Source organism: Sciurus vulgaris (genome assembly GCF_902686455.1).
Source record: "Sciurus vulgaris genome assembly, chromosome: 14".
Lineage (NCBI taxonomy): Eukaryota > Metazoa > Chordata > Mammalia > Rodentia > Sciuridae > Sciurus > Sciurus vulgaris.
In genome coordinates this window covers 37899662-37971750 of record NC_136475.1, presented here as the reverse complement: position 1 = coordinate 37971750, position 72089 = coordinate 37899662, and positions in this window count along the sequence as shown.

Below are 72089 nucleotides of genomic sequence, written 5' to 3'. Positions count from 1 at the left end.
GCAAGAAGATTGTTGGAAAGGTTGAGAGACAAAGATAATAAAATGGAAGTTTCATTCCCTTTGTTCTTCATAACATTAATAATTAATTAAAATAGAAGCTCTAATCATTTGTGTGTCCATTCCCACATCAGAAGGCGAGCTCTACAAGGTCAGAAGATACATGTCATCCTCTGGTGTGTCTGGCAGATAACTAACACATATTTGCAGGAAGGAATGGAATATATAGCTATATAGAAGGCTGAATAACATAAATTAGTAAGAGTATATATCAAAGGTATGGATTACATAGGAAAAATATTACTGACGTATAAGGAAATGAAAAAAGCATTAGAAACTCAGTGTGTATTAGAATATTCTCATTCCATGAGTTGAAAAAATAAGACAATTTTTTAAAAATTGAGAATGAAAGTTCCCCCACCCTCCGGGGAATTGATGATGAGGAAAAGTTGAGATCACTGCTTATGTAAAAAGGGTAGTGGCCACCATGGAATAGTCTGCTGGAAGAATGGGCATTGGATAAGAAGTCTGATTGAGCTGTATGGAAATAAATTTGCAGGAGAAGACAGAAGAGTGCTATTCAAGACAGCCCATGTGGGTAAATGGGATAAAAGATTCAGAAACCCAAGCTTTAAGCAACTCTGTGAACCCAAGAATCACAAAAGGAACAATGAGTGGTTCCACTTAGTATTTCGTTTATATCAGAGAATGGAAAAACTACTTATACAGGTTCAGACAACAAATAGTGTAGACTTTGTGCAACTCAAATTTGTTGCATTGTGAAAGCAACCATGAACACTACTCAGAAAGTGAGCTTAGTGGTGTTCTAATGTTTTACTTATATCAAAATTTGAATTTCATATAATTTATGTATAAGGTGATAATATTCTCTAGATGGTTCTTAACCATTTATAAATGTGAACACCATTAACTTTTAGGGGCTAAAAAAATGGTATGTCAAATTCGACCCTTTTCTTTATGAGGCATATGCCCTGGTAGGTATATGCACATATAGGCTCCTATATAATTTATTCACTCTAAAATATACATATATATTACCACATATATGTAAATACCAACTTACTGAAGGTTTGTTTCATTATTTAATAAAAGAATAACCTATTAGTAATCTTAATAATTTAATTATCAGTTTGATGGGAAGGGAGAAATTCTGCCCTAATGATTATAAATGATACTTATCCAGGATTTTTAGAGTATGTGAATGAAAGATAATCTTTCAGAAATGTCAGCAGTGCTTCAGCTGAACAATTTAAAAAAAGGGGAAAATGCAATGGTCAAACTTAAATATACTGGAGAGCTAGTCAGAAAATTTCAGTCTCAGCCTCATGATACTGGTTTTTGTATCCTTGAAAAATAGTATCCATGCCTAAGAAACTTTATTTTTGTGCAGTGAGGTTGGATGAAATAGTTTCCACAAACTCTGTTAGCAAATATAGCTAATACATAAATGTTTATAAATGAATCTATAAATCTCAATGTTCAAATTACTATATACCCCAATTTCTCCCCACCCAAGTGGAGATGTTTCTGATAGTTTTAAATTTTGTGTGTATTAAAAGTCTGAGCTCTTAACTTGTGCACCACATCCTTCCAGGAGGTCCCTGCAAGACAAATTTTGCATATACCATTCGTATGTGTGTGTTGGGCAAGAGGCAGACGCCAAGAGGCAGACACGCCTAGTCTCACCTCCTCAACTCTAGTGTCTAGAAGAAGGACTTGAGCTACTCCTGATGAGAAAATAGTGAGATGACACAAATGTAGGGCATTATCTGGAAAAGGCATTGATGCAAAACTACTTGATTTCAAACAAAAATGACAAACACTATCACTAATTGGACAGCTACAAGATGTTCAACTGAGAAAAAGTCTTTTACACATATGTCCTCTCATTTGTAGTAATCCTCTATATAGACATTATCATTCTCCAATTTAAACTAGTGAGTAGCAGAGCTAGGATTGAACCCCAAGTTTAAACCTATGTAAGTGTGTCTCAAGGCCCTGAGCTTCAGGAAACCAGGTACCGATTCTGAAGGAGAAATCCAAGTGCCTGGAGGAGCAGTGGTAGACAGAGTAAGGTTTATTATATATTAAGATTTTAACTTCAAACTCAGTGCTTTCACAGTGATTGTGGATCTTGGGGTAAGTTACTTATCTTTTCTGTGTAACAGAGATAAAAATACATGGAAAAAAAAAAGAGTGCCCATCATCATTTCCTTTAAAACTGTACATAAGATCCTTAGACATTTCCCAGTTGTTTTGAAGGTTCTCAGTAAATGAAGCTATTATTTACCACAGGTTGGAAGAATTAGAAGAAGCCAGAGTCATGCACTGATCTTTTCATTGAGGAGAAGGGAGTTCTGAAAAATTATACTAAGATTACACTAAGAGAGCTTTGCTTTATCTACCCTGGTTTACTCTATCCTTCGAAATTCAAATACAGCATTTTGAACTCTTATGTTTTGGGGACGTACACATTTGCTAATCTAATTGACCATTGTTTTTTTTTTTTTTTTTTTTTTTGGTAATAATGTCCGTGAGTTAATTATGCAATCAATTTAAATCAAGTAAAAAGACAGCAGGACGCATAGGATGTACTTTTTTCTGTCCCCCCTCCCCGCCCCACTGTATCCCATCAGTCTGGAAAATGAGATCTAGGCCATTTATTTCTGTAACGTAACCACGTCCCTTTTATTTCCTGCACCACCACCTTGTCATCGAACTTCATTTAGCCACATCCATATGGTGCTCTTGAAAGATGCTGTTGCTTCAGTCTTTGTAAAAGCCCATGTAGGCCACAATCAGAAAATAAAATTGTTTCATTATACGGTTACATTAGAAATTGGTCCTTTGAGTGCAGGGGCACTATCCACGGTTTAGGAAATAGGTGACATAGAAGGACAGCAGTACACAAAATTAGTATCACTTAGAAGTGACATGTGAGGTTGCTGATAAAAGGTAAATCTGATTTAGGAGGATGCTGGCAAATGAGCACAGTAATTTAGCAACTGCTAAATATGGGGGAGATTTACAATTTGACAAATATTTGCATAACCCATAATTGTAGAGATAGGGAAATGACAAAATTTAATAATCTTGTTTTTGTGATTAGATCTTTAGAAAAAAAATTATGCAATCATGCCATGTGTTCCTTTTTTTGTCTTTGGTTGGCATTTTTGTTTGTTTATTAGGATTTAGGATAATTTCATCTCTATTATATTTCATCCTTACCATTATTTTCCATGTCACCTTTGATTTCTTTCTTCTTCTGATCCATTCTTTTTATGAAATTTTTTTTTTCTTCCAGGTCACCTGATTATAGCTGAAGATATATCCTAGGGGCTTTATTTGCAATTCCATTGCTAGCTTATCTTATAACCTGGAACAAACTTCAGCACTTTATACAGGAGCTGAAAGGAAACTGTACAATCATCTACTCTAATATTCTCTCATTTTACCGAATGAGAAAAGATGAAATTAAAGCTTAGAGAGGCGAAAAGAATTGCCTGATGTCAAGCAGTTCGTCAGTAGCAAAACTGAACTTAAGCCATACATCCTGATGATGATTTCAGAACTCAGAATAGTGAAATATTCAACTTTAAATGACATGAAAATCATGGGGAAAATGGCAAACTATTTTTTTTCCTTCTCTTTAAAGTGAGATGTCTTAAGAGCAAAATTAGTATCATCATACCTATTTGGGTAACCAACTCATATTCAAATATTTCTGTGTTGACAGTATTATTAGTTGAAAGTTTAAATAAAGTCAAATGCTCATGTAAATCTAGGTATCAATACAAATAATGAAAACAACTGTTTTATAAAAATGCATTTGTATGTTGCTGTACTATGAAATAGTTTACAGAGAAGTATTAAATAAAACAAGTTAAAAACAACCAAAATGCATGAGCAAACTTCAGTTTGTACTAAAAGAAAGGCAACTGTGATCTTCCTCACCATCCAAAGTTGGTAACATAAAAAAGGATGAATACATCAGTGGCAATAGAAATGAACTTTAGTTCTGAGTAATCTCCTAGGCATCAGGGGAATTCTAATTGGTATCGAAATAAAGCCCTGAAGAAATGTGTGAAGTATGTTCTGTTGAAATAACTGCTCTTGATTCTCTAAAAACAAAGAAATAGCCTTTCTCAATCCAGAATTCTTCCCTTTAAGCATGGGATCACTGCTGTCAGGCTAACACAGCTTCTTTCCTTTATCCCATTATAATAACCCACTTCATTACTTCCTTGGGACCATCACCATCACAAATGCAATTTTTATTTGTATCTCAAAGGGATGAATGGAGGCCCTTTAAATTTTATAATGTGTAATGTGAAGGCAAACATCCACAAACAAGAGAGAATCGGTCCTCTCCTTGGACAACTCAATTAAAAAACAAACTATTCTGTCACCGTTTCAGATTTGAATGTAAGAGTCATATTTATAACAAAGTATTAGAATAAAATTCAATGCTAGCAATAAATCAAGATGCCAGCCTACTCATCCAATAATGAGTAAAGGGAAAAATCACAATGTGGAGATATCGAGAAGAATCTGTACTTTGAGAATTGAAAAACTGGTTTGACGTATAAAGGTATAGTTGGAACATACTGTATAGCAACACAACAACATATAGAAAACTGAAAAACTTATAGTTACATCATAAACTATCATGAAAACATGAACAAACTCATGTAAAAACTATCCATGAAAAAATATTCCTGACAATCTAATCAGCATTCATATATAGTTACACATTTTCAACTTGTCTCTCTTTTTGTTTTTTCCTAGAATTCTGTGATTTTTCTGTGATTTATTTTCTTTCTGAAGAAATCCTCTTTCTTCTTTTTTTTAATGTTGGTTGGCTGACAATAAATTCCCCCTTTGTCTAAAAATAGTTTTAGTTTACATGTACTTATTTTTCTGTTGCAATTACTCCTTTTTCTGTGTTTTAAGTCTGTCGTTCCATTATCGGTTAGTTTTTATTATCGTTAATGAGAAGTCAGTTGAAGGTCTGTGTTTGTAGTTGTGTATTCCATAGCAAAAGATGGCTTTGTGTCCCACCTGAATTTCCCTCTGGCACCCAGGCACTCATTCACCCATCTTCTGAGAGTGTTGACAACCAAGGATACTCATTTGAGTCTCTCTTTAGGATTCTCTTTAGAAAAGAAAAGAAAGTCACCTGCTTCAAGGTCACAGCCCCTTCCTATGGTGGGGGTTGTGGAAGACTCCATTCAGAATCTGATTGATGAGGATACATAAAGGCCTTGATAGATCTTTCCATTCAGAACAATTCTAAATTGGCTACTCCTACTCCAGAGATACTCACAGTGTATCTATTATCCCCTGACCATTCCTACTCACTCCTCTTCCCAACAAATGTCTCTCACACCAGCACTCCTCAATACATCTCCTATATCCACTGATCTCAGATTCCAAGAACCCGAACTGAAACAGCGTGTATGTTTTATTTTTTATGCTATTGGAGGATCGTAATGATTCTTGATTTTGTTGCTTAATACCTGATGAATTTTGAAAATGTGGATGCTATTGAAATGGTAATATTTGCCCTTATTGTTTTCTTCTGTCCAACTAGAAATACAAATATACATATGACCAAATTTTCACCATCCCCAAATTCATATGTACACACAGCTGCATGTACATATCTGTGTGTGTATATATAATTTTTTCAGCATGCTTCAATGTGGATAACTTCTATTCAGTTATCTTTCGGTTCACTGATTGTACATAATTGTATCCATATTTAAAGACAGCAATGGGAAAAATCTTTTCCCACAAATATATAGCCAAACTTTTTCCTGAGAAGTTCATCATAAAATTAATCAATACTTTAGATAACCATAGGGCAACAAGTACAAAAACTAGAGAGGACAATTTTTCAAAAATAGTTCTCTTTCAATGAAACTCTCCATTGGTGAATTCAACCAAATGTTAGTTTTGACTTCCTAGAGACTCAATTATAATATTGAATAATAGAAACAAAACACAGAAGACAAACATTATATGCTTTCATTTTAAAATTCAAACACAGGAAAAGAACTGTAATTGTACAAGTAAAAAAAGTTAATTTGTAAAAGGACAAATTTGTCCTTTTGTATGAGGGAGAGGCACAGGGAGGACTTGGGAGTGTGAGAAAATTTCTACTTCTTGATTTGGATGTTGATAATATGGATATCTTATATATAATCATTCATTGGACTGAACAGTTTTCTATTGTTCCATTGGACAGTATGTTAAACATAGATCTTAATAAAATTTTATATATTTTTAAAAATCAGAGAGTATTTTGCTTGTTCTCACTACAAAGAAATAAATGTTTAGCTAGATATGCTTACCCTGATTAGAATGTTACAAATGAATACATGTGTCAAAAAGCCCATGATATCCCATAAATAAGGACAGGCATCCCATGCTAATTAAAAAAGCAATAGATTTAACTTGTTCATCAAAAACCCAAATTAAAATTCATAAAGTAAAAAGATACTAAAATCAATTTGATCTTCACTAGATTGTTGTCAAATACATAGGTTGATATTGAAAATCAATAATCAAATAGGCATAGAACTCTATAGAAAATGAGAAAATTATTTGAATAAATAAGTAAAATTTCAAAGTCAAGCAATATTATCTTTTTGTAAAACTATACAGCAAAGAAAATTCTCAGCATATGCTGGTGGACATAATTATTGGCAGGGACACTTCGGAAATTTTTGCATTACTAACAAATTTAAACACTATTCCAGTCCATTGGCAAATATGAGTTTCAGAGAAATTCTTTGTTGTGTACCTAGGGTATGTGTTTGAGAAAATAGCAGCCTTGGCTGGGTATGGTGGCATATACCTATAATCTCAGTTACTCAGGAGGGTAAGGCAGGAGAATCAAAATTCAAAGCTAATCTAAGCCCCTAAGCAACTTAGAAAGACCTCATCTCAAAAATAAATAAATAAGGGTTGGGAACAGTGCTCAGTGGTTAAGAACCCTTGTGGTTAAAACGCCCTTGTACCAAAAATAAAAAATGAGATAGAGTAGCAGTCTTATTTCTAACAACAGATAGAAGCCTCCTAAATGTCTATTAATGGTTAAATGAATAATTTTTATACCTATTTATTCAGTTAGAAGACATCTATTTATGTAATTAAAGAAAGTACAGGAACTAATAAATGAATTGCAACCACATCATTATGGACAAATATCAGAAATTCCACTGATTAAGAAAAGCATTTGGTCCCTAAAAAATGAATAATTATAGTAATATCAGTTTCAAAACTTGTCAAAACTAAACAAGATACTTAAGAATATAAACAATATAAACAAAAATAAGGATTAATTCACAAAATAATCAGAACAGTTTTTACTGCTACAAGGAATGTTTTGGGATTCAGGAATACACAAACTGCCCCTAAGATACTAGTAATTTTCCATTTCTTAAGTCATAATGTGAGAATATAATGAATTGAGAAAGAACAAAACGATCATCTGTTTTACACTATTTTTAAAATACATGATATATTTCACTTTAGCCATTTTTAAAAGGGAAAGATTAGTACTTAAGTAATAGATACAAAAATTTAAAGAATCCCAAAGATACTTTTACTATTAAGAGATACAGAGAGGCACAGCGAGAGTTGAAAGAAAATATTGGGCAAACAGTTTTTATTGTTCTTGTTATTTTTAATAGGAGGTGTTCCATCATGTGTGAATAATGTTAGAAATGTTCTAGTAAAAAGGATATAGGAGAGAAAGCTGTAATTTCAGCAGTGAAAGAACAGAGTAGGTGAGAGCTGATGGGTTTCAGAGAAGAAAAGTTTAGTAATTTACCAGTGTTTTCCAGCTATTAGTTGGAAAAGTCAGGACATTAGCTCTCCCATACCTCAAGGTCTGTATTAGGTGGATGGATTAACCTCCACCACCTATTTCCTACTCCTCGTTTCTGCTTTTAAAATTTTAGTGGTAGTAATTACCTCCCCAGCCCTTCTGTTGGTTCATAATAACAAGAGATTAAATGAAGTTTCTTCTGAAAGGTTCTAAGCCTCTAGATCTGTGTACATGTCTGTGCCACATGGCTGTGTATCCCTGAATCAAACTAGATGCACTACTCGTGTCCATAATTGTAAATCATTCCTTAATCATAAGTTGGAGAATGAATGATACAGTGGTATTACCCAGACCTTTAGAGTCTAATACTATCACTTCCAATCTGACCATAAGCAATTTATTGTTGATAAGCTTCAGGTAATTGACCCTTAAAAGAAAAGCACCAACTCAAAATGTGTAGACCACACCACCATCCTCATAATGACACAGTCACAAAGATATGGCTTCACTGACCTAAAACAGAATAAGCTGAGATTCTTCAATTTTACTTAGACTAAAGAGAAATAATGTGTGTCATCTTGGTTATATCCTCTCTGGACACCAAACTGTCAAATAAGAACAATCTTCAGAGTATTTAGAAATTTAAAAGAGGGAGTAATAAGCATTTAAATACAATTTTACAGACTCTAGGGAATTACTTAGGAAATATTGACTTGGAATCTAATAATATGACTTTATTAGTATTAAATTCAAGAATAAAATATCTGGACTCTGATAACTTTTCAATTATACACATCTTAGAAACAATTTTAGGCTTATCCTAAACTTTCATAGCTGGCATGAAAATATCTTTCTCTGAAAACCACTGGAATCTCTTCCAAGAGGGTAGAAGGAAGATACCCAAATTTTCAAATGAATTTCAAATGAATTTCAAATGAAAAACAATTTCAAATGAATAAGTGATCCTCTACTATTTCTATGGATGTTTATAGGGATCCACGAACCCAATACTAAGTATCTGTCTTTATTTTCTAAAATGAGGTACCTCTGTTCTTTTATTAATATTTATAATCTAAGTAAACCTCAGGAAACTAACTCTGTTAGGTATACACAAATAAATATTTAAACCTTAGATAATGAATTAATTTTATAAATTTAAGACAAAATCTACAGTATGTGTTTTCTTCATTTATTTTATTTGATCACTTTAAGTATACAAACTATCAGGGTACATTATGACATAATCGTACAAGCATGCTCTAGTTCAGTCCCCATTACACACCCTTTCCTTCCCCTCCTTTCTCTTTCTATCACTTTTCCTCTACTCTACTGGTCTTTTCTTTATAACTTTTTTAAAATTAGTGATGTGTGGTTATACATAAAGGTGGGATCTACTGTGCTATATACATATATGAACATAGAATAGTTAACTTCATACTGCTAAAAAGAATAAAAGCTGACCCTGTACTGAATTAGAAATAAATTTAGATTTGGTATAGAAAGAAAAACAATTTAGTCCATTCACTGTGAACTTAGTTCAGCTACATTCTTTAAAATTATACGAAGTAGAAATCAGCCAGTTCCTCTGCTCCCTGCCCCACATGGCTGCTGGGATCAAATATAATGGACATAGAACTGCAATATAAATCATGAAATACTTCACCATCATATATCAGTGTTTTTATTTGTGTCATAATTATCCATTTCTGTGAGCAAGATTCAGAAGGAAGAAATGAAATAGGGACTTGGTGACAATGCTCATTGGTTTTTCCATCTGAGTGATGTCGGCCATTGTCCTAGAGTTCATTTTCAGGAAGGAGGCAGAGATAGGAGAATTTCACAAAGCAGAAAGAAAGCACTTTACTGGACAAAGTGAGGAATGGACTCCATGTCCTGGGGACAGGTAAGTAGCTGTCTGTCTGGATCTACAGGAATGAGCTTAAGATCAGGGGACTCAGTCATGGACTAGAAGGTCCCTGATGGAGATAGAGGGGAAGAAGTTGGCTTGGAAAGACTGCTTTCACTTTTATATGTGCCTCTGACACAGCATAAACTAAAGGTATTAATTGATCTCAATACTTTTGAGAGGCAAGCTCTTGGGAGGTATGCAGAAAAGTATAGAGTTGTTTGTCTGCAGGTTTCAACATAGTTTTAACATAGTTTCAAAGAATACCACTCTGGGAGGGGTAGAGTTAATCCTTCTGCTATGGTTTCTTTTTCTTTTCTTTTGTATTTATATTTATTTATTTATTTATTTATTTTCTAAATTGTGTTTCATTTTATTAAAAATCATAAATTTACATAGGGCAATGTTGTTTGATTCATTCTGTTATTTTTTCCCTTCCCCCCCACCCCTCCCACCCCTCTTTTCCCTCTATACAGTCCTTCTTTCCTCCATTCTTACCACCCTCCTTATCCCCAACCCTAAACCTAACCCTAACCCTAATCCTAACGCTAAACCCTCTTACCCCCCATTGTACGTCCTCATTCGCTTATCAGCGAAATCATTCGTCCTTTAGTTTTTTGACATTGGCTTATCTCACTTAGCATGATATCCTCCAATTTCATCCATTTGCCTGTAAATGCCATAATTTTATCATTCTTCATGGCAGAATAATATTCCATTGTATATATATGCCACAGTTTCTTTATCCATTCATCAACTGAAGGGCATTTAGGTTGGTCCCACAATCTGGCGATGGTGAATTGAGCAGCTATGAACATTGATGTGGCTGTATCTCTGTAGTATGCTGATTTTAAGTCCTTTGGGTATAGGCCAAGGAGTGGGATAGCTGGGTCAAATGGTGGTTCCATTCCAAGCTTTCTGAGGAATCTCCATACTGCTTTCCAGAGTGGCTGCACTAATTTGCAACCGCACCAGCAATGTATGAGTGTACCTTTTTCCCCACATCCTCTCCAACACCCATTGTTGCTGTGTTCTTGATAATAAATAGCCATTCTAATTGGGGTGAGATGAAATCTTAGGGTAGTTTTGATTTGCATTTCTCTTATTACTAAAGATGTTCAACATTTTTTCATATATCTGTTGATTGCTTGTACATCTTATTCTGTGAAGTGTCTGTTCATTTCCTTAGCCCATTTGTTGATTGGATTATTTGTATTCTTGGTGTCGAGTTTTTTGAGTTCTTTATAGATTCTGGAAATTAGCACTCTATCTGAAGTATGATTGGCAAAGATATTCTCCCACTCTGTAGGCTCTCTCTTCACATTACTGATAGTTTCCTTTGCTGAGAGAAAGCTTTTTAGTTTGAATCTATCCCAGTTGTTGATTCTTGCTTTTATTTCTTGTGCTGTGGGAGTCCTGTTAAGGAAGTCTGATCCTAAGCCAACAAGTTGAAGGTTTGGACCTACTTTTTCTTCTATGAGATGCAGGGTCTCTGGTCTCATTCCGAGGTCCTTGATCCATTTTGAGTTGAGTTTTGTGCCGGGTGAGAGATAGGGGTTTCATTTCATTCTGTTGCATATGGTTTTCCAGTTTTCCCAGCACCATGTGTTGAAGAGGCTATGTTTTCTCCATTGCATATTTTTGGCACCTTTGTCTAGTATGAGAAAATTGTATTTATTTGGGTTTGTGTCCATGTCCTCTATTTTGTACCATTCCATTTATCTACCTGTCTATTTTGGTACCAATACCATGCTTTTTTTGTTACTATTGCTTTGTAATAGAGTTGAAGATCTGGTATTGCGATTCCCCTGCTTTGCTCTTTCTACTGAGGATTGCTTTAGCTATTCTGGGTTTCTTATTCTTCCAGATGAATTTCATAATTGCTTGCTCTATTTCTGTAAGGTACACCATTGGGATTTTAATTGGAATTGCATTGAATCTGTATAGCACTTTTGGTATTATGGCCATTTCAACAATATTAATTCTGCCTATCCACAAACATGGAAGATCTTTCCATCTTCTAAGGTTTTCTTTAATTTCTTTCTTTAGTGTTCTGTAGTTCTCATTGTAGAGGTCTTTCACCTCATTTGTGAGATTGATTCCCAAGTATTTTATTTTTTTCAATGCTATTGTGAATGGGGTAGTTTTCCTAAATTCTCTTTCTGAAGATTCATCATTTATGTATAAAAATGCATTGGATTTATGAGCATTGATCTTGTAACCTGCTACTTTACTGAATTCACTTATGAGTTCTAAGAGTATTCTGGTGGAATTTCCAGGTTCCTCTAAATATATAATCATGTCATCAGCGAATAGGGATAGTTTGAGTTCTTCTTTTCCAATTCGTATCCCTTTAATTTCTTTGGTTTGTCTAATTGCTCTGGCTAGAGTCTCAAGAACGATGTTAAATAGAAGTGGTGAAAGAGGGCATCCCTGCCTTGTTCCAGTTTTTAGGGGGAATGCTTTCAATTTTTCACCATTTAGAATGATATTGACCATTGGCTTAGCATAAATGGCCTTTACAATGTTAAGGAATGTTCCCACTACCCTGATTTTTTTTCTAGTGTTTTGAGCATGAAGGGATGCTGTATTTTATCAATGCTTTCTCTGCATCTATTGAAATAATCATGTGATTCTTAACTTTTAGTCTGTTGATATGGTGAATTACATTTATTGATTTCCGGATGTTGAGCCAACCTTGCATCCCTGGGATAAAACCCACTTGATCATGGTGCACTATATTTTTAATATATTTTTGTATGCGATTTACTAAGATTTTGTTGAGAATTTTTGCGTCGATGTTCATTAAGGATATTGGTCTGAAATTTTCTTTCCTCAATGTGTCTCTGTCTGGTTTAGGTATCAGGGTGATATTGGCTTCATAGAATGAGTTTGGGAGGGTTCCCTCCTCTTCTATTTTATGGAATACTTTGAGAAGTATTGGAATGAGCTCTTCTTTAAAGGTTTTGTAGAACTCCGCTGAGAACCCATCTGGTCCCGGACTTTTCTTTGTTGGTAGGCTTTTGATGACCTCTTCTATTTCATTGCTTGAAATTGATCTTTTTAAGTTGTGTATGTCCTCCTCGTTCAGTTTAGGTAATTCATATGTCTCTAGAAACTTGTTGATGTCTTTGAGGTTTTCTGTTTTGTTGGAGTATAGATTTTTCAAAATAGCTTCTAATTATGTTTTGTATTTCAATCGTGTCTGTTGTGATATTTCCTTGTTCATTCTGAATTTTAGTAATTTGAGTATTCTCCCTGTTTCTCTTTGTTAGTGTGGCTAAGGGTTTGTCAATTTTGTTTATTTTTTCAAAGAACCAACTATTTATTTTGTTAATTTTTCCGATTGTTCCTTTTGTTTCAATTTCGTTGATTTCGGCTCTGATATTAACTATTTTCTGTCTTCTACTACTTTTGGTGTTGGTCTGCTCTTCTTTTTCTAGGGCTTTGAGCTGTAGTGTTAAGTTGTTTATTTGTTGGTTTCTACTTCTTTTGTTGAATGCGCCCCCATGAAATAAATCTTCCTCTACGTACTGCTTTCATTGTGTCCCAGAGGTTTTGATATGATGTGTCTTTGTTCTTGTTTACTTCTAAGAATTTTTTAATTTCCCTCCTGATGTCTTCTGTTATCCATTCATCATATAGTAGTGTATTATTTTATCTCCAAGTATTGGAGAAGTTTCTGTTTTTTATTCTGTCATTTATTTCTAATTTCAATCCATTATGATCTGATAGAATACAAGGTAGTATCTCTATCTTCTTGTATTTGCTAACAGTAGCTTTGTGGCGTAAAACATGGTCTATTTTAGAGAAGGATCCATGTGCTGCTGAGAAGAACGTGTATTCGTTCTTTGTTGGATGGTATATTCTATATAAGTCAGTTAAGTCTAAATTGTTGATTGTGTTATTGAGATCTATGGTTTCTTTCAAGTTTTTTTTTGATGATATATCCAGCGGTGAGAGAGGTGTGTTAAAATCACCTAGTGTTATTGTGTTCTGGTCTATTTGATTTCTGGAATTGACAAGGATTTGTTTAACGTACATGGATGAGCCAATATTCGGGGCATAGGTATTTATGATTGTTATGTCTTGCTGATTTATGCTTCCCTTAAGCAGTATGTAATGTCCTTCTCTATCCCTTCTGACTAATTTTGGCTTGACGTCCACATTATCTGAAATGAGGATGGATTCTCCAGATTTTTTGCTGTGTCCATGTGCATGGTATGCTTTTTCCCATCCTTTCACCTTTAGTCTATGGGTATTTTTTTCTATGAGATAAGTCTCTTGCAGGCAGTATATGTTGAATTTTTCTTTTTATTCCAATCTACCAGTGTATGTCTTTTGATTGATGAGTTCAGGCCATTAACCTTCAGGGTTATTATTGTGATATGATTTGTATTCCCAGTCATTTGACTCATTTTTGTTTTTTGACATGATTTGATTTCTCCTTCATTTGGCTATTCCTTTAGGCTAGTTCCTTCCGTTGCTGATTTGCATCGTTGTTTTTCATCTCTTCCTCATGGAATATTTTGCTGAGAATGTTTTGTAATGCTGGCTTTCTTTTTGTAAATTCCTTTAGCTTTTGTTTATCATGGAAGGATCTTATTTCATGGTCAAATCTGAAAGTAAGTTTTGCTGGGTATAAGATTCTTGGTTGGCATCTGTTTTCTTTCAGGGCTTGGTAAGTGTTGTTCCAGGCCCTTCTAGCTTTTAGGGTCTGGATTGAAAAATCTGCTGATATTCTTATTGTTTTCCCCCTGAATGAAATTTGATTCTTTTCTCTCGTGGCCTTTAAAATTCTGTCTTTATTTTGTATGTTAGGTATTTTCATAATAATGTGCCTTGGTCTGTGTCTGTTGTAATTTTGAATATTTGGAGTCCTATAAGCCTCTTGTACTTGGTTTTCCATTTCATCTTCAGATTTGGGAAATTTTCTGATATTATTTCATTGAATAGATTGTTCATTCCTTTGGTTTGTTTCTCTAAGCCTTCCTCAATCCCAATAATTCTTAAATTTGGCCTTTTCATGATATTCCATAATTCTTGGAGATTCTGTTCATGATTTATTACCATCTTTTCTGTTTGGTCAACTTTGTTTTCAAGATTAAATATTTTTCTTCAATATCTGAGGTTCTGTCTTTCAGGTATTCTATCCTATTGGTTGTGCTTTCTTTTGAGTTTTTAACTTGGTTTATTGTTTCCTTCATTTCAAGGATTTCTGTTTGTTTGTTTTTGTCAGTATCTCTAGCTCTTTATTGAAATGATCTCTTGCTTCCCATTTTTGCTCTTTTAACTGTTCATTGGTGCGATCATTTAATGCCTGCATTTGCTCTTTCATCTCTTCCTTCAATGCCTGCATTTGCTCTTTCATCTCCTCGTTTGCTTCCCTGATTGTTTTAATTATGTACATTCTGAACTCCCTTTCTGACATATCTTCTGCTCTGCTGTCATTGAGATTTATTGGTATAGTATGTAGGTTTGTTTGGGACATTTTCTTCCCTTGTTTTCTCATATTGGTCAGATGTCAGTGAGACTCTGTGATATTGCAGATTTCCTCTATTTGCTTATAGTGTCCCTGTAGATTTCCACCTCCCAGGCTTCAGTAGCCTGAAATCTTGGAGTAACTTGATAATGCAGTACTTCTGAAGAAAGCTGACCCTAGCCAGCTACTGGTTCCAGGGCTTGGAGCTGGCTCTGTGTGGAAAGGCTCTCACTGGGGGGCCTGCTCTGAGAAGCTGGCCGTGTGGGATGAGCCCACTGCTGGAGTGCCCAGGTGTGCCTGGGGGAGACTCTAGCTGCCCTGCCCTACTCTAATAAGCTGCCTGAATCTGGGCCTGCCGTCTGGGTCGAGCTTCACCAGGTGGGGGATACTCACCCCGTGGTTCTATTTTAGTCCGAGTCTCTCAATGCCTCCCCTTCTTGAATTTGGGTTCTGGAGATGCAGTCACCCTCTAGTCCGCCATCTTGGATCGCCTCTATATTTATTTTTGAGAAAGGGTCTCACTTAGTTTCCTAGACTGGCCTTGAACTTGGGATCCTCTTGTCTCTGCCTCCAGGATTGCTGGGATTGTGGGCCTGTCCAATCATGCCTGATCTGTGGTGCTTTCTAAGAGCTAACTGAAAGCCCCAGTTGAAGGGAAAGTACTCTGTGTACCAAAGCACTGGAGAGGAGGACTGAAAAGGAAGAAGGACTGAGAGTGTGGAGAGCTTTTTCCAATACACCAGAAGTAAATCGTGCATCTGAAATACTTTATGATTTTGTTATGAAAATGATGAACTTGTCATAAACTGATTGCGATGCAGCCTATATTGTTCTGTTTTTATTTCCTTACTTTGCACATACATAAATGTCTCATTACAATTGATGGGAACTTACTTAATGTTGACATGAATGTGTTTTTAATAAAACCTTGATATATTTTTGTCAGTTCTTGAAATGATTCCCACCCCACTTAGTCAGTGGGAGGGAAAATAAAATGCCATTATGTTGGGCAGAAATCCTAGGGTCTTTTCTTCTATAAGATATTTTTGCCTTCACATACTTTCCCCTGTCATTTTAGATATTCTAACAACCCAGGGACTGCTACAAAGCTGAAAGAATTGAGATTGTACTAAAAGTTGTGGAAATGGAATTCTGTCAGTCTCCTTAATACTGCTTTCAGGAGGAAAATACTTTTTTGAAAAGATTTAAAAAGGCCTTCTTAATTAACAGTTAGCACAGTGGTGCTTTAATCCTTAAGAGTGGAGAGAAAAGTCCCAGATCTTGAAGAGGAATTAAACCAATGGATTGAAGGCAGAAATGCATTTCCCTACTGATTTCACTACAGTGGCAATAAAGAGAAGGTAGAAATCTACGAAGGTTGAGAAAAGAAGTCTTTAACCATGGTGGGGTCAATACACCAGCAGAGTTCTAGAAGACAGAAATGGACATGAGAGAAGTATTAACTGACTCAGCAGGTTTAAGGAGCTTTATCTGATTTAGCAGACCAGAGTGGTGCCTGTAGATGAGAGTGGAAATGAGAAGCAAGGTTCACAGGACTCAAGTTTCAAAAAGCTGGGGCTGATGGCACAGGCTACCAAGGAAGAAGGGCTTGGGCTTTTAGATTAAAGGAGAGATAAAAAATTTGTCTTGTGATAGCCATGGGAATCTATCTTCATCTGCTTCCCCCTCAATATCCTGGTCACATAACTATGCCTGCTTAGCTTGTGGAAAGGTATTTGTTGAAGATATTTTACTTAAGAGCCTCTATATTTCTAGACATGGTGGCAGGGAAGGAGTGTGTGGAGAACTCAGGTGACAAAGGAAACAGAAATAAACTGGAAGCTGAAAAGTAAATGATGAGATATTCTAGGCACCTTCCATTATCCTGAATTCATTCTGTATTCTCCCTAAACTGAACATTGGAAGGTAGGTTCCAGATTGGAAACCTGAAACGCTAAAATGTAGGGTCTTCCTTCCCAAAATCTAGGTTTCCACCTATCTCCTTATCTTTAAGTCCTCTATTCAGCCCCATCTATTAACTTGAGGTCACAGTCAGTTTTCCAACGCCTTATTCTGTATTATTTTAAAAAGTCCATGATCACTAGATGTTTGAGAAAACTTACATGAATGGGAAGAATATTTAAAAATGCTATTCAATAATACAAACAGTACGGGGAGCAGATACATGTATATGTGTGTATATAAATGTATGTGCATATGTGTGTATATTTATCACATTATATATGTATGTAAATATACCTACATATATATCACATTAAGTATGCAAAAGAAGAATATTACAAAAACACCCAGGATAAAAAGGTCATTTGAAATTTTTTAAATGACCTGAAGTAATTAAGTGCCGGGGTCCAGCCCTAGCAGGAGTCCATGGGTTCCATACTGGTAAACGGGGCGCGGGGAGACAGCGTCGGTGATGGATGGAGAATGAAAGACACAGACTCTAGTTCTGGTGCAATCAATCCCACTTTATTCTGGGGAAGGCTGGGTTTATATACACTTTTCTTCAGGCTTTGATGACAGGCTTATGATTAATAAAATCAAAGAAGTTTCCAAAGCATAGGCAGAAATTGTTTTTACCGAAAGATTATGAGAAAACAGTAACCTTACAGATTATCCTTACTTAATCACAATTATTTTAAGCATATCTATGTCAATGAGCTAATACAATGTTTATTTCCTTAATATCTAAACTCTATATGACCTAAGACTATTTTTATTATTTTTGTGGTAAAGCGATAGACAAATAATGTCATGTGACCATCTCTACTAGGTCCTTCTGGTTAATGTCTAAATTGCTGAGTTAAGTGTTACAGGAGGGCAGCAGTCCCAATGGTTATTATGTACCAATGTTTATTATAGGGGTGACATATTCTTTGTAGGAAAGAAGGAATGTTGTGAAACCTTATTCTTTTATCTTACCACCACACATAAACACAACCATCATCTGGATTAAACCACCCTGTAGGAGACAGGGGGAGATCTATATCTACCTTCTCTAAGGGCTTGCCTTTAGGGGGGTACCAGGGCTTGCCATGGATAAAATAAGCTGGTCCATATCTAGTAGCTACTGTGGGAGGTGCTTTGTGCTTAGAACTTGGGGAAACATTGTTATATATAAATTTCTGTGCCCCAACAGGTTCTAGCTATGCCAGTAAATGCAGTGTTGTGTTTGATTTTTAACATAATAAAAACATTCTCCTGTAGTGAGGTTAACATCACAGGGTTTCAACATGTGTTTTTGTCTCCATGATGTTTTTCTGGAAATTTGTAGAATTATTCCCATCACCTCTAGCAAGATCCTCAGACTGAAGTGAGTAATATATTATTAGGAAAACTCCACAGAGTAACATCCAAGCTAGGGAGGCATAGATCTGGCTACAATCCTTTTAGGATGAGTCTCTGCAATCATCCTTGAGTGGAACTCTGTCAAGCACTGCAAGGAGAGCCAGGTGCCCCGCAATTAAAGAAAAGGAAAAGTTTTTATATAAATTGAAGAAAATCTTCTAGAAAGTACCAATGAACCATATTCACTGAGGTCCAACTATCAGAAATGATGGGAATTTTAGAGAAATGAAAGAGGAAAAAGGGCGGTAAAGAAATTTCAAATAAATATAATAAGTAATAGTATACAATAAGCACCTTTTCCAAGACTATATTATATGAAATTGCCAACCAACATATTAATAAGTGTTTGGTACATCAAATGATAAAAAGTTCACAGCAATTCAAGTTTTATGAAAGGATATAAAAAATACAGTGAAAACTCCTTAATGTATTCATGGGGGTAAGAGAAACTAATCATACATGAAAGAAATGAAAATTAATAGAACTTCATTATTTTGTTTTACTAATAACCCAGGATTTGAGAATAAACTTTAAAAACTGATGGAAGCTTATTTCAATCAAGAAATCAGTGCTCTGGCAACTACAACTCAATCACATAGTTTTAGTACTTTAGAGAATAAATGTTGCCTAAAATACAACAGACAACTGAAACTTCCCAGGACTAAACAGACTAGGAAGACAAATGAACAGAGGAAAAAATCTTGAGAAACAATGTCGATGATGGACTGTTTGTTAGTATGTTTCTTCCTGGGAATAAAGATTAATATTTCTGTGACAGAAAAGTTTATAAAGGTTCTAAAAGAGAAGGAAAGTCTTAGCAGAAGATATTACAGGATTCATCGGTGAAGAATGTTTATGGAATAATCATCATGTAAATAAAAAACATGTAATGAGCTTAATTGTGGGGAACTCAAATTTGTGTTACTGTATGGGAAGAATGTTTCCAACAATAAAAATTAATAAATATGATTTAAATGTAGTAAAACATACTGATTATAAGCAAATAATTTAGAAATACAGAGAAAAAGCTTTGAAAGTTACAGGTTTAGGAACTGACGGTGGTGGCCTTATGAAGATCATGATGGGGTTGAGGCAAAGACAAATTACAGGACTATTGTGTTTCATAATAAATATCTTAGTACTATTTGTTCTTTCAAATATACAAAATGTTGAAAAATTCATATAGTATACTTGGTTGGAAATGGAAGTCCAGTATACTACAATATTGCTAAGGGCCTACCTTAATCCCAAAATTATGAAACTTACCTCTGATTTATTCATACATGAGAATTGACTGTCACGTCCAGTACCATGGGTATGTTAACCGTTTGCTCTTGTAATAACACATAAAGTCAAGCTTAATAGTCAGCATGGGGTAATGGTGCTTCCTGTGTACACCGAACAGAAACAAGCTAAGTATCAGGTATTTCCAAATCCATGCATGCTTATCTACTACTATAATTGAAACTTAGAATATCCCCTAACGGCCATGTGTAAAAATGTCTAGTCTTCAGCAATGGACTATCACAAAGTGGTAGAAATCAAAAGGTGGGACAGGACCTAGTGGCAGATCCTATATCATCGGTGCCATGCCCTTAAAGGGGGCCTCTGTCTGTCTCTTCAATACACTTTCATTCCTGGACATAAGATAAAAGGGTTTCCTCCACCACATGCTCCCATTATGATGTTCTGCCTTGCTGAACATGGATTGAAACCTTGCTTCAAAAACTAGAAAACCATTCAAAATTATTCTTCTGGAACAATAGTTTACCATAATGAATCAAGAGGAAGCTTGCACATATTCATTTCAACACATTTTTAGAGTCAAACACCAAAATGCGGTGCTATAGTGAAATACAAAAACAATTTTAAAAATCTCTGGAAAAGAGATGATTGAAGTGCTAACATTTTAATCAAATGAAAGATTTAGTGCTTATCACCCACCACAAATATCTTGTCATATATCATAAGTGTTCACAAATTGGTCTGTTTTCTACTCAGTCAAGAAAGAAATAATACATTGCTTCCAGGACTTGGTAGCTCAAAGAAAAACAAAACTATGCACACACAAAAAAATGATTTTCTGTATTTATAGAATGGCATACCTTCAATATCTGCTTGTAATTCACTTTCTCTCACTTCTTGTTTTTTCCTTCAACAACACATTATTCTCAAAATCACTCCTCTTTCTCATTCCTCTGGACCTTTGCACATGCCTTCTTGCATCTTAAATTCTGCTCTCTTGCCCTTTCTTCATTCCCCACATTCATCCAGATTACCACTTATTGACCCCGAAGAATAGCATGTCTTTGTCCTGTTAAAATAATAATTTCCCCTAGATTGCCCCTGCACGTACAGACACACTTGTCAGCGAAATGTCCCTTCTCTCTACTCCCCGGGAAATCTGGATTAACTGTAATATGTGCAATTTAAAGTGGTTTACCTTTCTCCCTCACAGGAATATGGATAACTTAGTGGCAGGCATGCCAAGCATTACTTAATTCCATAGCCTTAGTTCTGTACATAAGTCATTCACTCAATAATTGTTAAATGAATGAACAGTTGAAGACCTCAAATTCCATAGCTAAAATGTAATCCATTTAGAGAACTTTTGATTTTTGTTAAAATGCAAATAGCCTTGTAAGAAGTAGAGTAATTTAGCTTTTTACAATCAATTAGAGTGGGAATGATGCCTTATAACTATAGCTTTTCAAATACAGGGTGGGTGTTGGAAGTAGTAAGACAAAAAAGGGCAGTATTTACAAGGAATAAAACCACAGTGAAGAGACTATGCCAAAACTTTTCATAGTTGCCCAGAACTGTAAGTGGAGAAATAGAAGCAAGGGTAGATGCTGCCTAGATATTGATAGTCTTTATCCGTCTTTATCATCTTGGTCACTGTCCTTTTCAAACCAGATATATAGGCATTCAAATGAAGGCTGAAGGTCTATAAATTTGCCCACTCTTTGGCACAGAAAGATTATTTTAATTTTATAGAAACTTGCATGAATTTAATGAAAGTATATCTGCAATTTAATGAAAGGAAACATTTCTGGATATATTTTAAAGGATAAACATACAAATCACCAGATCCAAAATAAACATGGTATTTTCACATTTATGATTTTCATCTTCTCTTTCAAAATAGTCACCTAAATGTTATTTTGGAGTCTGATGGATTGAATCTCACAGTGTTAACAGTGTTTTCACCTGAATTAATCCCCTAATTTTCTTTGACTAAAAAAAGTCCCAGGGAGAGATCTATTTGAATTCATAGTAACCCTCTATTCTATGTAACCTAGATGTATATTCACACATATGCACAGATACAACTTTAAAATTGCTGCAGTTTTTCTGCTTTCTTCAATTAGATGTGATTATTTTAGATAATGTTTCCCTATGGTTTCCATATATTTGTGGAACAAGAGAGGGATTCATGACGTTTTCCTTAGTCTAAATACCTGGGCTTTCTATTCCCAGACAGAAAAACTGTTAAGATTTTGGTAAGAGAAGAAAAAACAAACATATTTTTTGTTGCATGATGATAGTTCATGTGATGTGGTGCCATGTGTATCCCAGAGCCTGGTGTAGCCTGACGCTCGGGTGCATGAAGACAGTTTCTTTGGCAAATAACTATTTGGTTTTTATTGTAATAATTAAGTAGGAAATGGTAAAAATGAGGATGAGATAAGAAGCACAGAGAGCTGGGTTGCATTCAGTAACACATGTACACAAATATGTTTGAGGACAGCATGTACAGATGTATTTATGCCATAAGTCAAACACAGATCCCTTCATTATAGGACAAACTAGTGACTAAATACAAAGATTTGTATTACTAAAGTGTGATTTAGGTGCTTATCACTTTTCATGGGAGGTTTTTTTAAAAAAAGAAAAATTTTTTTAAGGCTTTGCAAAAGCCTCTTACACTTGAACAGAATATCTGAAGTGGTTATACATCCGAATCACCTGAATAGATTTTCAGATTTCTAGATCAGTCCTGGCAAATAGTCACCTTAATAGAAACCAGTGTCTGTAATTTCCAATTCTCAGCTGATTCTGAAGTTTCTAATCTGGTCCTACTCTCTAAACCAGCAGTGAGAACCAGGTTCAGATGACTCTAATGTTCTATAATTAGAAATGCTGAGCCTGGGAGGGGAAGTCTAGACCACTTGTAATAAGGGCATATTAGGTATTCCATGATTGACTAATAAGACAAAAGTAACTTTTTTAAATATTAAAAATTTTGAAATCTCAGGGAATGCTTCTATAACATCTTTCTCAAAATGATGGACCCTAGGATAACAGTCTTCAAAGCAGAGTAACATTCTTCTGATTTATTGAGTAAACAAGTTATTCATTTGGCTATTATTTATATAAGAAATTTCAGCTATACAACCTAACTTAGAATCCTGTTCATCTGCACATTTTCCTCCTCTCTTCTTATCTTGCTCTCTTCATTGATATCAGCAGACTATCACAATAGGAAAATATGTGCACCTTCCGCTGATTCATCTTGTTTGGATCAAACAGCTTTAGAAAATCCCTTCTTAGCTGATGAAGTTATTGCCATTCATGGACATTATCATCCCTGCTTTGGATTGTGCTCCATTATTCTGCAATTACCAGGTTAGCCTTTACATTCAGTCAGAGCAAACTATCAGCAAATGCTTCCATAAAATCTATTAACTCCACTAATTCTTTGCACCTTTTGAATGCAAAGGGATTTGGATCCTAATTTTATTTCCTAGGTGTTCAATGTGTCAGTCCATTAGCAAATTACACTTGATATGTGGTTTTCGTGTAAGTTGAATTTTTTATTGACTTAACTGGTCCTTCCAGATTGTGACACCATTTCTTTCCTTCTGATGCTTTTTGAGTATTTGCACAAAGATGAGATGCTACACATCCTGGCTTATCTTCTAATTAAGCTGATTGTGACACCAGGTATATGAGGCTAATTCTTCTGGCTTTATTTTAAATTGACCACTCTGTATTCTCTACAGAAACATTTTCATCAAACTAATGGTTGCACAGGAAAATGGACACAGGTGGTTCCTGTGGAAATTTTGGATCTCAGGACCTATGGCTTTTGCCAAATTAAAGTTCAGTAAATTTGTCTCTTTATTAATCAGGTTAATAAAAGATGTCATCTGTTATTAGGAGTGGCAATGTTAACTAGCAGATGCTCAAACAAGCAATTGGGTGAACCCAGTTCAAATGCAACTGTAACATTGATTGGCTGATTAACTCAGTGGCCGTCTCATTTGAGAGGTAACAAATTTGCCTAGATCAATGATTCTCAAATGCCAAGAGTGTGCAGCAGATCAGGAATATGTGTAAAATTATGAAATATTAAAATCCTATTAAATAAAAATATGTAAGTAGGAAAAACTAGGTATAAGGCTTAGAAATTTTAAAATTTTCTCAAAAGAGTGTGATATGTTCAGGTCTGAAAGCTACTCACATAAGAAAATATTTACAACCCGTAAATTATGGCATCAGAACACTCAACTGAAGAAAGAAAATATCTGAAGAGCTTCCCTCATTCAGTTTGTTCAGCTTTATTGAGCATCCCCTGTTAAACCTGTAAAGTGTGACCTAAGAAATATAAAGAGTAAGTGCTCAAAATGAATAGACAGTGGGATCCTCGTACCATGGTGTAAGAAAATTTGACAAAACACACAAATACTCTTCTCTTAAATACATGACTCTTTGAACAATCCTCTTTGATTATCTAATGGCATTAAATCTCTATGTTGAGGGGGCTGGAGATGCCATTTAAGGGTCATGGACTTAGTGAAACAAAACATATGGGCTACATAGTATCACTAGGTTCTAGTGCATGAGATTTTTTTTTCCCCCATGGGTGCAGAAGTCCTGAATTTCTAAATTTTCAGAATATGAAAGAAGCAGGCTTACCAAGTCTCTTCTATGATACTGTGTCTGTATTTCCCATATGCCAGGAAGTAGGTTGGTTACTATGTATGAAGTTCCTTCCTGCAGCTATTCAGAACAGGACAGCAAAAAACTAAATTTTAAACTTAAAAAATAAAAATATAGGTATGTGCATATGTAGTAAAAATATAAAAGTCTGATTATAATAATAGAGTGCAAATATACAATTAAAAAAGCAAGTTTAAAAATATGTTTAAGATTTAGATTTAAAGAACGAAGTGGAAGATAGTTAAGTGAGAATTTACTTGCCAATGTGTATCTTGGTTAGAGAAATGGAAGCAGGTGCCAGCAAAGGAATATGTAAACAAAGGTAAAGAAACAAAAGATAAAGATTATAGCTTGTCTTCATAGTCTCCTTAGGGACTGGCACAAAGTAAATACTTATTAAGTGTATGTTGAAATTAAGAGAAAAAGAGAATACTCTGTGTAGCTAGAGCACTAGGTGTGAAGAAGGCAATATAGAAAATATAGAAAGTTTGGCTGGTTTTAAATTTCTGAAGGTCTGATGATTAATGTTTCATGTCAACTTGGAAAGTGTTCATGAATAAGGTTGATATTTAAATCTATAAACTTCTGGTGAAGAAGATTGCCCTTCATAATGTGTGGGGGTTTTATCCAATCAGGCAGAGGCATGAATAGAACCAAGACTGACCTCCCATCCAAGACTGACTGCAGAAGGCGACTGTACTATTGGATTTCTTGTGTTTACCAAGACTGCTGGCTTACACTGAAAGAGTTTTCAAGCTTCTGCAATCACTTGAGCCAATTTATTTAATAATAAATCTTCTCTATATGTGTAGTTTACTGGTTCTGTTTCACTGTTGAATCTTACAGACTAGAAATCCACTCTGCTTTAGGGTTTTTGTCGTTTGTTTGTTGTTTAATCCTGTGTGTTAGGAAGTCATTTTAATATAGAGAATAATGGGGATGGTATAAATGTTTTTAAGTATGACTCTAATAGTCATTTGGATACCAGGGAGAGTGTTATGGTTAAGATGTGAGGTGTCCTCCAAAAGCTCATACTTGAGACAATGCAAGAAATTTCAGAGGTGAACTGATTGGCTTACGACAGCCTTAAACTGATTAGTTTCAGAATCCATTTGAATGAATTATCTGGGTGGCAACTGTAGGCAGGCAGGGTATGGCTGGAGGAGGTGGGTCTCTGGAGATGTGCTTTTGGGGTTTATATATTGTCCCTCCTGTGAGGAGCCCTCTCTGCTTCTTGGTTGCCAAATCCTGAGCTGCTTTCTTCCATTGTAAGGCCCCCAACAAGGAAACCCCAACTCTGTCCCATGGATCGACGGCAACCCCAATCAACGGCAGGAGGCGTCACTTGATGCAAACCGCAAGAGGTATTTATTCCAGCACGCTGGGACCCAACTCCAGGAGTCGAGTCCCTAGCAGAAAATCTTGTAGGTTTATAAAGGCAGAAACCACACATCGGGAGGGGTCGCACATGAAAGGGAAAAGGGGGACAAAGCTGCCGGGAAATTTCAAAGGGGGTCTGGGTTTGCTGATAACATACAACATGTTTCACAATGTTTTACAACAGGGCGTAGATTCTGGTCAATAGTTTCTGGTAATCATTCTGTTTGATCACTATCTGGCTATCTGGCTCAATTTACCCTTTTATTCTCTGTTTGGGGCTGTTTCTTGGAACAGCTTTAAGGGCTTTGTTCCCATTACTGGGAGGGTGACCTTAGGGAGTTGAGATGACTGGGAGGGTGACCTTAGGGAGTTGAGACAATGGGAGGGTGACCTTAGGGAGTTGAGATAACTGGGAGGGTGACCTCAGACAGCTTAAAAAAAATGTCCATTCTTTCACCACCACCTTTCAGTCTTTATATTCTGCCTCATTCTGGATCCAAAGCAATGGAGACCACCCTTTATGAACTGAGATGTCTGAAACCACGAGCCCCAAATAAACTTTATCTCCTCTTAAATTGTTCTTGTCAGGTATTTTGGTCACAGCAGGGGAAAAAGATGACTAAAAGAGAAGAAAGGGTGATTTAAAGCAAAAAGTTTCTTTTAGATGAAAGTTGATTGAAATTGGATGCAGACAGTGCAGAATGACAGAGGAGAATGGCATGATTTCAGGTATCTCTTCCAACTTTTTTTAACTGGTGCATTATAGTTGGGCACAATGGTAGGATTTGTTGTTAAATGTGTGTACATGCACACAATATAATAATATAATAATATAATTTGGCCAATATCATTCCCTAGTATTTCCCTTTTCTTCTCTTCCTCCCACCCGTGGGAACTGAAGGAAACTTCACTCCACTGATCTCCCTTCAATTTTACACCACAGCACTATCATTTTTTCCTCTCTATATTCCACATATGAAAGAAAACATTTGACACCTGACTTTCTGAGTTTGGCTTACTCACTGGACATAGTATTCTGAGGTTCCAACTATTTTCCTGCAGATATCATGTTTTTTGAAGAACTGGATTTGCCTATTGACCTGGAAAAGAGAATTGAAAGAAGGGTAAGAACAGAAGAAAAGATTTTCAGTTTGAGTTTCTACAACAATGATGTCATTTGCTTAAATAGAAAATGCAGGAGAGAGGGGTTTGCAACAAGTGTTGACTAGAGATGCTCATCCAATAGCCTCTCAACCAAGAGTCCAGGAAGTCCAGGGAGAAATTTTGCTTCAGATAATGTAATTTACAGTGCAAATTCTACACATTGGTCAAAAATGTGTAGTCCTTGACATTGTAATAAAACAAACAATATTTTCTACTCCTCATTAGAATCACATCCTGGGAATGGGGATGGGTAAGCTGGTATTATTAGGTTTAAAAAAAGAATCATGAAAAGGGTGATACAGATATGTTTTGTTCTAAACAAAAGGAGAGCATTTTCTGTATCTCTGAGTTTATTCTATTCATCACTGTTTCATTTTACCATTTGTTTATTAGTGCTTGCAAAGTTAAAATGAAAGAGAACAAGAAGGATATTGTCTTGCTCACAGATGTTACTCAAGAATTTTCCATGTCTTCCTTTCCAGTCTTACTTCCTATTAATAGTTTTTGTTGTCCCTTATTTTATTCCTTGAATAGGGTGGTCCTCCCCTTTTCATGAAGTCTCCCTGTGCTGATGTTTATCTTTACTCCTCTTAGCCACTGGAGTTTAATTCAATATTCATTTCCATAAGAAAGGTTTTTGTTAGCCATCTGTGCTGTTGTTACAGACCTGTTCAATATTGCATTTTCTCAATTGTAGTCTTAAATGGTTCATTAAACCAAGAAGATCTGATATTCTTTACCTTGGCCTTTCTTCTCTGTACATGTCAACAGAATTTACATAAGTTATAAAGTGCACCCTATTTATGCTTTTTTATATGTCCACAAAAGACTGACAAGGAACAAATAAAGATGAAATAATCAGTAAGTTGGTTCTTCGATTTTTTTAAGGTGTATATGTTAATGAAATTCCAGTGGTCTCCTTAGTACAGGGCAAGGACAGTTCACTAAATGAGTGCTCATTCTAAAAGACTATTTCCTTACCCCTATGTGTTCAGATATGAGTAGACTCACCTAAAACCTGCAAATGAACCAAACCTGATTAAACTCAGTTGTATGAAACTGTTACAATGTCAGTTTTGTCTCAGGGATTCTCCTGAAGTTGGTTTTTGATTCTTCCTCCAGATATCTACTCCTGGGGGTTGTGTCTTAGAGCTTTCAGACCCTTCTTGTTGCTCTCACCTCAAATCCCCACATTCTCCTTGAGGCCAGGGTTGGGGGCAGAAGGACAGTCAGTGCAGGTTATTATCTGATTTATTAATAATTTATTTATTAATAATTTATTATTTTTATTTATTATTAATAATTGGATCCCATCAGAAAGATAGGGACTGATTCAAGAGGAAAGAAAATAAAATGCTAATATCTCCAAAACCCTCCCCCCGCAACTAGTTGCTAAGGATACCTGTTTCCAGTGAATTGTTCCTCCCTGCAGGAAGTTGCAGGACTTGTTAATGAAGCACCACCTGGGTGACTCCTTTCCCTGCCCTTTTGGGCACAGAGAGGAACCCCTGGAAGGCTTCTTTCCCACCTTTTGGCCCACCTTTTGGTCACAAGTCATTTAGGCAAAATCAGGGGAGAAGGGGGGCATGAGAACAAATGAAATCTGAAACCTATGAACGGGGCAGGACAGCTCTGGGGCCCCTTCTCTGCAGAGAAGTTGATCTCTGTTCTGTCTTTGAATAAAACTTGCTTTCTCTGCTTGCCTCAGTTTTTCTTGGATGTTCTATCTTCAATGTCTGGGGAAGTGGGACTCCACCCTGACTGATTCTCATGGCCAGCGTCGTCATAACTTTGTTATATTGGTTTTGGGTAAAAAAAAATAATCTCTCCAGCTGTTTTAAACTTCACACATAGGCAAACCTGCTCAGTCCTTCTCACTCTGACACAGGAACCACCATAGGTACACAGGGAGAATTCATGTAACAGTGGTCCACTTTACCTTTTGAATACAGCCCTTGCTGCTTGTTTTAAAGGGACACCTTTTTCTTTTTCCCTTCTCACTCTCCCCATTCATAACCTGGGAGTGGGGAACAAGGTCACCTTGAGTTATCTCCACAGGAAGGAGATATGACCTGAAGTGACTGTCTCTCAAATTAACAAGTGATTTCAACACACAATCAAGGCACAACTGGGACCACCTGTCAGGGCACACTTGGAATGTAGACTTTGAATAGCTTTGTTAAAAGCCCTCCACTTTGCCCTGATGGGCAGAATCACAGCCTCCTGGACAGAAGACCCCACTTTTTCTGTCCCAGAGGCTGTGATTCTGCAAAGTAATAAACTTCTTTTTCCTTTTTCTCAAAACTGTTCTTGTTATTGGATTGGCATGAGGGACAAGGACTGATCTTTCAGTAACATGCGCCCCTGGGCGTTAACAGCCTTTAAAAGATAGCATGTTTCTATTTCTCTGTTCTTCCACTTTAACTCATAGCTTGTGAGGAATTAAAAGCTTGACATGTCACTTTCCCATTCTTCTTAACCTTACAGGCTTCAGAGACCAGGTGCATCCAGGATACTCTTGCCATGACTCTCTGAGAACAAACAGTATAAACAATAAAAACTTTTGAGGCCACCAAAATGGCAAATTCCCAGGACCCTCTCTTAACTTGTTATTTGCCATTATTTGTGTTCTCTTCCATTTCCCACCTATGTTTTGTCTTAACAGCTACAGCAACTAATCCCTAACACAAGACAAATTTATATAGGAGACTCAGCTTTTATAGAAGAAACTGACATTTGGCTTCTGGATGGTTGACTGACCAAGCCTTCTTCACAGTTAAAATACTCCCATAGAAAAAGAAAATAGTGAAGCCACAATTAAGGACAGGTAGTTAGTGTAGAAATAGGGAATCCGGTCAATTCGAGGAAATGCAGCCATGAAGCCATCTGCCTCTGGAAGTTGGAGACTGCCCCTGGAAGAATGGAATGTCAAGGATCTCCCAAGCCCATTGATTACCAAATTTACCTGCTTTTATCAAGGACTGCAAACAAGGAGCTGCTAATTAATGCCCCCTGGGCCCTTACCTGCCTGAATCACCTTGGCCCTCCCCCTGCCCATGGTTTCTCACTTAATGCAAAACCAGGCCTAGTCAGTAGGCAGGAAGGAGAGATATGGGGGGAGAGAACTGGAGAACAAAAGAGAATTTAACCTATAAAAGATGTAGGATGCGCTCACTTCTTGGGACTTTAGAACATCAGCCATGGCCCCCTTCTCCCTGCCGGGAGAAGTCTGTATTATTAGCTTTAAATAAAACCTGCTTAATATGCTTGCCTTGGCGTGCTTTCTAGTGTTCAATCTTCAACATTAGAAGGAGCAGAACTCGTCACCAGTAAACAGAGGTATCAATAGGACTTTGAATTGTACCTTAAGTCAATTAGCATTCCTAAACCTCAGCACTCCTTTGGAGCAGCCCTTTCCTATGAATAATCTAACTCTCTCCCATTGTCCCAGAAGCCAACCTGACACTGGTCAGTGCTATGTCTCCCTTCTCCTAAGAAGAAGCCCTAATAAAAAGCTTTGCCTGTATGTTCCTTCTCCTTGCTTGTTTTCCTTTCTACCATCACCAAGTCAAAGTTCCTGTCTGGCATCAGATTCTAAAGTAAGGTTCATCCATAGTGGCTATCTCTCCCTACGATATACTAATCTGTCTCCCTTCTGATCCCCTCTTCTTCCACTGTTTCTGTACAGTCAGGAAAAGCATGTGACTACTAAAACAGAACAATGATTTCGAGAAGTAGAGCTTATGCTGCATTAACATTGGGCATGCATTAAACTCCACCTGACAACAAACATACCATTTGGCCAATATTCACAGAATGGTAGCTACTTCCAACCACTCTGATACTTGTAGACCAAAATACATTAATTGGTAGCATGCACTGAGTGCATAACATATTGAAATGCTTTTAATTCTCAAGATAATCTTTAACTTATAATAGTGAAAGAATGGACATTTTTTTAAACTGTCTGTTTTATCTCAACTCCCTAAGGTCTCCCTCCCAGTGACGGGAACAAAGCCCTTAAAGCTGTTCCAGGAAACAGCCCCAAACAGAGAGTAAAAGAGTAATTGGAGCAAGATAGTATTCAGGCAGTTAAGACACCAGAATCTACACCCTGTTGTAAAACATTGTGAAACATGTTGTATGTTATCAGCAAACCCAGACCCCCTTTGAAATTTCCTGGCAGCTTTGTTCCCATTTTCCCTTTCATATGCGACCCCTCCCGATGTGTGGTCTCTGCCTTTACAAACCTACAAGATTTTTTGCTAGGGACTCGACTCCTCAACTCCTGCGTGAGTCACGAGTCTGGTCCCAGCACGCTGGAATAAACACCTCTTGCGGGTTGCATGAAGTGACGCCTCCTGCGGTTGATTGGGGTTGCGGTCGATCCATGGGACAGAGTTGGGGTTTCCTTTTTGGGGGCCTTACATTAGTATTCATTATCCAGATTAGGAAACTGAGGCACAGTGAGATTTAGTAATGTATTTAATGCATTGAAGATTAGATAGTTAATAGTGGAGACACTGTTTGGGCTCAAATAATGAAGTTTCTGATACAACATTTTTATTTACTCTGCTGGTTGGAAGCTCTCCTCAAAATTGATCAGGAACCAAATCCTATGAAAGATGGTGGAAAGATATAATGTATGTAGTGATGAGGTCACCAATCAGGAGAGTTTTGGTTCATTATTAATTATTTCCTTCCTAGTTGCCAAATAGACAGCTAAAGTTCAATTGGAAAGCTCTGACAGCTATTACATCACAAATGTTTGGCCAATGCAAACCCCTCAGCTGCTGCAGATTGAAACAATCTATCACAGAGTAGACCATCATTCTCACCAAGCTGAATCACAAAGATTCAGAATTTAGACCATCCTAATGGAAAGTAGTAAAGCATACTAGAAGATGTAAGAAATTTTCCTAAAAGTCGTAGAAGGGTCAGGAACATAAAATAGCATACTAACTCACAGAACACTAGGGAAAAGATGCTTCTAACTAATCTATGCTGAGCTATGAGAAGGAGGAAAACTGAACCCCAGGATGGAGAAGAGTTTTAAAACCAGGAAGTGCAGGCAGAAGATGCCAAAACATAAACACAAAATAAAAGCAAGTCCTTATCTAGGCATGAATGTCAGTTATCACATCTGTACACTCCAAGTCCAAAATGGGAAATGTAACATTCAGGATTCGTGAGGAAATTTGAGTCCAATGACTACAGGAATAACTATAACAAAGCTAGGGTTTGTGGTAGATAAAAGTTTGCTGAAAATATTATGGTCAGAATTCTTTTAAAGAAATAAGGCCTCATTCCCAACGGAAGATCTCTTAAAATTTTGAAATTAGGGCAATTGTATACTTTAACAGCCAAAGAGTGACACTTTTGAGAATGAAAGGTAGAGATATTAACTACACTGGACAATGACATAAATTGGACTGTTCCCAGCAAACTGAGATGTATGAGCACCATACGTAAAGGTATAGTTATATGAGTAATTTTATGTTCCAATTCATTCCCCAAGTGATGTAGAAAGTTTGAAATAATTGAAATAAATCTGGAATAGAGGCCACAATGTCTGAATTCTAGACCCGGTCACTAGCTAGATATGTAGACATTGACAATCACATAATTTTTCCAAGCCTTTCTTTGTTTTCCTTCTCTACAGACCTACTTACACTCCTAAGTTTAGGGCTCTGCAGAGGCAATGCTCAAAATGAAAAATAAGATCACATAAACCTACTAGAATGGGAGGTTTTAAAGGTGCATGAGATCTGCTGCTGTACGCATGGCGTGATTTCAGGGCCAACAGACAGACTTCTTAGTCCTGTAAAATAACTCTCATTCTGGTATCTGAGACAAAAAATTTTAAATTAAGGTATTCATAATGGAAGATATCATCTAGAAGCCATACTAAGGACTTTCAGTTGTGTGTAAACTACTGTAAATGTTCAATACAATTTTAACATTTTTAACAAGAATTAATTCTGAAAGCAGATTTGAAAGAAAGAAAGAAAAAAAAAAGAACAAACGCCCCAGGGGTCCCTACAGAAGGACAATTGGGCACTATAAGGTGATAAAAGCTGAAGACAAATTATCCATATAGCAATGTGGCTGTAAGTAGCCTTGCATCGAGGTGTTAAAACTAAGACACAAAGCCCGTGTCTTCATGACACCAGTACAGTGTTTTGAAGAGTGAAATATTAATTTAATCGGTGAGGTGTCTTGCCTAGATGACTTGAAATGATTGGTTTGACAGATATTTTCACCAGCTTGATGAAGCTGATGGGCTGATCTGGCATCCCATAGAAGCAAACTAACGTGAGTGATGTGGATGTGGCAGGAGCAGTTGTAGTTGATTGATAGTATTCACACAGTGAAAAGCTTGGATGATGGACACTTGAAAAAGCAAATCTTTGAAGCCTCATTCAAGATTCCAATCTTTAAGTTACTGGTATTTGTTCGATCTTGGAGCAGAGATTCTTGTGAGGCATTAGACATATTGAGTGTTTGGAGGCATAAGTTTTTTTTTTTTTTGTACTAATATAATTAAATAACACAATGGTGCAAATTACTATCATATCATTAAATCTGACTCAAATTATCACTCATTAAAATTTTTTTTTTGTTCTTTTATCCTATTTCTTTATTAGAAGAGGAAAACCCATAGGCATCCATATCCTGTTACACCCATTTGGAGTCTCCCATATGGAGACATGCAAAAACTACTCTAGAGGACTGACAACTTACCCTGCCTTGGAATGTCTTAACCTAACCACATCAAGTTCATTATCAAGCTGCCTCCTGTGAGTGTGGTTGATTTTCCAACATAAAGTATGTTTCTTCATGTTCAAAGTGAGTTTAACATTGATTTAATCAACTTTTCCAAATATGCTGTTCAGACACTGATAGAAAACTAGTAAACACATTAATTTTCAACCTGGACCCTTTGTGTGAAATTAAAATTTACAGAAATTATTTCACAAATCCTATTAAACTTAAATGTAAGGAGCTAATCCAAAAAACTTCTTACAATGCAAAACTCTCTTAAAACTCATGAATTTCAACATGATCTGAAACAACAGAGCATCAGAACAAAGAAAATGAGTGTGTAAAATGTGATTCTGAGCTAGGAAACAAGTAACTCTCCTGCCTGGGATTGGAAGGTATCAAAAAACAACTTGCTGCCACTCATAGCCGAGATGGTCTCACACAAACTGGCTTCAGGGTATACACACACACACACACTTGTGCACATACAACATAATTCTTTTTTCTCTACTTTGTTCACATTTTGGTTGGTGTGAGTTCTTTATTGAAAGGGAACAAGAAAGGGAAATATGAGATACAATGAAAAGCAGGGAACAAAGAACTGTGAAGGACTGGAAGGCAGGCTACATTTTATCTGTCAAATTCCAACTTTCTTGCTGTGAAATTGTTCTTTCTAGTACTTTGCTTTTTTAACATAGATTAGCTCTCACCTAAATCCTTCACAGTGCATTTAGAACTAAATAAAGCATTAATATGTTCATCTATGTGAAATGTTCCCTTAACTGTTACCTCTGGCAGTCGTTTAACTGAATTTGATATGGAGAACACATTGACATTGTAAAGGTTAATGATCCAATGATTAACAATACTCATTTTCAGAAAATGGCTATATTCATTGTTTCATAGAACAAGGGGAACAACAATTTGTTCAATTTGTTCAGTAGTCCTCCATGTCTGGGAGAAGAGTCTTTCTCTTTATGCAGAATATTATTCCATTGTCCTCAAACAGGTAAGTGTTCTCACAAACAGTAGATAAAGTGACACCTGTTGTGTCCTCATCTGGGCAGGACACAGAGGGGATAAAAGAAACAAGTACTTCACTGGCATAGAATCAGCCCAATAGCAAAATAAGTAAATAAATAAATAAATAGATAAATGGAAAAAGTCCAGCCAGGTAGACAGAGCTTGGTATTGAGAATTTGTGATGAGGTAGCCAAAAGAGCCTAAAATGTGGATTTGCAAAGAGAAAACCTCCAGGCAGATTGAGCAGGGCAACCCAAGACCAAGGAAAAACCGGTATGTGGAATTCCTTAAGCTAGATGGGCAGAGGATTAGGACATGAATGAAAAGAACTGCAAAAAGATAAATGCTTGGTAAATGTTAGTGGAGTTGATTTTTTAAAAGTGAATGTCATATTTAGGAAAGGCAGAATTCTGTACTAATACTGAGGTTCACTATAAAAGATGAGCACTATTGCTATCATTTGAAAACTTCCTATATGCCAGTATATCACCTCATTCTATGTATCTCAATATCCTCTCCAAACATATCCTCTAACCCTAGAGTACTCATAGTACTTATACTAATATCTGCAAAAACCAAGATGAAGCCATCAAAGGTCAGAGCTACTAAGTGGCAGTCTACCCAAACACAACTTGTTTCAGTAACATAGGTCCAATTCAAAACCATCATTCAACCATGGTTTTTGACTTCTACAATTCTCTAATCATGACCACAGTTAACAACCTCAATGTTATCACCAGCCTCATCCTTATCATGTTATACAGTATCCTGATTTATTAGTGAATAAATCCTATCCATAGATCCCAGGATTGATAGCCATCCTAAACATGCTTTCTCACCAGCAACTGTGGCTATTAGAATTATATATGAAGTTACCTAGGTAACATCATACTACTGGGGAGCTTGTTACATATAATATGTTCCAGTGAGGAAAACAGAAGCTTCCCAGGTATTCATGTAGAGGGACTTTAACCAATAGACTGGGTAAAACAGGTGATGAGAAAGATCTAAGAATAACAGATCAGATTGCAGTTCCTCATTGATATGCAACTGCTGAAAAAACTCAAAGACAATGGGAAGAGAATGTATTTTTGGAGATAAAGAGCCATCTAATAGGGCTAAAACCAGGACCATCAGCACAAAATGGGACCACAGACACATTTTGTAAGTTGTCAAGAATATCCCTAGATTTGTATCTGAGGCACAAAGACCCATCACACCTCCACAGATGGATGAAAGAAGAGAGGGACAGAGATACTCTGTCATCTACCTTCCTCCTGCCTTTCTGAATAAACTAGCAAACTCCTACCCCACAGGCTGAGACTAGTAGTAAAACTGTTAACAAAAGAACCTGAGAAATTAAGCCTGCCCAGTCACCCACCTTGTCCCACTGAGTGGAGCAGGAAAAGGGAGAGAAGAGGACCTGAGTACAAACTGAATAATAAATGGGACAACAATCAACTTCAAATAATGGTTGCTTCTCTCTCTCTCTCTCTCTCTCTCTCTCTCTCTCTCTCTCTCTCCCCTTTCTCAAAGATGCAGGTGCTAATCAAATCTTAAAAACTGAATTTTTCATGAACTGAATAACTTGCATTTGTTTCATTTCTCTCTGTACCAAAGTACAAAAAATGTATTATTTAGTAATTCTGGAGGTCAGAAGTTAGATGTGTCTCATTGGACTAAAATCAAGGTTTGCATCCCACTCTAGAGACTCCAGGGAGGGCTCTTTTCCTTGCTCTCTTCTTGCCTCATGATTCTCTCCAATCATTGAAGCCAGTAAATCACATTCTTATTCTCTAACGTTCCTCTTTGGTTTCCTTTTTTTGTTGTTTTATTTTATTTTATTTATTTATTTATTTTTTTAGTTTAAGAATATATTTTACTTAATCCAATGTATTTTAAATATTATTATTATAAAACATAATATAAAATATTATTGAGATACACTTTGAAGACCATGTAAGGAACCAGCCACTCAAGGATGCTAGTTGATTATTTTGGGCCTATCTGGACAATTCATGATGAATTCATCAGTATATTTAATTCCATCTTCTAATTTCATTCCACTAATAGATTTGTAGTTTCTGGGGATTTGGGCGTGAACATCTTGGAAGATGATTCTGCCTAGCATGTAACCTGTCCTTTCAGTTTCACCATCTTAAACAAGATTTCGGATGTTAGTAGCATAAAATTTATTGTACTAATTGCACGTGATACAGTAACAGGCAAACAAGAAACTCATTGAGGTTGAGGAAATTGAGTTGAATCTGATCAATACCCATATCAAATCTTCAATGACACTTTGGTACCTAGATGTCATTTGGGTTGTTTAGATTATTATTTTACTTTTTTATTCTAGGTTTTTTGTTTTGTTTTGTTTTTAAATTTTGCACAACTGGACATGCTTATGATTTGACTTCTCTCTAAGTAAGGTGTCACTATTCTGAGCACCATAATTGAATAAAATGAAAGCCTAGTTTCCTAATAAATTAAGGTAATCGCATACCAGTGTATCTGATTAATTTGGTCCAAATGGACTTTATTTTGTTTATTGGTCACTGTTATCCACTTGGTTTGGAAAGAATTCTGGAGCTAGAAAGAGCTGCTTTTGAGAAGAAACCTAAACTCTGGAATTCAGTATAGGTTTCTTTCCTTGAAATTATGTTCTAGCTTTTAATTCTCACAATGAATCTTTTCCTGCCTCTTCCCACAGGAACTGATCTTTAAATGGATAAATACTTGGGTTGCTACATAACTGTGAGACTTAGAGAAATACCATTTGTCTCTCCAAATTCTCTTTTGACCATATTTTTCTGATAATTTGGTAGATAGGAGGACATTTGACAGTAGAAATATCACTGTAAAGACTTGAAATATGACATTGTTGTTCAATTTATCAAAAATGTTCAATGTATATGACAATTTATTTTGGTTTAGAATTGTGGAGTCCCCCCAAAGTTCATATGTGGACAATAAAAGAAGGTTCAGAGATGAAATGGTTGAGTTTTGAGAGCCATACCCAAATCAGTGAATTCCTTATAGGAGTGGTAACTGCAAGCAGATAGGGTGTGACTGGAGGAGGTGGGCCATTGGGGATATGACTTTGGGGTCTATATTTTGTCATGGTGAGGCAAGTGCTTCCTCTCCTCTTCCCCTTCCCACTCCCCTTCTCTTTAATGCCATGATCCCCACTACTTTCCTCTGCCACACACTTCTAACATGATATTTTGCTTCACCTCTAGACCCAAAGAATAGAGTCACCCATCTATAGACTAATACCTCTGAAACCATGAGCCACAAAATAAACTTTTCCTCCCCTAACTGTTCTTATTAGGTCTTTTGGGCACAGCAGAGAAAAAGATAATTAAACACAATTCTACTATAAAAATATTTTTAAATGCTTAGTTTGAATTTAATCAAATCTGTAGAAATTTGTACATTTTAATGTAATTTAAATTGTTTGACATACTTGACAAATTATAAATGTTATGCATACACTCAAACACCTATAACGTTAAAATTGAGTTCTAGAATACTGATTTATACAAAGCATAGGTTCAATTACCTGTTAGAATATTAGCTTTTCCAATATCTTACTAAGTGACTTTGGGAAAGTTCTTTATCTTCTCTTCTTACATATTTTTTTCTCAGATATAAAAGGAAAAAAAATATTATTACCCATTTCATAAAATCAATGTCAAGATTTTAAAAGTTGACATCTAAGGGCATTTAGAGAAACATTTTTCACATAATAAATACTATGTCTTCACTATTATTAAAATAATAATTGGCTGAAAATTATTTTATTTAGAATTAATTTCACCCTAACTGGTTGGTTATTGAGGAGTACATTGCTCTTGTATGCATATCTGGATGGGAAGTGACCCATTTCTGGGGGTACATGAGCCTCTGTGCAGGGACAAAGCTTGCAATTGGTTTATGATCTGCAATGCATGCATCCCCTCAGAAGTGTACTCTTTTGTGAGTTAACTTCTTAAAGACTTTCCACCTGGTTTAAAGTCCTCCATGTTCAAGCAGATGAGCTAGGCTTCAATTTAGGTTTTCCTTTTTACAAGGCTATACCCATTCTAAAATACTGAAAAATAACCAGCTTTTTATTGTAAGGTGACTATAGATAACAATGATATGCTGTACACTTAAAAAAAAAAAAGCTGTGAGAAAGAATATTAAATGTTTTCACCACCAAAATGAATAAATGTTCAGGACAATAGATATGCTTACCTTGATCTGAACATCACCCTACATATACGTATTCTGAAACATCACCTGGTACTTCATAAACATGTTTAATATTTATATATGTCAAAAATATAAAAACAACTAAGTTAGATGAATGAAAGTAGCCCTGGAGAGGAAAACTGTGTTGCTTTTATGAGGAAAGAAAGGCATGATTACCTACATGGTATAGGTGAAGGGTGCATAGCAAAGCTTCTAGCTCCCCAACATCCTCCTAATATCTCACCACAAAGCTCATATTACACTACTGAAACTTCAATGATTGCTACTCTACATCTTGTAGTGCAAATATTAACATTGGATTGCCTATTCAAGGAAGAGAAACTTTCTTGCTAAAAGTTTCTTGGTACTTATACTGCAGCCAGTTAGTCAGTTACCCTTGTGGGACAAGGGTAAGCTTGGAAAATCTAAAGTATTGGAGAAGGAATCGAGACAATGACAGAGCTAGATGGGCAAGTTTGAGGATAAACTTCAAAGAGAAACTCAGACTTTTAGTTCTTAGTAGAGGCACCAAGAGGAAGAAAACAAAACTCATTGCTGATGGAGAGCTAGCACTGACATATCTCACAATGATTACCATGGAACCAAAGTGTGAGCACACCTCAGTGCTCTTCACACAAAGCCATGACTTTCTTGTTAGAAAAGAAAAAGTGAACCTGTTTACCTTAAGTGTATCTTCTTTTGCTTCTCCATGACCTACAAAACAGGAAGTAAAAAAAATATTATCTAATGTTATTAGATATTTTTGAAAAAAATAAGCAGCAAAGAGTTAGAATGTGCTCAAATGTTACTTTGGAAATAGTGATTTATTGAATAATTAAGATATTGTGTATTGATTTAGACAATTAGCAGGAAACCTACTACATGCTCACTTAAGCAAAGAACTCCTATATTATAGGATTCCTGCAGCAAAACTATGAGATATTTTATTCAGACCTTGGTTTTATATGTTATAAGAAAATTAAATACAAAGACAGTTAAAGTGCCTATGATCAGAGAAACAGTACTATGGGCATGAGACAGATCTAGGTTTTAAAATTTGTGTTTTGTGTGCGTGCATACTAAAGTTTTGTACTGCTTTGTCTAATTTATCTCCTTTCTCCAAAATGAAGAAATGACAAGCCAGCAGGTTCTCTTCTTTCATCTTTACTCACAGAATCTCCCTCCCCGCACCCAAGTCTTCAAAAACATTATTTACAAAGATGAGTAAAAGAATAACAACAGCTGAAGACCTCACTCTCCTCAAATCACACTCATTTTAAGAATCATCTCAGGATTAAAAAACCCACACAATTTAGACATGAAATATTCCCTATTGTTTCTGATAATATGTGACTTTTCCGTCTGTCTTTCCTTTGCTCTTCTCAGTCCCCTTAATATTCCTTTGCCAGGCCAGGTTATACCATTGCCTAGCAACGTTCTTTCTTCCTTCTAAATACTCACAACTGACATCAGTTGTTTCTGGCGTCCTCCTAACTTAATTACCATTTTGTTAAACTGAATTTCTTTATGTCACACTAGTTTCTCATTAAAGCTTTGGTTCTCAAAGTTAGCTACATATTGAAATAATCTGAAGAGCTTATAAAAACCTCCAAGTCTAGACGTGGAGATAGCAAATTACCTCAGAACCTGTGGAGGTCACTCTCTGACACAGGTAGTTTTTTAAACTCTTCAGGTTATCTAATGTCAGCAGAGGTGAGAATTGTCATCTTAGTCTTTTATCCCAGATCCCTAATGAATTTCTTTAATTCATTCACCCATTAAAGCAACCATTAGGAGATTATGGCAGATCAGGGAGCCATTTCTTCATTTTGTGATTACAGGCAAAAGGAATTACTAATGTGGTTAGGGCAAGTTCCATCCAAGTGAGAAACAGGATTAAAGGTTTGCTTCTTTAGAACTTGCAATCCACCATCAGATACTTTTTTTCTTGCTTAAATGTTTTATTTATTCATTCATTGAACTCACTGAAAAATTTACAGCAGGAGCCATCTCAAAGGGGAGTAGGTGCAAATGGAAGTAAAGAATCCCATCACCAGCCTTGAGAAAAATAGGTGAGCTCAGAGAAGTGGTAATGAGGGCAATGATGGTGAGAATCACCTGCTTCCAAGGCCTTCTAGGTATTGGCAAGTATGGATGCAAAGACTTGGCTCTGGTTCTTGGCTGAAATCAAAATACAAGGGAAGGACAAATGCTCAACAGTGGTATTCAGACTTACAGGGGAACTCTAATCTCTGGACACTTATAAAACTCCCTATGCCCATTAAATTCCAGGCTAATTCAGCCAGAATTAGGGTTGAGTTTCAGGAATCAATGTTTTTAAAGCTCTGTAAGTGATTCCAATGTGCATCCATTATGAGAATTACTCTACTAACTAAGAATAGAACTTTACAGAGAACAATTCAAACTTTTCTATCTTCTGACAATGGTATTTGGCCAGGGCAGGAGGGTCAAAAGGAATATTCCAACTCTTCTCTTGACCATCACCCAAAACTGCTCACTTCTCTACTAAGCCTGGTTGAATACCGATTTTAGAATTGAATGCTGATCATTGGTTTCCTTCTTATCATTAGTCTCATCCTTTGGTTCATTGCTTTTTGAAAGGACAATGGTGGTACCCTCCTGATCAAGCACACAGAATTTCATCTTCAAAACTGTCACTCCTCTTCTGCAATGCTGCCACATTTCTGACCTTCACCTACCCCTAACTACCTTCTGCTGGCTACTATAATAATAACACAGTTATTGGTATACGGAGCATGTGTTTCTATCTATAGTAAAAGATTTGAGATAGAAAGAAAAAAGACATAGCAAATCACGTGAAAAATGATTTACAGGTGACATGTTCCAAATTTGATTACATGGAACTAACTATAGGCGTTATTTGTCTCTAACCCAGTAGCCTGATTTTTTTTTCAGTATTCAATTCATGGAATGCAAATGTAAAAATATCTTTGTAAAACATATCTCATTGATCTCCAAATAGTTTCATTTAACTTGACCTGATATTTTCCTTTACAGTAGCAACAACAACAAAAAAAAAAAAAAAGAGAATTTTGTATATTTCTCCCTCCCAAAACCATGCTTTATCCTTTACAAAGAATTGTCTGATAGTGCACGACACCTCTTAGTAGTAACTGAAAAGTTGGGAGCAGATAAAAATATGTTCTTTTCTTTGAGAAATGCCTAGTTGAGGAGACTAAACACACACTTAAAATATATTTCAGATTTCAGATTTCTCTATTTTTATGCTGAACCACTCAATGAACCACCCAAATGTAGATTCTTTGGCCTTATCTTGAGAATTTATGGTTTAGTAGCTCCTTTGTGTTTTTCTGGAATATGCCTTGATGGTTACACTCTTAAAAAAAAAAAAAATTCTGGGGCTGGGGCTTGTGGCTCAGTAGTAGAGCACTTGCCTACCATGTGTAAGGCACTGGGTTCGATCCTCAGCACCACATAAAAATAAATAAATAAATATTAAAACAAAATTCTAAACCTCAAGATCCTCACATGTAAAATAGCAACAATACCAACAATCTGTTAAGATGATTGAATGGTTTAATTGTATAAAGCACTTAGTGCCAGTTATATAATAAGTGATAGCCAAACTACATATGTTATATGTCAAATCATGTGGTATTGAGTTACATTATTTTATATTAAAAATGAACGAAAAATACTTTAAGTAGGTAAAATGGAAGCTTGAAATACCACAAGTAAAGGGATGCAGAGATGTGGTCAAGGTTAGATGGAGTTAATTAAATAATGTTTCACAGTGTTGGTGAGTTGTGATGAGCCTTAAATCAGCAGAAAATTAATAACAATTACTCCTGTTAAGGACATGGCATTTGATAATGAGTGAGAACTAACTTGGCTGAATCACCTGGATATTCTAATAATAAGTCCCAACTTTAAAACAATGTATTATAATTTATCATTTTGAGTAATTCTTTGTAAAAACCATCTTGTATTATTAAGAGTTTCTCACTTGTGCATATTTTAGTCAATGAATTAAAAGACAAAGCAGTATCAGTCCAAAGCTTCCCTTGATGGATGCTATTTGAACATAATGCAATGGAAAGTGAAGAAGCAACCTGTTTTTTATGGGAACCATGGGAGCTGGTGCTAACCCCAGGAACTTTACTATTTCCAAGGCAGATAAAACACTCATTGGTCTGAGTACTCTGAGTTAAGAATATGTGCAAACATTTATACAATCTGACTTTGGGGATCCCTACAATTTTGAGATTACCATTTCAGAAAGTGGACACATAACCTTTTCTAGCCCAGAAAGCAAACAGAAAATGGTCTGAGAGACAAAATGACCCACATTAAAAAAAAAAAAAAAAAAAAAAAAAAAAAAAAAAGGCACACAGAAGGCTCATGACATACAGGTTTTATACCTTGTTAGAGGATTCAGGTTGCAAATAGAATCAAGCTCCCAAAATATTGATGCTCATACTATTTTTTTTCCCTAAATAGAAACACTGACTCATTTCATTTCAGACCCTGGCCAGTTGTGGTTATGTTTTTATATGTGCACTTCCTTTTGAGGTTCTATATACCAAAATTTATATTAATCTAAATTCACTGACTCAAATCACAAATAATGATTGAGTACCTAATATGTGCTACATATGGTATATGCATTATGGGAAAATATAGATAAATAAGACCTTCTTTTGGGGGAAATTGTGTTCAATCCAGAAGAGATTGTCATGTGCACAATGTAATAGAAAACTAGGCCATAATTGATTTAAAAAAAGGTGTCTGCATAGGGCTAGTCATTAAAGTCTAGACTTCAATGGAGGTAGGGACAATGTTTCAGAAAAATCAAATTTTCAACCTACATATGCCTGTTTTGATGACATTTTTCAGTGTACAGAATGAGGGTTAATAAAAGAGAGTTTTGAAAATTTCCAAAGGTGATTTTTCTATGTAACACTGCCACTTGTAGGAAATCACCCAATAAAAGGAAGGGGAGAGCCCTTTCCATCTGGAGTGACCATGGAAGACCTTTTGTAAGACATAACTTAGAAATAATTCCTTAAGGTATTTTACCAAACAAGTTTTGGAAAACATATAATTTCAGAAAGAAGAAATTACCCTATAAAAACCCTGGGCAAAATGTTCACAAATTATTGATTTTGAAAGGGCAGCCACGTTAAAAGCCTTGCAGACCTACCTCCTCCACACAGACATAATAGGGTGATGAAGGGGACAAGAAGGGGCTACCTTTCCAATGATAGCATCTTTGAGGGAGCCTGGGATGGGAAAAAAAGTGTGGTTTGTTCATGGCAGGCTTCATGGGTGTATAACCAGTGGAGTTGAACAGGGACCTCATTTAGAACATTAATACTCTGCAGTTATTGTCTTGAAACTATCAATGATTTTGTCAAAAATTTATAGTTTGTAGGTAAGTCCAATGGGACAATAGAACATTGACTTGCAATTGTGACTTAGGGATAAGACCATCTCTTATGACCTCCCTGTCTCCCAGTACAGATTCTCAACCACTGACACTCCCTGGAATCTGTTTTCCTAGCCTCACTCTTTCCTCCACTGTCCCAGAATTGCTATAACTGCTCTGAAATAGAGACTGGGTTTGTTTTCTTGAGAAGGCTGAATTCCATTTTGTTTATTCACCCCTAGCAAGGACCTGGGAAAGTCATGAGGAAACTCCAGATTGTGCAGGCACATTCCACAGTGCCTCAGGATGACACTCTAGCCACACCAGTTGGGCAGCCCCACAGCCTTTGGATGAGGAATTCCATGAATGTAAGAATCCAGCCCACCCCAGATCCAGGTACTAAGCATGTCCTTGGATACAATCCTTTGAGGGTCACTTATCTGCCAGCAGTTGGGGTGACAGGCTGAGAGGAAGGGATATTGACTTCTCCACCCATGGCCATCAAGGCACATTGGTTCAACAGTTGCAGGACAGGGCATAGACAGCTGTTGAGTCATGCACACAACTGATGTCTGAACCAGACTCTGCATGCCTGTGAGGTTCTATATAAGCCCTAAAAATATCTGAATGCATGAAATGGCAAATTAAAACTTAAGAAACAAACACATGGTATTCAAGATAGAGTGGGTGAAGAAATAAAAATATTTTTTATATTTTTGTAATCTGTAACATAAAAATGTATAATGAACCCCTTACAACAAAGAGATCCCTATCTCTATTTTCTTGCTTTTAACAAGGAGTCCTTAATTTTCATTTTACACTTGACTACCCAAGTGATGTGGCTGACCCTGGGACTGTGTTTGCTTTTCTATGGTCTGGATATAAAAAGGGCTATATAAAGAAGTGAATGTTCACCAATATTCAGCTCCCCATTCTTTTCTGGGTATATCAATAGATAGAATCTCACCCCTTACATGTAGGATGTATACGAAATGCTTTCACTAATAGACTATGACTGGAAGTGAGGTGGATTACTTACAGGCCAAAGCAATGAGGAATAGATGTGCCTTCTTCCTTTTCTTGGTTTATCATCTGGGTACACAGGGGACTGTGCTCTCAGAGTGATAGACACTGGAACCTTATTGACTACATGGGGCAGAACCTCATCCCAACTCCTCTCAATACTCAAGAACACATTAAACTACAAATTCAATAAAAAGTAAGCTTTTATTGTGTTAAATCATTTAAATGTGATTGTTATGTGTCACTTAGTTACTGTTTTGACTTAATATAGGTGATCTAAACAGTTATCAAACTGTGACTTGCCTGGATCTCTCTACTCAAAACATAAGAACTCAGTGATATATCAGATTACTTTTCAGTTCCTTAGGGTATGAGATGCAAATATTTTTAAAATTATACCATCAAAAACTCATGTGAACTTTAACTTCTTCTTTCCCTATTTTGACATGCCTTTAAAAAATGGTTAAAATGGTCCAGTTGAACATTGAGATCCAGGTATCAGGGTAAATTCAGAAAAGCGCAATGGGAACAGATAGTTATGAAAAGGAGGGTGTAGAAAAACTGCTATCCCTGTACATGCACCAGACACTTAAAACAAATCTACCAGACTTCCACAAGAAAGTGACTCATTTCAGTTGTTTTCCTAGCATCCAAGAAAAACTTGAATCCATGGACTTAGACTAAAGAGAAGGAAACCCTTCAGATCAGTTGGTTCTAGGAAAGGCCTTGAACCTTCAAAATTAGTCAGCCCTAATTGTGTGAGCTTTTAGTTCCTTAGATATTCAACTTCACTCGGGGACATGTATGGTGCTAAAAGGTTGAGCTCTAGATGTGAGAAACCTTAAAATAGAAATGACCACATTCACAGATAAAGGCTTGTTCATTACTATATTTCTAAGCTACACAATTAGATAGAAAGAAAAATTACATTTGAATTCCTGCCTCTACTACACCATTGGATAATCCTAAGGAGATGAAAGCATGTGAAGATATGCAAGTTGCATATTTAGGTTTTCTCATGCCTTTTCGAAGAAAAAGAAATTCCCCTGACTCAGTCATCTCTTTCATCTAAAATGTGAAACCAAGGTACAAGTTTCATTTTATACTTTTTAATGTCTTAATTACAAGCAGTTTTTTTTTCACTTTACACAATAGCATGGGGCTATAAAAATGCCTGTGCAACCTGAAATCATACAAGGGCATCATGGTAACCAATGAGAAATTTTCAGATTATCCATAATCTTTACTTTTTGTAGAAATAGTAAAAAAAGGTGTAAATGTATAAGAAAATTAAAAAATAGTAAAACTAATATTTTGTACATTGTAATTGAACACATTAGAACTATTGCTGATAAATAAACTGAGTTTTTTGAATATCACTTGGCTTCCTGTTATTAATCTTAAAATAAAGTGCAAGTATCTTCTCTGCCTTGGTAAAGTGTCACCCTCTTAAAGCCTAGATCACCTTCTAATATTTAATTTCTTATATTATTAATGTCATAAAATATTTTAGAGTCTTTTATCTCTTCCTTTACCTTTCTATCACTTTCTCTGGGACATCTTTTACATTATAAATGCTTTCCACATTTACATTAACAAGTTGGCCTTTGCTAAGTTCTTCTAACTGTATTTATAGTCTCTGGAACATCAGATGTGTCAACATTCCCACAAACAGCTATTCCTTTTACAATTCCAATTTATATTTTATTCATATTTCACTTTCATCACTTTCACTTTTCCTTTCTCACTGTACTTTCACCTTTACCAATTCCCTTTCTTCATGGTTAAATATCAACATGCTAATGCCAGGTAATCAAGGAGGCAACACACACTTTGCTGTCAGTGTGAATAATAAATGACAGATGCACACTGACCAAGCACCAACAGAGTCTGAAAACAGTGATGATACAATTGATCATTTATTATGATGCAAATTAGTTAATTACATAGTGATTGTGAACTAAAGCACTATAGCAGTTAAGTTTGTACTTTTTCCATTTATTCATAGTTAATATATCATGGTAACTGAAATTTTAACCTTGCGCTTAGGAACTGGTTTTATTTAAATCATCACCAAAATATATATATATATGTTAAGGAACATGCAAAAAAGGAACTGTCTACACATTGTAAATATTTTCTCAAGTATGTAAAATGATCTAGTTTCAGATATTATTCAGTGTTTTTTTAACAATTTTTACCATTTTTTTCAAAACTAACTACATCTTTAACTTATGCTTAAAAAGTGACTATTGTTATTTATTAATTAATCTCCAAATTTTTTTTTTTTTTTTTTTTTTTATACCAGGGATTGACTTAGCAGGGGCATTTAACCACTGAGCCACATCCACAGCCCTCTTTTGTATTTTATTTAGAGACAGGGTCAACTGAGTTTCTTAGCACCTGGCTAAATTACCGAGACTGGCTTTGAACTCACAATCCTTCTGCCTCAGCCTTCCAAGTCACTGGGATTAAAGCCGTGTGCCACTGTGCCCACTAATGTCCAAATCTTTTACATTAATAGGTAACAATTTTCATAAAATGTTATATAGTTTCACATAAATTCAGTTGAAATGGACAAATTTGAAATGTTTCATTAAAATTCAACTAATTGTTGAATTACACCATAGATATCAACAACGTCTACCTACTCTTCATACGGAAAAAGCAAAATCTTTAAGAACCACAGCAATAGAATGCTTCACTACAGTTCCCAGTAGTTTTATAGAGGTTGCAGTATTTATAGTTCAGCACAATAACACAGGTTCTCTTCAATTCACACAGAATATTAATAGTAATATTAATTGGAGGATTTAATTGATATTTTGGTTCTTTACTATAGAACTTCTCCTTGAAATTTGCAACATTTTGTATTTTCATGTATGATAGAGTTACATAATATTAAGGTAATGGATGGGGATATATTTTAGACATGCACATATAATGCCCTCTGACTTTCATTCTCACTGTTCACTAGAGTAGGGAGAGCAGAGCAGAAAAATAATTATATTTTGTTACCTGTGTTTGTTACTTTAGTGAAACAGCTGCATTCTATTTCACTTAATTTTCATAACCACCTGTTATATTTTAAATGTGAGGTGACCCCCAAAAGCTTATGTGTGAGATAATGAAAGAAGACTTAGAGGTAAAATGGTTGGATTATGAGCCTTATCCCAATCAGTGCATTAATCCTCTGATGGGATTAACGGGGTAGTGACTGCAGGGAGTGGAGTCTGTCTGGAGGAGGTAGGTCACTGAGAGCATGCCTTTGGGGTTTATATTTGGTGAGCTGAGCTTCCTATTTCTTTGCTTCTTGGCATCATGTTCCCAGTTGCTTTCCTCCACCACAGTCATGCCACAATGTTCGGCCTCATCCCAGGCCCTGAGGAATGGAGGCAGCCATCTAGGGCTGACCTTAAACTTTTCATCCTCTAAACTTGTTCATAACAGTGAAAGATCTCACTAATACACCACTATCAGAAGAAAGGTTTATCCATTAATCATTTGAAAGGCAGTTAGGTTTGTTCCATATGCCCTAGATACCCTTCAACAATGAATGGATAAAGCCTTCTTATAGTGGTGTAATTCTGACATTTCCTGATAAGTGGGTGGAGTTATAGAATATCATGCTAAGTGAAATAAGTCAAACCCAAAAAGCCAAAGGCTGAATGTTTTCTCTGATGTGTGGATGCTAATTCACAGTAAGGTGTAGGGGCACGGATAGTGAAGAATAGAGTTACTTGGTATTAGGTAGAGGGGAGTGAAGGGCGGGGAAGGGGACATGACCGACGTGATCCTATAATATGTATAATCAGAAAAATGAGAGATTACCCTCCATTTATATGTGATCTATCAAATGTATAAATGCATTCTACTGTCAAATACAATGAATTAGAACAAATAAAATAAAATTTTTAAAGAAGAAGAAAGTTTCATTATTCCCAATTTAAGAATAAAGAATTAAAATCTCAAAATCAAAAAGTAACTTTTCAAAGAACACAAAGTTAGAAAGTGATTACATTGTTTTTATATCCAGTTTTGTCCAATCCAAATATTCACTTTCATTTTTAACACCAGCAGATGCAACCTTTTTTTTTCATTAATTGCAGACAATTTATTTGATGTACATTTGAAGGGATAAAAACATACAAAAGACCATTAATTAGCAATAATCACAAATCCATCAATACCATGGCAAAATATCATGTCATATATCATAAAAACACCTACCCTGATTACACAATTCAAATCACCCCATTGGATGATTGTCAGTGCTTTAACAGAACTGTTTATTGACAGATTCTAGTTAATCCCAAACATCTGTGATGGTACCCAACCATATATTCAACTTATTTTAAGCAAGTCTCTTACAAAAATATTACAATTGAAGCTCTGTTTAATTCAAAAGCTTGTTTTGAATCAATTATAATGAGCTAATGTACATCAAATGAATTCATAAACTTCAAACTGTCCATGGGACTCATTTTGCATAGTAATATGAATATTGTGTTTTTACATACAATAATGCAATGTTATTCTCAATAGGTAACTTGAAGCACAATTTGATTTCATGTTCCTAGAACAATGGAAACAAACTCCATTTGCTTATACACAAAATGTGGGTGATCTGGAAAAATAATTCTCATAAGTACCTTAAAAAATTGCTGTGCAGCACTAAGTAAGCAAGGCAGCCAGCTAGTCATGTATTTCTGTCATTACAGAATTAAGACTTGTTGCCTCTGGGTGGGTCTCCATTTTGCTATTTCCATTGTTCTCCGTTCTGAATGCTATAAATGAGTAATACTTCAGAAAGCTCCAGAGCTAACTTTTCCTAAAGGCATTGAATGTTTTAAGAAAAAACCCTACAGCAAGTCTAATATTAATGTGAAATACTGTGAATTAAAATCTCTGGACTGGGAAATAACAGAAATGCCAGTTTCCAGAGACTGGAAATCAACACACATTTTACTCTATTTGTACTCACAACTCCAACTTGCTAGAGTATAAATGAAAAATAAATTTATGCCTTCTTATCTAAAGCAAATAAATCAGGAGCTTGAATTACATATTGCTATAAAAAAAGATCAGAGAGCTTATGTCCTTGGCAATAAATAGTAAGAGCATATTCATATATTTTTTGCCATCTAAACTTATTTTCTTTTACTTACAATATCTCATTCACTTCTTTTTAGAAATCTTAAATTATCTCTTTGGATTCCAAAAACAGTGCTTGAGATATGTAAGTTAACATTATATACATTTAATACATGACACAAGTGAGATATGGAGTCAGTGATTTATCTAAAGCAAACAGATTTTTCTTTAGGGAAAAAAAAAAGAATAACTAAATAGATCATTGTATAGTATAAATTTAAGCCCCTGGACTTGTTTTCTTCAATTACAGTTTTAGATTCAGTCAATATTGGCAAACATCATTTGCCTGGAGAGTGTCAGGTACTTACTAAGGGCCTTCCTCAAGACCCAACTTCCCCCAGGAATTTATTTTCCAGAGGGGAGGACCTGATTTTGAATAAAACCACAAATTCTCATAGAATTATATTGAAAGGGAAAGATACAGCTACTTTTACAGCCATATCATGAGTACCTGATCTGTAGGTATATTGTATTAAGCAGAGACTACATAAATCAATAATTACTATAAACAAAGTGTTTTGTATAGTTGAAAATTTCAGAAATTGCATGATTTAGGATATTGGCAACACTCAGGATGTGATCTTGAAACTATGGGGAAGATACAGTGAAGAGGTGAAAACCAGTGAAGTTGAGAAGACCAGGAATTCTGACTTTACGTGTGGAAATGTTCCCTGAAGGACCTTTCATCTGACACTGGCCAGTTTCTAAAGGACGACCATTGCATTTTAGAGACTAATTTACTGATCAACTTGATCTTTTGTATTTCCCTGTTGGCAAAGAATAATTCCAAAACTGGCAAACTTGATCAAGTCAGGTATTTAAGAGATAATTCCCAATTCTTCCTCTTTGATTTTCACAATTAGTTCCAGATTTCAGTAACCTTATATTTTAAATTTCAGTTATATTTCTCTTCATCCATTTTTCCTCCATCTTTGCTGTTTTTCAGGCTTTTTTATAATTCTCAGTTGAACTATGTTTTAAAGCCTTATGTTACCAAAGTCAGTTTCAATCCATCGAACACTATTGTCAGAATAATCTTCCAAAAATGAACTGTTTTCAAATCCCATAGCTACTTATTGTCTCAACACCCTCTGAAAACGCCAATATCATCATCTTTCTGCACCTTTAACTTGCTCACAGAAGTATCATTCCACTATATTTAAGTTGGATCTTCCTTCTCGCCTTTTCATTTCTTATGTGAAAACTGCTGATTTTTCTAGTCCCTGTTAAACTCAATTCACATGTAGTTTGTGCTATTTCAAAGACACTAAGATTCAGACTCAAATACCATATTTCCCTTTAAAGTTTGTGTCAACATATACTTTGCCCTTTGGTCCTCTTCTAGTGGATACCCTGTGTGAGGTAGGCCTTCCAGAAATTGTCTTAGGGGTAGATGGACAAGGCTGGACTTCAGAGTTTAAGATACCTGCCTGTAGCAATAAGTTTTCTACTTTCTCTTCTTTTGTTCTCCTTCTTTACTAACTTTACTATTTCTTTTTCTCCTTCCTTTCTTTCTTCCTTTCTTCTGGTTCCCTATTTTTTCATCCTTCTTCTTTGCCTTTCTTTCCCTGCTTTTTCCTTTAGCCAGGAAGATGCTATGGCAGACTGATGAAGTATGGAGCAAACGCAGTCTGTTCTCTTCCTATTAAGATCTAGAAAAAGTCTCAAATGTAGTGTCCTGCAGAAATCTTTATCTTGCTCCAAAATTTCTGCCACGTCTCAGCTTTTATATTCTCATGTCCTCTTCATCCTCTCAACTTCCCACTTCCTTGATGAATTATCTCTTCTGCATATAATATTTGGCAAATTTTTATTCAAAGGGGGAGGAAGATTTTTACAATGCCTTGAGTAGATTAGAATTCACTGATATTTCATGATTGGAATTTCAGGATTGGAGTGGATGGGTGAAGGACAGAACACTTTGTAATATTCCAAAAACCAGAACAGAATATTCTGCCAATGTTAAAATAATTCTCAGCCTCCACGTTATTGGAGAATTTCATGGTCATTTTTCACCTAATCCAGTGTTTCTCTTTATTTTTCCTTCCTCTCATTTCTCTTGTGTCCACATTCCTTTTCTTACAATTCCTCTCCATTTTCTGCTCCTTCTCAGAATCAGGAACAAACATAACATAACTTTTTCTTTCTTTTTGTCTCATGCAAGTTAACTCCTTCTTTCTCCAAGGTCATGGTATCTGTTAACCTCTAAGCACAAAGAGTTTATGAAGGTATTTTTGTCCCATTCATTAACATTAAAAAATGAACTAATAGAGATGAGATTTATATGTTTATATATGTATTATGTTTTATATTTTCCTTTCCCTAAATTCATGATGCCTTACTTATTACAACAGGATGAGGATGCTATTTTTCTGTCATTCCTTATCTAGCATTTAGTCACTAAATCCTCACCCTGTTCTCTTTTCATTCAATAACCAGCACTGTTGGAACAATTCTCTGTATATTTCCATGTGTTGCTAGGATCTTAGGAAGAATGTTGCAGTGCTTTATGTGACCTGATGCTGAATTTTAGTGTCTCTCTTTATGAAACAATAACTACAAACAAATATGTAGTGGAGTATTTATAATCAGTAATCATGAGAAATAAATTTAAAAAATAAAAACTGCCATTAATAAAAAAATCTATGAAATAATATAATATTTATGTTCATGAAGAGTCTCACTCACTTATTTTTACTCCTCCAGTCCTATATTTTTAAATATAAGATCCCTTTTTTATAGATCTATAAATATTTATATTTGTATACAAAAAAAAAGTAATGTGTTTTTATTATATTTACTCACTAATTCTATTTCTTTCCTCATCACAGGTCTTACAGGTTAAGATCCTCTGTCATTTGATCTCCAATATTTTTTTTACAATATAGAAAATATCAAAAACTCCTATGACTGTACAGAACAGGTTTTTTGCTTATGTCTTATTACAGTTGTGTATTATACATCTTATGTTGTCTTCACTTCAGTTTTTCTGTCAAACTCCGTTTAGCCCACCTCATTATGCCAGTCTGTCAAAGGTGATGAGGTCTGATGGTAAGGTAAGAGCTCATTAACACATCATATGTATAATTTATACTTGTGCAATAGTCATTTTTCTGGAATTTTCATTCTTCTTAATTCAATATCTTCATGACCTGCTCCTGTCTTGGAGGAAAGATGAGGATAATTTAAGACTTGGTAATTCTCTCATCTTCTTTTCTTCATCTTTCCCATATAGCTGTCATGACCAGATAAACCAAATAAACATGGTTATGAATTCAGACCCCTAAAAAGTGTCTTGAGCCAAGGGATGCATTAGAGATTCTTTGAATTAAAGAGTAGAATTCTTATCCCAGTTCTACCATTTTTTTTAATATTAGCTAAGATATATGGAACAGATGGCAAAGAAGCCCTGTTCTTGGCAGCTAGAGTGATGCATGAAAGTAATCCCAGTGACTTGCGAGGTTGAGACAGAAGGATGACAAGTTTGAGGCCAGCCTCAGCAACATAGTGAGGCCCTAAGCAACTTAGTGAGACCCTATCTCAAAATAAAGGAATAAAATGAGCTGCTGGTATTGCAAAGTGGTAAAGCACCTCTGGGTTCAGTCTCTAGTACCCCCCCAAAAAAGAACAGTAAGGAAGTCTGGTTCTTTTGTCTAAAAGAATAAGACAGAGCACCTGAAAGAAAATAAGTGATTTGCAAGACCAGCTGACTTCATAAGAAGCTCACCCAGAATTCTGATCTCTTGGAACCAGTTTGGGTTATTACTAAGCCTATTGAATTCTCTCGGCCTGTAAAGTGAGAATCATATTATCCCTTCTTACTTCATGAAGTTATTGTAACTAATAAAAAGGGTGTAAAATATTTTGATAAGCAATAGTGTATATACTAAAATGCAATACAATTGGGATAAGGACTATTAGATTCTCTTTCTTCCTACGGAATCCAGATTATCATTATTCTGTTCTACATTCTTCAAATGGCTTTTGATTTCTAAGTCCTTCCTAATTCTTTGTACACTGTAATTATACCTCTTTAGTAGGCAAACAAACAGCAGTCTATATGCATATGCTGATCTCATAGCAGATTGCCCTTTAAAGTATATCATCTAGAAATAGATCCAGGGATTTCACCACAATGGAGCAACAGACTTCATAGAGCAATCTTGGGACTGGGTCTGAGGCAAACACAAATGACCTCCTGGCAAAAAGTAAGGCAGTGTTCAGAAATACAGACTAAAAGGAAGTAATGATTGAGTAAGGGTTATCCTTTGGAGAAAATGCAAAATAGCAGCAGCAGCTCTGCACCTGAAATATGGTAACCATAATTACATAGATTTTCACATTTAATGTTTATACAGTAGGCAAATAGGGTACATGAAGTCATTCATCCAAAGTAAGCAGAGTTACAAATTAAACTGTGATTGTCTGCTTATCATTACAGATAAATGAAACCAAAAGCTAAGAGCCACAAAGAAGCAGCTCATGGGAACTTTTCTTTAGTTAACATGTAGGAAAATATAAAGATTCTGCAGATTCTGCCAAGAACTTCTTGAGGGAATTTCGAGACACTTGATGATGATCTATAATTACTAGAATGGTGCCAGAAGTCCAACCCTGGTGCTATGCCAGGAACTGAATGAAGATAGGGAAAGATTTCCTCACCATATACAAGGTTAGTGAATATGAACTAAGGAATCATCTAATATGCTAAGACTGATAAAACTAACTACTGTGATTTTGGAATTGAAATTAATCAGTTTCTGTTGTCAATATTACTTTCCTATAAAAAATCGTAGACATTCTTATCAAAAAAATCTCAAATAAAAATGTTGACCAGGGTAAGGTCTTGGGGGAGGGTAACAAAGAAAATAAAACAGGAATGGAAAAACCCATAGATTTACTTCTGTAACAACTGTTGGAAAGAAAAGCAGACAAAGTTGAAACAGGACAGGGTCAGCAAAAAACAAGAAGAAAATCACACAGGTTAACCCAAATTATGGGCTGAAAACTGTGCCAGGCAGGACAAACATTTTGTAGCATCCACAGCTGGCCAGCCTTCCTGGAAGAAATTAAATCAATACGACTTTTCCCCATCTTCAAATAGTAACAAGTAAAATTAGGAAAATCCTTCTGAAATGAGTTAGTTTAGTAATTCCTATAGAAAAAATTTGTAGAGGGATTGTTGCAAGTGAAAGTTTATCTCCCCCAAAATTAGGGACAAGCAGAATGGGTTGGAACTGACCTGAGAATAATCACTCCTGGGGAGTGACAACTCCAACCCAATGCTCCCCAAAGTCTTTGCAGAATTTTAGTCAAAGATGGGTCAAAATGACATCCTACCCATCAAGGTGACAGGTAAGACCAAAGTGAGCTACAGCAGCCAGGGTGGAAGTTTCTGTGCTACAGGCTACCCACAGTAGTAGAACTTGCACCCACAGTCTCCACAGTTCTACACAGCAACCGAGGACTTAGATAGCACCACCCTTCAAAGTCTCAGCAGAGGGAAGTGGGCATCCATGATTCACAACCACTGGAAGTAGGAGCTCAGATGTTGACACTGTATCTCAGTCAGGCAGATGGTACTCCAGTGATCTGCACCAGCCAGGATAGAAGCTTCTTCACCACAGACCACCCACACAGCCCCTGCATTTACAGATCCCACACTTGCAGTCAACAACCCCTTTGGAGGAGAGGGGAAGGACAGTATCCCACAGCAGTCAGCATGACAGCCCTGAGTTCTGCACACTGTGTCTCTGCACCCAACAAAATCAGCCAGCAAACTCACCACAGTGACCTCCAGGCACCCCAGACTGTGGTCCCTGGGTGACAAATAAGAACTGGCTGGTGAGAAAAGCAGGGCAACAAGGGAAGTAGTTTCTGTGCTCCAGCTCCTCTAGGAGATCCAGAATTTCCAGTTCACTCAACTCTCATTCTGATGCAAAATCCCATAGAAGATAATTCCTGAGGATAACTCCAAGCAGACCTCAGAGAAACCAGTAAACACACAATGGCAGCATACCGCACAAAGGGGCTTACAGAGGAGCACCCAACAGAAACCAACACAAACAAGTGTGCCAAATACAAACCTATGGACCTGCAACCTGTGCACTTTAGAAAAAGCAGCAGCCCTATGAGCCATCCAGTGCCACATCAAATAGAAAACAATAGCTCTACCTTAGACCACCACACTACACACACTCCAAAATACACACGTGGAAACTCACAGTGGATTTGATAGCCCTAGATACACACAGCTTTCCTTCAGGAGGGCACACAGGACTATGCCTCCTAAAAGGGAATAACTTGACTTCTAAGTCACAATTAGGGATGATCTCTGACCAAAAAGAAAGGTAGTAGGTACCCAGACATACCAAGAAGCAAAGAGGTCTTCCTGAATCATATTCAGAAGTGAGCACTACCAACATACCCAGGAAAACAAAAAAGTAGACCCAAAGAGTAGTGAGTATTTACGAAAAGTTGCAAACCCTGATGAAATCTTAATTAGGAAGATTGAATAAGAAATCTCTCTACTTCAGCATGAATTATCATCAGTAGTTCTAATGTCAATTTAGATATTGTAGATATCACTTTTTATATTGAATTGGTAGATGTTCCCTTGTCATTTGATACTGCACCCTCTACCTATTTGATTGTATTTCTTCTAATGTCTTCAAGGAATAACTGGAATCATTCTATCTGATTTCCTAGTTCAGGTTTTCACTTGCTCCTCTTAGTCCCTCTTTTCCATTGTGCATTACCTACTCCTTCCCCAAATTCCCATTACCATCCCTCTTTTTTTCCTTTTTACTTTGGTTTGTACTATTCTTTTCTATTCTTTTTCTTTTTCCTCTCCTCCCATTTTCAGATCCTATATAGTGTAAGAGTGATTTTACTATCTTCAATAACTAATTTCTCAACCTTTTCCAGAACATTACTATAGTTTATATCTAGATTAGAACAACTTGGAGAATGTCTTCAACAAGTCCCCCCTGCAAAATTTATTTATTATTACATGACTTTGTTTTGAAGTGATTGCAATTAATAAAATCAAATGTCTTCTCAAGTAGTGCTGATACTGAGGAAAGCAGAGGTACACGTTGAGTGAGAAGAATCATCACTTGGATATTCACCCAACCTGGGACACTTAAGAGAAGGAAATTCACTCAATCTTCCTTGCATATAAGTTGATAATCATTCAAACAGATGAGTAGACATAAAAATAATGTGAAAAAGCAGGGAGATAAAACCACAGCATACAGTCAATGAAACATCAAAAACTGATCCCATTGACAACTTGGAGAAAATGTAAGAAAAAAAAGATTTTTTACATCTATAATTCATAGTTAAAATATTCAGGGAATAAAATGGATGTAAGAAATGAACTAAAAGAAAAATGCAGGAAGTATAACATCATTTCAATGAACAGAGAGATTCAGAGAGATTCTGAAAAGTGGCCAAATAGAAATTCAGGAAGAGAAAAGATCATTAAATCATATTTTAAATGGAGTTGAAAGCATCACAAATAAATCAGATCACATAGAAAACAGATGCTCAGGATTTGAAGACAAAGTGTATAATATCATTTTGGGGGTGGTGGTGTACCAGGGACTGAACCCAAGGACACTTAACCACTGAGCCACATCCTCAACCCTTTTTTATATTTTATTTAGAGACAAGGTCTTGCTGAGTTGATTAGGGCCTCACTAAGTTGCTAAGGCTAGCTTTAAACTCATAATCCTCCATCAGCCTTCCAAGCTGCTGTGGTTACTGGCATGCACCTGGCTTATAATATTAAAAATAAAGTCAACAATAAATAAAAGATGTTAAGATATCATGATCAGAATATTCAAGAAATCTGAGATAACATTAAGAAACCAAATATAAGTATCGTTGGCATTGAAGAAGATACCAAAAGAGAAATGAAAAGAATACACAATATTTTCAATAAAATAAAATGAAAAAATTGCAAGTATTATCAATGTGATAGAAATAAAAATACAATATGCATTTAGAATTCCAAATAAGCAAGATCAAAAAAGATCCAATCCAAGACATATTATAACAAAAATACCTAATATACAGAAAAAGAATAGAGCTTTAAAAGTTGCAAGAGAAAAAGAAAGGGTCACATTTGAAGGAAAGTCAATTATAATTTTTACCAAAAATTATAATTTAGAACAATATATATCAAGTCCTGAAAGAAAATGGGTGTCAACCAAAGTTACTATATTCAATAAAACTATCCTTCAGAACTAAACATAAAACAAAAATCTTCCATGGTAAGCAGAAACTAAAAGTATTTACAACCACTAAGCCTGTACTACAAAATGTACTCAATGAAACACTGCATGTAGAAGAAATGAAAAAATAAAAATGAAAACCAACATAGGAATGAACCATAATAGAGTAGTCGATAAAAGGAGAATCAAGTCTGAATGATTAGAAATTGTGTCATAGTTACAGGAAATAAAAAATCATCTCTCTGCAACAACACAGATGCAGATGGTCTAAACTCTCCAATAAAATCATAGATTGGAAGAAGGGATTTAAAAAATGAAACCCAACTGTGTGGTTTATAAGAGTCTCACCTTACAGGCAATGAAATCCTCAGGTTGAAGGTGAAAGGATGGAAAAAGATATACTGTGCAAATAGAGACCAAAAGTAAGCAGGAGTAACTATGTTCATATCAGACAAAGTAGGCTTCAAGCCAAAATTATTTAGAAGAAAAAGAAAATCATACTGGTTAAAGGAATCATACTGGTTAAGGAAATCACCTAAGAAGAATGTATAAATATTGAAAATATTTATGCTCCAGATATTCATGTACATATGTATATAAAATAAATCCTACTCAATATAAAATCAAATAGTTCACAATACAATCATACTTGGTGATTTCACATTTTTCCCACCAATAGATAGGTCATACAGACATAAACTAAAAATCTTCAGAACTATAAGCACTATTAATCAAATGGACCTACCAAAGCATAGAATATTTTGCTCATCAACAACTGAATTTACTTTCTTCTTAGTAGCACATGAAACTCTCTACAATAGGTCATGTTTTAGGATACAAATAAACTCTTGGCAAATACAAAGAAACAAGATAATTCCTTACAACCTATCAGATCATAATGGAATAAAATTTGAAATCAATAATAATATAAAGATAAAAGAATATTTTAACACCTAGAAATTATATATTACAGCTTTGAATGAGAAATGAATCATAGAGATCAGAGGAGAAATAAAAAAAATTAGAAACAAAGGCGGACAGAGATACAACATATCAAAATCTTTGGGCCAGTGTGAAGACAGTTCTAAGAAGAAAGTTTATATCATTGACTATGTACATTAAAATAATAGACCCCGAGTATATAATCTAATGTTATACCACAAGGCATAACAGAAAAAGAAGAAGAAAATACTTCTAAAATCGGTGGGAAAAAAAAATAATGAAGATCAGATATTTTTAATAAAATGGAAATTAAAAATAATAAAAAAGATCAATGCAACAAATATTTGGATTTGGAAAGGATAAAAAATATTAATCTCAGTTAGCAAAACTAACTGAGAGAGAAAGAGAGAGAGAGAGGGAAAGAGAGAGAGAGAGAGACCCATATTAACAAAATTAAGGATGAAAAATAAGATGTCATCACAGACACTTTTGAAATGCAAAGGATTATTAAAAACTATTTTGAAAATTTACACTTTAATGATTCAATGTCTTGGAAAAATCTGGAAGATACTGGCAAGTTTCTAGACACATATGACCTGCCCAAATTAAACCATGAGAATATAAAAAACCTAAATAGACCAATATTAAGCCATGGGATGGATGAACCAATTAAAAGTATTCCAAACAAAGAAAATCCCAAGACCAGTTGTATTTTTCAGCTGAGTCTACCAAAGTTTTAAAGAACTAATGCCAATCATCCTCAAATTATTCCTTGAAATAGAAATGGAGGGAACCTTCCCAAATTCATTTTAAGAAACCAGTATAACCCAGAACTACAGAGACACATCAAGGAAGGAAAACTACAGATCAATATCCTTGATGAATATATGCAAAATTCCTTAATAAAATATTGGAAAACCTCTTTAAGAAACACAATAAGAAGATAGTACATCATGATCAATTGGGTTTCATTCCAGGAATGCAAGGATGGTACAACATATCTAATGAACTAATGCAACACATAAGTAGAATCGAAGACAAGAATCACATGCTCATCTAATAGATGCAATAAAATAGCCTTGGACAAAATTCAGCATCCATTCATGTTAAAAATGCTGGAGAAATGAGGGGCATCATTGTAAAGGCAAACATTATACTGATACCCAAGGTCAACATTATACTGAACAGAGAAAAACTAAAAGCAATTCCTCTAAAATTGGGAAAAGGACAAGGATGTCCATCCACTCTCACATTTCTGTTCAACAAAGTTTTTGAAATTCTAGTCAGAGTAATCAGCAAGAGATGAAAATTAAAGGAACACAAATAGAAAAAGAAGTCAAATTATTTTTGCTGATGACATGATCATATATCTGGGAGACCCAAAAAACTCTACCAGGAGACTTCTAGAGATGATAAAGAAATTCAGCAAAGTAGCAGGATGCAAGATCAAGATATATAAGTCAATCATTTTCCTATACTCCAACAGTGATTCTGCTGAGAAAGCAATCAGAAAAATAATTCCCTTCACAATAAAGGCAAAAAATAAAATAGTTAGGAATTTATTTAACAAAGAAGGTAAAGGACCTCCACAATGAAAACTATGGAATTGAAGAGCTCAAAAGATGGAAAAAGTTCCTGTTCTGGGATGAGCAGAAATAATATTGTCGAAATGGTTGTACTAACAAAACAACAAAGAGATTCAATGCAATCCCCACCAAAATAACAATGATACTTTTCACAGAACTAGAGAAAACTGTCCAAAATTCATTTGAAACAATAGGATCTCAGAATAGCCAAAGCAATCCTGAACAAGTAGAGTGATGCTGGAGGTATCACAATACCTGATCTCAAAATAAACTATAGAGCTACAGTAACAAAAGTAGTATGATACTGCCATCAAAACAGACATGAGAACCAATGGAATAGAATACAAGACAAAGAGACAAACCCACATAGTTACATTCATTTAAAACTCAACAAAAGTGCTAACAACATACATTACAGAAAATACAGCATTTTAAACAAATGGTTCTGGGAAAATTGTATATCCATATGTGGAAGAATGAAATTAGATTCCTTTGTTTCACCCTATACAAAATTCAATTCAAAGAGAATCAAAGACCTAAGAATTAGACTAGAAACTAGGCAACTTCTAGAAGAAATCATACACTCAACACTCCAATACATTGGCACAGACACCAACTATCTTAACAAGACCTCTACAGCTTAAGAAATAAAAATCAGTTTCAATAAGAAGGACAGCATCAGATTAAAAAGTCTCTGCATGGCAAATAATTGAAAGCATAAAGAGAAATCCTACAGAATGAGAGAAAATCTTTGTCAGCTACTCCTCCAACAGGAGAGTAATATTCAGAATATGTAAACAACTGAAAGACAACACCAAAAAATAAATAAAAATAAGCAAATAAAAACCAAATCCAAAGTGTAAATGGGCAAAAGAATTAATCAGATATTTCTCAAAGGAAAAAATAGGAGTGGCCAATAAATACAACAAAAAAATGTTCAACATTTCTAGTCATCAGGGAAATGTAAATCAAAACTACATTGAAATTTCATTTCACTTTAGTCAGAATGTCAATTATCAAGAAAATAAATAATAAATGCTGGTGGGACTACAAATTATTACAACCTGTTTCAAAAGCAGGATGGAGATTCTTCAAAAGACTTGTACTGGAAATACCATAGAACCTGGCTATGCCATACTTTGGTATTTTTCCAAAAGAACTAAAATCAACACACTATAGCAATACAGACACATCACTGTTTATAGCAGCACAATTCAAAGTAGCCAAGTTATGGAACCAGCCCAGATGCCCAAGGGCAGATGAATGGATAAAGAAAATGTGGTATATGTATACAATGTAGTTTTACTCAGTCATAAAGACAAATCAGATTAAAGCATTTTCTGGTAAATGGATGAAACTGAAGATCAATTCCTGCTCCAAGAGTGGTGAAGTGCACAGTCAGTATTATTTATGCCAAACAGCTAAGTACATAATATATCACCTAAACCTGTAACTCTCCTGGTTAATCCTTGCCACAATTAGAGACAATATTTTTGTATAATAATTTATTAAATTCTCTATGTCTTAATAGCTTCACTAAAACACACAGCAAACTAGTCTGTGAGGCTGCCCTGTATCCTTATTTCTAAGCATAATATTCCAAATACAAATTAGTGCAAACACATAATTGTAGAATAAATCCATTATTAAATGCTTTATTGGTTGGCTGATGGTTTGAGAGATCCACTTTGGAATAAAATGGCCGAGAGCTTATTACTAGGTCTATAATTTTATGGAAAATATAGAAGTATTTTTTATTGTTGCAAAGTATCAATACCCTTCTGGAATGTCTAGCTTATTTTTTAAGGCCTTCATTTTTTTAAGTGGTTCAGTATTTTTTAATGTTTTATTTGTACATCATAGTTACACGTAATACCGAAGTTCACTTTGACATAAGCATACATGCATAAAATATCATTTGTTCCACTTCTGTTGGAAGTATTTTCTTCCCCTCTCCTCCTTCCCTTCTCTGTTTCCATTCCTCTACTCTAATGGTCCTCCTTTTTTCAGTTATATATTCTTTTATTTGTTCTTTACATAAGGGTGGAATTCATATATATATATACTTGGTCAATTTATTCTGCATTCCCTCCCTATTCCCATTCCTCCTTTCTCCCCATTTCCTTTTTCTCCTGTCTCTAATAATCTCCCTTCAATTTTCATGGAATCCCTCCCTTTTTTTTCTCCCCTTCTTATTTTGCTCTTGCTTCTCATTATGAGAGAGAACATTGACCCTTGATGATCTGGTTTATTTCACTTTGCATGATGTCCTCCAGTTCCATTCATTTATCAGCAAATGCTGTTTTGTCATTCTGTTTGTTTGTTAGGTTTTTCACAGCACTAGAAATGAAACCCAGGACCTTGTATACATCAGGTAAGCATCTACCATAGATGTACAACAGCCCTGTCAAGCTCTTCACTTTTATAATGCTTTCTTTGAAAATGCTAGCCAAAATAGTATTTTGATTCTGTGGCTCAATCTGGAACATATTATTTGCACTCTCCTTTTTAAACCTAGTAACATTCTACCTTGCCCTATTACCCAGAGGCATATAGAATGACACAATCAATCCTCTAAATATTAGATTGACTGGGCTCACAGTCTTCTGGCATTGAGTTCAAGTTTGTATTTGTTTTGTGTTCCTAATAGAGCCTAGCACAGTGCTGAGTGCATAGAGAAAACCAATAATCCTAATATGTTTGATTAAGTGAATGAATGAACAACTTAGAAGTAGTTGCAAATTTCAGTGTTCTGTGGGGTAAAGATGAAATGTGAAAAAAATTGATCTTCCATTATTTCAAATACATATTTTAAAAAATTAAGACCATTCATGGCATCAACATGAGGTCTAGATGCTTTTTCAATAAAATTTGATTCATCTGGTATGTTTTCTTCTGTTCCTCTTTTTCTTTTAAATTCTGTAACATCGAATTTCTTCACTTTCAATTTTATTTTGTACCTTGAAAGAAATATCTTGACATTACTTAAATTTTGAAAGAAAATTCATAATTCTTTAATCCTAATTCACCAGTTCCTTCATTTTTTGTATCTCTCTTTGATCTTGTTTATAGTTCAGTGTTTTATGTTGTCATATCACTAGTATATAAACAAATGTGTTTTATTATTGTATATTTTGATTTGAGGAAATATGTATTTGAGAAAATATTTGTTCTTTGAGAGTTTTCTTTCTTATAAAAAGATGCATATATGAAAAGATGGTATTAGGAAAATTAGTTTATTTTTACTTAGTTATAATAGGAGTATACTAGGTTGGTGGTTATGCAAGTTGGCTACCAGTCTTTCTTTTTCACTTCAGTTTCTAAAACTACTCACATTTTTGATACTTTTTTTTTTTCTCAATTTGCTATTAAAGTATAATGGACAATGACTGCTAATGCTTAGTTTTATGACAAATTTCATGGTAGTAAAAGCATAGCTTTAGGGGTTTATAAAAATGTAAGTGTAATTCTTCTGATGCTTACTTGCTCTGTGATCTAGAGAAAATTATTTAATTGTTGAAGCCTGGGTTCCTTTCTTTATAAACAGGTTATGATCGTTTGTACTTTGAAGGCTGTGATGAATAAACACAAGGGAAACACAAAGCAATTTAAGTTGAAGTTTCTGCTCCTCTTCCTTTTCACATCCACATCTAACCTTATTTTCCTAGTTTTTGCTAACTTCTCGAAACCCTAGATCCTAAAATCATATATTTTCCAAGTACCTGATACAATATATCAGTTGGACAGCTGATATATTTAATTCTGTTCAAATAATTTTTTTATTTACAAATACATGAAAGAATTATATTACAGAATATAAAGCTGGCAACAATTTAAAACATCATGGCCATTTTTAATAACAACAACAGAAGCAGCAAAAACAGTCACAAAACCATTTTACCAAATGATTATTATGGTGAGGAAATTGCTCTAAATATTTTACATGTATTATTTCTAATACTTAGAAAAAAGCAATCACAAGCTCATGTTTTAGAAGAAACAGATTTATATGGCCAAAGATGAACAGAATGCAAATGCTAGACAGCAGCTCCTATTCAGAAATTCCTATTGCTAATTCCCATGTTCCACCCAGTTTTCTCCATCTACCCTATTAAACATTGAAAAATCAACCTTATTTCACTGGAATAAAGCATTTATTGAAAAATGAATACAATTTCTATTTAAAGATGTCTATAATAAGTGACATACACATTTACAAATTACACACAACTCATTTGGTGCTTTGAGCAATTGGTTATCAGTATTGAAGATTCAGGAGACATTAGTGGCAATGTCAATTCTGTGTTTCACTTCACACAATTCTGATAACTTTCCTAAAATTTTTTGGAGAACTCATGTTGCCATTGGAGACATCTATTGACAAAAGGCTAAGAATAAAGAATTTATTTCCTTGCTATCTGAGGCAATATACAGTATTGAAAGAGAAAGCAGAGTATTAAATGAATTTTAAGATACATGTATTAATTCATTCACTGACATATAGATTGGCTTCATGCTATTTATTTAGACATTTTGGAACAAGGTTAGTAGGATAATGAAGAAAGTACTTGATGCTAGCCCATGGTAGTGAAAACACAGTTCTATGCTGTTTTATTTCTTATATGTTTCAATAAGAAGCATCTATGTCCCTATCTGTCTCTTTATTATTACAATAAATAAGACTGTGGAAAAAGTGGGGGTTAGGGCATTTGAAAGACACATCTTATGTATAATTAGATCATATAAAACTTAATCAAGAATAGTGACATACAAAAGGGAATTCTAGGCATTTTCAAAAGCCTTGAGTTGAAAGAGAACATGCAAAAGTACAGGCTCAACACAAAACCTGGTAACCAGGTATTACCTATTATTTATTATTCATGATCAAAGAAAGTCACAGCAGGGTAGTAATTTAGTTTGGATGGTATTACATGCAAGAACCTCGTCACTTCATTCAAACGTGTAAAACACGTTTTTACATGGATTCTTGTAAATGTGAACCTAGAGGGTGATCAAGCTTCAGGGAAACTCAACTCAATGTCTACCCTGCTGTTTTTCTGAGATGCCCTCTTTTAAATTCTCTTGGCTTAATTCATGTTAATGCTGGATTCCTTCATGGAGAATAAATAGCTTTAGAACTCCATAATATTCAAAATAAAAGTGTCTCACAGGGTGGTTTTCTTCTGTGATCCCCAAAACTTTCCTCTGTGAAGCCTAGTTTTGAAAATCCCCTCCTATTTCCTTGACCTGAATAGGGTTCCATCTCTACACCCGAACCAATTCCTGCAAGGGAAATGCTGTGTGAACCACCAAATCCCCAGGTAAGGGAACTGGTGACTGTGATAAGGGAAACAAGATTAACCTTGGGCAAATAGAGTCAACCTATTTATTGGGCACTAAAGTAGTGGAGGGTTAATAATATTAGTTTCCCCTATCTTTATACTGTTCATGAAGAAGAAAGTGACTTCTTCTGTAATGAATCACATCTCTTATCAGATGCCCGTTGAATTATACATGGCTATTAAATTTTGATAAGATTATATTTTTCTGTATGATTTATTTAGGTAAATATATATATTTGGTATTTTATTCATTATCTTGAGTTGTTTTCATATTTATTTTTATTTCTTCTTTGAATCGTTCAATAGAGTTGTTCATTTCAACATTATTTGTGAATTTTCCAGTTTTTCTTCTGTTCTTCATTCCTAGTTTGAATACAATTATCAGGAAATTAAACTACTTTAATTGTAGCAATTTTGAATGAACTCCTATTCAATCATTTCTATAGAACTTGAAAATAATGTCTATTCTGCTGTTGGATGAAATGTTCTATATAAATCTTTTAGATACATTTGGGCTTCTAGTGAGTGTTGCTCACTTCTTCTCTTTTCTTATTGATCTTCTTTTTAGATTCTCTAACCATTATGGAAAGTGGGATATTTGTTTATTTAATAATGATAAGGAATTTATAGCATGTTTTAATTTTTTTCTCCATATTAATAATATTCTACTTTAGTATCTTCTGAAATCTCTTTATTTTTTCATTGAGACCTAAAATACCCAAGGAGTTGATTGAGGTCTACAATGTGGCCAAGAACTGTATTTCATTCTGTGATATCTAAGTTATTATTGACATTAAAGAAATACATTTCTTTTTTTGCCCCTGCAATAAAGTGACATTTTGTGACATATGAAATGTGAATGTAAGTGGTGTACTGTTTCGGGTCACTGTTATGCTCCCACTACAAGACAGTTATTTAAAAAAAAAATTTTAAATACCACAATGTCCTAATCACTACATTTCCATTACGAATCAGGATTTTCTTTCTTTCTCTTTCTTTCTTCCTTTCTTTCTCTTTCTTTCTTTCTTTCTTTCTTTCCTTCTTTCTTTCTTTCTTTCTTTTCTTCCTTCCTTCCTTCCTTTCTCTTTCTTTCTTTCTTTCTTTCTTTCTTTCTTTCTTTCTTTCTTTCTTTTTCTGTCTTTTTTCTTTTCTCTCTCTCTCTCTCTCAAGTGAAAGTTCTTCCAACTTGTCCTTCATCACTAAGGACATTGAATTTGGCATTTCAATTTTGGAAACAGTTCATTAAACCCTCCCTTAAAAACAAAAAACTTGTTAGATATTTATGGAGTTTCATTGTAGGTACAGATAAATTTCAGTGAAGAATTGACATTTTACAATGCTTAGTCTTCCATTCAAAGGACCCAGTTTATCTCTGCATTTATTTTAGTCTTCATAATCTCTTGATTAATAATTTTCTGTGTATTTCCTGTTGTTTTCTAGATTTTGCTTCTGCATGGTTTACAAGTCAGTTGTTCTTTTATTTTATTTATTTATTTATTTGCCTGTGTTCTGACCCAGGATCTTGGGCAAGTGTTCTATCACTAAGCTATAGCCTCATCCTTTGATGATATTTTAAATACATTATTTTAAATTTCATCATTTTCCTGGCTGTGAAATGTAGATCATTTTTTTATACTGAAACTTTGTCCTGCTGCTCTGCTAAATGCACGTATTAGTTCTCATAATTATGTGAAGATTTTGATTTGTTTACATTGTAATCACATCTTCAAATGATGTCAGGTTAATTTCTTCCCAGTCCTCAGAGTTGAATAAAACAATTGCTGGTTTTGTCTTCCCTAGACCCACTTTGCACATTAATGAACATCACTTTGATTTCAAGCTTGCTGAATGCTTACAGGGAATAGACATCAAATGCTATTAGATGATATTCTTCAGGACTTCTTTGAGACATGGATTTTTCTCTTTTATTTACTGAAAAAGGAGTATTTTCAAGAGTAAGTTGAAATTTTCAGTCATGGAAGAAAAACTATGCAAATCATATTATCTACATCTATGGAAAGCCTTGAGTTTGCTAATATTTCATATTAAAGTTTCAATATTAAGATTTTAATATTTCTATATAAATTAAAATAAAATGTTACTTTTTGTATTATCCTTTGTAGATTTTAGTATTAAGACAACAGCATTTTAAAACAATAGGGAGGAAACGGGAACAGTGGCACATTCCTATTTTACTAACGACTTTGGAGGCTGAAGTAAGAGAATTGTAAAGTGAAGCCCAACCTCAGTAATTTAGTGAGATTCTCTCTCAAAATTAAACAAATGAAAAAAATTTAAAAGGACTGGAAATGTAGCTCAGTGGTAAAGCGCCTCTGGGTTCAATCTCCATTATCAAAAGAAAACAAACCAAATATAAGGGGAACGCTATTTTGTACTATCTGTAGATGTACATAGAATTCAGCAGTGAAGTCCTCTGTCGAAAATTTCTTAGTGAGTTATTAATGCAAATTAAATATTTATTTGATAGATTTTTCTGGGATTTTCTATTTTACCCATCAGATTTGGCAAACAGTATTTATAGACAAAATTGTCGATTTACTTTTTATTTTTAAAATTCCTGCCATAAAATTGTCATGACCTCTTCTCTACAAGATTTGTGGTGATGCTCACATTTTTATTTTCATTCCATTCCTGATGTGGTAGATTTGTACCTCTTTCCTTTTTCTCATGATCGTTCTCAGCAATGCTTATCAAATTTATTATTTGTTATTTTTTCAAAAAGGATTTTCCTTTTGTTAATGCTTTCCACTGCGTGTTTATCTTCTGTTAATGTATCTGCATTTCAATTATGTATTCCATTTCTTTGAACTCTCATACTGAATTTGTTCTTCTGTTCATCAACTTCTAAAAATTTTTTATATCAAAGATTAAAATATCGTTCTAACAGTCACTAAGAGACATGTTTAAATTGTCTATTTCAAATTTGTCTCTTTTACATGTATTTTTTGATTCTTGAAGATGTATTTTACCTATTTTAATTTTATGTGCATTCGTATTTAAATTTGTTTCAGCTTTAATTTAATTAGAACTTTAATAGAATTTAGAAGTCTCTCATCTGTAGTAATCCTTTAGGTCTTAATATTATTTTATTAGGCCTTAAAATAGCTATGCCTGCTCTTTTTATCTATTTTTTTCCTTTTTGGCATGATGCAGCATTTTGTATTTTGTATTTTCAATCTCTCTTGTACTGGTGTTTCAGATGGTTCTCTTATGATAAACACACATATCCATCTACATTAAAGTAATTGCCAATATTGTGAATTTAAAACTATCATTTTATTATATTCTTTACAATTCTGATTATATGTCTATTTATATGATAAACTTTTGTGTATGTGTGCCTAAAAGATTCATTTTTCGAGCAGTTTTAGGTTCACAATAAAATTGGTAGAAGGTATAGTTTTTTCATACACCCTCTGTCTCCCACATGCATAGCCTCCATTACCAACATCTCAAACCAAGAAGACCAAGTTGTTACAATTGATGAGTATACATTGGTACATATCATTACCCAAAGTTCATAGTTTACATCTGGGATAACTGTTTGTGTTATGTATTGTGTTAGTTTGGACAAACGTATAAAAATATGTACCCACGATTACAGTATTATACTGAGTAGTTTTACTGCCCTAAGAATCCTCTGTGTTCCACTTATTCATTCTCCTTTCAGCAACCTGGCAACCGTTGATCTTTTTACTGTCTCTGTAGTTTTATCTTTTCTAGAATGCCATAAAGTTGGAATTGTACAGCATGTAACCTTTTAAGATTGTCTTCTTTCACTGTGTAATATGTCTTTAAATTTGCTCAATGTCTTTTCATGTCTTTGATAGCTTATTTCATTTCGCACTGACTAACATTCTACTGTCAAAATGGACCAGTTTATTTATCCATTCACTTCCTGAAATACATTTTGAAATACATCTTGCTTCAAAGTTTTGATAATTACAAATAAGGTTTCTATAAGCATCTATATACAGACTTTAATGTGAATATAGGTTTTCAACTCTTTGTTGTTGTCGTCATTGTTATTGTATTGAGGATTGAATCCAGGAGTGCCCTACCACTAAGCCACATTCCCTGTTCTTTTTAGTTTTATTTTGAGACAAGGTCTTGCTAAATTGCTCAAGCTTGCCTTGAACTTATGATCTTCCTGCTTTAGCCTCCTGAGTTGCTGGGATTATGGGCATGTGCCAACATAGCTGGCTTCATTTCCTTTGGGTGAATATCAAGGAGTGTTGATTGTAGATCATATGTACAAGTATATTTAGCTTTGCAAAAATTGCCAAAAATTCCTCCAAAATGACTGTAACATTTCCAGTTCCCAGCAGTGCTGAACAAAAGCCTCTGTTTCACCACTATTTGATGTCAATGTTCTAGAATTTGGACAATCTAACAGACATTTGGTACTTTCTCATTAGTTTAATTTGCATTTTTTCCTAAGATACATGATGTAGAACATCTTTTTATATGATTGTCACCTGTGTAACTTTCATGGTGAGATGTCTGTTAGGGTTTTCGGTATATTATTTAATCAGGTTGTGTTGTATTATTGAATTTTAGCAACTCATCGTATATTTTGAAGATAGTAACCCTTTGTTGTCCTTTACAAATATTTTCCCCCAATCTTCTTTTTTCTCATTCTCTTGACGGTATCTTTCAAATAGCAGACCTTTTTAGTTTTAATGATTACCAGTCTATCAATTCTGTCTTGCGTAGATCATACGTTTGATGTTGCATGCAAAAAATGACTATCAAATACAAAGGTATTTAGATATTATCCTTTATTTCTATGAGTTTTACAGTTTGTTTCATTTTATATTTGTGATCTAATTTCAGTTTTTTTAATGAAGAATGTAAGGTTATGTGTAGATTCCTTTGTTTTGCATGTGGATGTTCAGTTATTATAGCACCATATGTAGCAAAGACTTTTGTGTCCTTTGCAAATTTCTTTCCTCTTTCTGAAAAATCACTTCATTACATACCTATGGGAGTCTCTTTCTGGACATTCTATTATTTTGGTCTATTTGTCTAGTCTTTCACCAAAACCACACTCTCTTGATTGCTATAGCTGTGCAGTATGTCCTGAAGACAAAAACTGTGAGTCCCCCAAACTTGTTCTCCTTCAATATTGTGCTGGCCATTCTGGGTATTTTGTCTCTGAATAAACTTTAAAGCCAGGTTGCTAATATCCACAAAATAACATTTATTTTTTGGATTTTAATTG